The 71516-nt window shown below is 36.5% G+C and overlaps 4 protein-coding genes and 1 long non-coding RNA gene across 14 annotated transcripts; 2 read left to right on the top strand and 3 right to left on the bottom strand.

Annotated features, from left to right (window-relative positions):
* Positions 1–18558: 18558 nt before the first annotated feature.
* LOC113699934 (F-box protein At4g22280-like) lies at positions 18559–20323 on the top strand. The gene is made up of 3 exons (XM_027220283.1): positions 18559–19677; positions 19806–19964; positions 20045–20323. Exons 1-3 carry the CDS (start codon positions 18559–18561, stop codon positions 20321–20323), a joined length of 1557 nt encoding a protein of 518 aa, XP_027076084.1.
* A 4650-nt stretch (positions 20324–24973) lies between these two features.
* Positions 24974–26095, bottom strand: LOC113700225 (uncharacterized). Of its 2 annotated transcripts, XM_072056832.1 has the most exons (4): positions 25959–26095; positions 25733–25856; positions 25427–25655; positions 24974–25341 (listed from the first exon to the last, which is right to left on the bottom strand). In XM_072056832.1, the coding sequence occupies exons 1-4, from the start codon at positions 26048–26050 to the stop codon at positions 25214–25216; spliced, it is 573 nt and encodes a 190-aa protein (XP_071912933.1). In that variant the 5' UTR covers positions 26051–26095; the 3' UTR covers positions 24974–25213. The 2 variants fall into 2 exon arrangements, with proteins under 2 accessions (XP_071912933.1, XP_071912932.1); XM_072056831.1 differs by having other exon boundaries at positions 25733–26085.
* On the bottom strand, positions 26087–27593 carry LOC113699937 (replication protein A 70 kDa DNA-binding subunit B-like). The gene is made up of 7 exons (XM_072058047.1): positions 27450–27593; positions 27030–27303; positions 26837–26933; positions 26598–26722; positions 26425–26503; positions 26200–26329; positions 26087–26107 (listed from the first exon to the last, which is right to left on the bottom strand). Exons 1-7 carry the CDS (start codon positions 27591–27593, stop codon positions 26087–26089), a joined length of 870 nt encoding a protein of 289 aa, XP_071914148.1.
* On the bottom strand, positions 27472–34958 carry LOC113699935 (uncharacterized). 6 transcript variants are annotated; one of them, XM_072056828.1, is made up of 9 exons: positions 34930–34958; positions 33954–34012; positions 33475–33776; positions 32531–33107; positions 32314–32430; positions 31277–32176; positions 28554–31179; positions 27728–28459; positions 27472–27594 (listed from the first exon to the last, which is right to left on the bottom strand). In XM_072056828.1, exons 4-8 carry the CDS (start codon positions 33075–33077, stop codon positions 27742–27744), a joined length of 4908 nt encoding a protein of 1635 aa, XP_071912929.1. In that variant the 5' UTR covers positions 33078–33107; positions 33475–33776; positions 33954–34012; positions 34930–34958; the 3' UTR covers positions 27472–27594; positions 27728–27741. The 6 variants fall into 6 exon arrangements, with proteins under 6 accessions (XP_071912929.1, XP_071912931.1, XP_071912930.1 ...); XM_072056830.1 differs by lacking the exon at positions 34930–34958 and having other exon boundaries at positions 33475–33541; positions 33674–33776; positions 33954–34062; XM_072056829.1 differs by lacking the exon at positions 34930–34958 and having other exon boundaries at positions 33475–33541; positions 33674–33776; positions 33879–34017.
* Positions 34959–56916: 21958 nt separating this feature from the next.
* On the top strand, positions 56917–62724 carry LOC113698647 (uncharacterized). Of its 4 annotated transcripts, none has more exons than XR_011817548.1 (6): positions 56917–59697; positions 59778–59856; positions 59980–60949; positions 61026–61875; positions 61981–62219; positions 62302–62724. It is a non-coding gene; the product is annotated as an uncharacterized lncRNA (long non-coding RNA). The 4 variants fall into 4 exon arrangements; XR_011817549.1 differs by having other exon boundaries at positions 59980–61092; positions 61182–61875; XR_011817547.1 differs by having other exon boundaries at positions 56917–59685; positions 59980–61875.
* Positions 62725–71516: the final 8792 nt, after the last annotated feature.

Here is a 71516-nt window from a genome sequence, read left to right as displayed (position 1 = left end):
AAGTTTAGGTGAACCAAAGAAAATCCGAACAACTACTAGTACAAAGTATAAGTAAAGTTTTGGAAGTGAAAAGAATACATTTAAACCAAAGGACACGAGTAAAATTTTTGTAAAACTTATGCTCGCTCGTAAAACTTTGAAATCTCCATTGGAGTCGAAGAAACGAAGAAAACGTATTTCTATTAGTCGTAACTTTCATTTTTCCAAGGGTACAAGTTTCGGCCAAATTTCAGCTTATATACCTCTAATAAAGAAGATTTGAATACCTTAGATGATTCAAGTTAGTTTCATCCTCAACTCTTACTCAAGTCGCGAGTACATTTACCTAACCCTCGAGTGCAACTTTAGGCAGCACGCCCTTTGCATTTACCTATTTTCCGGCCCTTTACGGCTTCATTATTTTCCTCAATCAGCCCCCAAAATCACACACAAATAATCTCATTACAATAGCCGTTCAATAGGCTAAAAGTCATTCAATTACAAAACCAAGCTAGCAAAGTGATCGGAAATAAGGTTTAAGACAGAGAACAAAATGACAGGTTTGACGTCTTTTAGCGTATTGGTCACAACCGAAGCTACACCTATCGGATTGGGGTAAAATTTATACTTTTTTGAAGTTAAGACAAAGGGCTACAACTTCAATGACAATGAAGACAACTCAACCTAGTTCATAATGTATCTAGGTTAAATTTACAAATTAATGAACCAGAATTTCAACATCAGGCTAGTTAACAGCACTGTGTTCAAATGACAATAACTCTGGCTACAAAAGTCCGATTGAGACATTTTCAGGTGTGTTGGAAACTAAAAAATAGCATTACAACTTTTGTGTTTTGGCCAAATGCTAATTCACTACAGATCAAGGTGAAAAAATGCAGCAAGAAATGTCAAAACTATCCTCAAAGCTCTACCTATGGCAGTCAAGGGTAATTTTGTCTTTTCACATGCTACTGTGCTCGGATTGAGCTGAAATTTTACAGAAAGATATAAAACATCATTTTATACAACTTTCATGTTTTAGCCTAAGCCTAATTCGGCCTCCATCATACACGAATAGAACTAGTCAGAACAGAGCATTTCATCATCAAAGCTGAAAATTTCATCAAACCTAACAATACCATGATAGGTATCATAAAAGTCATGCCTTTTTCCTTATAAAATATCATCCATCAAGTAGATACAAAGACAAGTGAAAAAGATAAGGTGGGTATCAATTTTACCTCCTAAATTCCACAAAACAATGCTGGGAAAAGCACAACACAACCTGAAAATCATGAAAGCTACCATACAAATCCTTCCTTTAGCTTCTATAACATCATCTATCAAAGAAACTCAAAGATAAGGGAGGATTTCTAGCAAAGTTCTCCTCTTTACCTCCAAAACTTAGACGGACAGCCAAGCAAGAAGTACTCAAGGGTGTCTTTCTCCAAAACTTCTCCAAGAGCTTCCCCTCTAGACTATCTCAAGGTTGATTGGAGTGGATTAGGGTTGATCTTGGTTTTTTTTCTTCCATGATTCAAGCAAGAGATCAAGGCTGAAAATGGAGTATTTTTCTCTTCTTCTCCTCCCAAATTTCGTCCATCATAGAAGGCAAAGGAAGAAAATGGTGATTGACTTGAGTTGGATAAGTTTTAAACTTAATCTTGGTCATGGTCTTGGTCAAGATTGGCTTGGTGCTTGACAAGTGGCACAAATCCAAGGGAAGTCTGTCTAATTGTCTCTCTTAAGCACTCAAATATCTATTACTTCTCCAATCATCTCTTAACAACTTTTGTCACATAATTTCTTTTGCACAAAACTCCTTCTAGTCGTTAAAATTTTACCGCACTAACCGCATTAGCAGTTCCCACGCCCAATATGCACTACTAACGTCACATGAACTAACTTATACTAGAAAAATGTCTTAGAACTTAATTCTCTTATAACAATAGCTAAAAAATTAATATAATAAAGGAAAGTATAGAAAATGTATGCACAGAATTAAAATAAGGGCTAGAAAACAAGAAAATATCGGGTTCTCACCGTTTTCCTTAACTCGCACGTACTAGAATTTTTCACTTATAATTCACTAACTTATTTTTATCACTTCTAATCACACACTTAATATCATTTAAAACTCACTCTTTAATCACTAAATTTATACACAGTCTATACCGATTAATTACATTACCAAAATACGTAAAAACTTGAATTTACGCGAACTATGAACCGAAATGAAAAATCCTTGATTCTAGGGTGAATTGCAATTCTTAAGGGGGTAAATGAGTAGTAAAGCTATTATAAGATAATAGATTTAGACAAATATGATGGATTTTACAATTTCATAGATTAAAATTAGGTTTTCGACTAAAATATGAGAGATTTAAGCAAACCTATTAGTCACAAGTAAAACTAGGGTTTTAAGTACAAGTAGGGTTTCTAATCTTTATAACAAAATAATGTCTTAAAACAAAAAAATATATATAGAAATTGTAATATCCTAAAAGTCGGGGTATCACAATCTCCCCTCCTTAAAAGAATTTTGTCCTCGAAATTCATACATTTATTCGTAAATTCATATATTTAGTCATAAATAAGTATAAGCAAAATAAAATAGCTATAAGGTTCAATAAAAGCATTTTCAAATCGTAAAATGAAAATTAATAAAACAAATTGAAAGTAACATACTTTCTTTATATACATATCATAGCAATTCACACATCCTACAGGACATTAACCCTAGGTATTGTTCAGGCACTATACTTAATCAAAACTTGACGAAGTACAACCAAGTACGTACGCGTGAATAATCAGGGTCCCCAATCTGACTAATATCTTCAAGGGAGAATTGTAGTGTTAGTCCCCAATGTATTACCCACGCACGAAACTAGTCCTCAATCTATTTCAAAAAGTAAATTTAGTCCCTAATCTTTTCAATTTTGCGTAAAATTGGACAATTGACAGATTCCTTTCAGTTGAGTAACGGAATGTGGCGCGTGTACTCACTGTACTAGAACGTGCAAGTGGTTTCAATTCTCCCTTCTAATATAACATACATGCTGGAACTAATATGTTATACACTGAGTTACACTTCAATACAAAGGTTTGGAATCAGATTTCTTGAAGAACCTGCAATGGTTCCTAATTCTTTCTCTCGGCTGCAACATTAATTTCCAGTAGCAGTAGCAGCCTTTTCATTTGATATTTTCTCATTAGTTCCGTTTCTGTTTTATGTCCTAGCTGATCCTGCAAAGGATACCTATTCAACTACAGATTATCCTAAGCTAAACACGGAAGTTTATGACCAGATTCCAAGAGGAAACTTAATCAAATCCCATACCGGTGCAAGGCTGGAAAATCTTATGCAAAGCAACCTGCACCAGATTTCTTTCATGCACATGTTCAGATTCTTGCAAGTTATTACGGTAACCTGCTTTTACTACTTAAAGTGAATATATTCATACATTCCTAGCTATTTGTTTCCATCCTCCTTTGATAGCACCTGCACAATCCATACCTGTTTCTTAGCTAAAGAGCAGAATTTGCTTTTAACAAGCTACCAGTTCTAAGCAGGATTTCTCGCAACCAAACTTACTTTCCTTGACTAGAATCTAGCATACTATATACGTACTCAAGGGCTTCAGTTGATAAAAAAAATTATTGCAGTCATTTTACCTTTTTCTTTCCTTTTAGAGTTTGGAAAATTGCAGACTGCACTTTTAGTTTCCTGCTTCGGCACGGTTTTGAGGTTACAAGCTGGAGCAATGAAGCGAGCAAATGTCTATCTTTCTCTTCCTCACTCTCTCGGCTGCGGGCTGGAAGCAAGGAGAAACCAGAATGTTCTCTTTTCCTCTCACTCGGTTGTGTTTTAAGATGAAAGGGTGTGGCTGAGTCTCTCTTTCAGTTTTGCTCTTAGTGTTTAGTTGGTAAGAAAAGAGTTGATGCGTGCTTCTTCACTCGGCCACTGCTCAATTAATATATCAGTTTCTATTTCTCCATTTACCCACCGCTTGCACTTAGCTAATAATTGGCAGCTATTTTCTCCTCCTAAATTCATTTATCTCGCTGCTTATAGGACTTAAGAATCAAAAGGTAAACAATCCACTCGGTGGTCTCTTTTATTTTTCAATCGGTGCTGCCAGCTAAGCTGCTCACTCAGACCAACTCCAAGTATTTCTTTCTCTCAGTTTCTGCTAAAAATTCTGATGGTTTTATGCCAATGGTGCTCACTCAGGCCACTGCTCAAATTTCTTGCAGATTATTTTCTCATCTTCCCCTCTGCCGCCGTCGCTCTTTTCACTATTCTGCGACCCTCCTGAAATGGGCTTTCGGGGTAGAACCCTCCAACTTGACAATGCCCGAACTCACCAGTCAGGTTTGCAGCCTTTTAGTTCTCTAACGCTATTCAGACCTCAAGAACCTTTCTTTCCAATTCTCCCACGAACTTGTCGACGCTGTCCTCCAAAAATTGAAGCTCAACCCCTCCGCCTGTCTTCAGTTCTTCAGATTAGCTTCAAACCAGTCAAATGACCAACCCCATTTCAAGGCTTACTGGAAAATCGTTCGCATTTTGTCCAAGGATAGAAAAGAACAGAGATGTGAAAAAATGAAAAGAAGAGAAAAAGAGATGATAGATTTTGAATTTTTAAATAGTTTCTTGCTTTACAAACATTGAAACCACTTGCACCTGCTGGTACAGTGAGTGCACGCGCCACATTCCGTTACTCAACTGGCAGGAATCTGTCAATTGTCAACTTTTATGCAAAATTGGATAGATTAGGGACCAAATTTACTTTTTGAAATAGATTGAGGGCCAGTTCCGTGCATGGGTAATACATTGGGGACTAAAATTATAATTTTCCCTATCTTCAATATATTCTAAATCCAGACTATTCGCATTCCCCGTGCCTTGGCTTTCGCCATTCAAACTTACTCTCACATTACTCGAGATATCGACTTATCATAAAGGCATCACTCTTTGGTATTCGGGTACAAGAATCCGAAAATATGATCATTTCCCCACTCGAGTTAGCTATGCTCAAGAGGAAATCAACCACTTTTGAGATTCCTATCCAACATACATATCTAAGATCCCCAACAATAGGCATTTGTTCCATACTTAACAAGCCAATCCCTACAGTCCGAGAACCATCTCCCCGCACGAGCTCGATAGGAGCTCTGATACCATCTGTGACAGCCCCACCTTTCCCTAAGACGAACCAAAGGGTTCAGCAGACCACCTGCTCAACTCTTACCGGGACTCAAACATACACCTCAAGTAAAAATGAAAATAAGACCACAAGAACAAGTGTAACAATAATTCCAAACTTAAAACTTATACTTATATACATTTCTATCTCAAAAGGAATACAACTCAAATATACAAAGGTTTTCAATTTTTCATACATCCAACCCTTGCCAAGCGCTAGGGCGAGAACCATTACAAAAATTCAAAAGAACTAGTCTAGGCTAGTCTATACAGATCTCTCGTCCTTGCTCGCATCCCCTGTGAAGGAAAATAAAACTAACGGAATAAGCTAAAAACTCAGTGAGGTTCCAGACACATAACTAACTTAAAAAAGGACATTAATCATTTAATAACAAGTAATCCAGGAAACATTTACAATATAAAGCAACGCTAACACATTCATTAAAAGGATACATGCTCACATGGAGCCTTTCATTCTTTCATTCACCTTTCATTTCCTTATTCCTCCAATCATTTTAAAATGCATTTTGTAAGTGAAAACCCCTCCATTGACATTGTCACTCGTTCATTCATTTCATTCTTCCCCCTTCTGGACATTGGCCAAACTCCACTCGATAACGTGGTAATACTCGAGTATACCAAACTTTCACCTAGGGTCACCAAATCGCCCGACCGAGTCCGCTTCTGGCTCGAGTCGACCGGCAATGAAGGGTAAGGGTCTAGTTCAACCAAAAGGCTTACATTCATGCACAACTAACATTTAATCACTTAAACATGGAAAATTTCCCATTTCATTTAGGTCGAGTGCGATAAAGTATACACTCGCCTAGCAAAATTCGTTTTTAGTAAACATTTATCATTTAATCAAATATCTACAAAAAATCATATAGTTAATGGAAACATAAAAAACAATGAACACTTACCTATTTACGCAAAAGAACGTCCAAAGTAGTCTTCCGGGTATTACCCTCAATCACCAATAAACTCTAAGATTAATCAAGAGAAAATATTACAGCTAAACCATTCAAAGTTTAGGTGAACCAAAGAAAATTCGAATAACTACTAGTACAAAGTATAAGTATAGTTTTGGAAGTGAAAAGAGTACATTTAAACCAAAGGACACGAGTAAAATTTTTGTAAAACTTATGCTCGCTCGTAAAACTTTGAAATCTCCATTGGAGTCGAAGAAACGAAGAAAACGTATTTCTATTAGTCATAAATTTCATTTTTTCAAGGGTACAAGTTTCAGCCAAATTTCAGCTTATATACCTCTAATAAAGAAGATTTGAATACCTTAGATGATTCAAGTTAGTTTCATCCTCAACTCTTACTCAAGTCGCGAGTACATTTACCTAGTTCTCGAGTGCAACTTTGGGCAGCACACCCTTTGCATTTACCTATTTTCCGGCCCTTTACGGCTTCATTATTTTCCTCAATTAACCCCCAAAATCACACACAAATAATCTCATTACAATAGCCATTCAATAGGCTAAAAGTCATTCAATTACAAAACCAAGCTAGAAAAGTGATCGGAAATAAGGTTTAAGACAAAGAACAAAATGACAGGTTTGACGTCTTTTAGCGTATTGGTCACAACCGAAGCTACACCTATCGGATTGGCGTAAAATTTTTACTTTTTTGAAGCTAAGACAAAGGGCTACAACTTCAATGACAATGACGACAACTCAACCTAGTTCATAGTGTATCTAGGTTAAATTTACAAATTATTGAACCAGAATTTCAACATCAGGCTGGTTAACAGCACTGTGTTCAAATGACAATAACTCTGGCTACAAAAGTCCAATTGAGACATTTTCAGGTGCATTGGAAAGCTAAAAAATAGCATTACAACTTTTGTGTTTTGGCCAAATGCTAATTCACTACGGATCAAGGTGAAAAAATGCAGCCAGAAATGTCAAAACTGTCCACAGAGCTCTACCTATGGCAGTCAAGGGTATTTTTGTCTTTTTACATGCTACTGTGCTCGGATTGAGTTGAAATTTTATAGGAAGATATAAAACATATTTTATACAACTTTCATGTTTTAGCCTAAGCCTAATTCGGTCTCCGTCATACACGAATAGAACTGGTCAGAACAGAGCATTTCATCATCAAAGCTGGAAATTTCATCAAACCTAACAATACCATAATAGCTATCATAAAAGTCATGCCTTTTTCCTTATAAAGTATCATCCATCAAGTAGATACAAAGACAAGTGAAAAAGATAAGGTGGCTATCAATTTTACCTCCTAAATTCCACAAAACAATGCTGGGAAAAGCACAACACAATCTGAAAATCATGAAAGCTACCATACAAATCCTTCCTTTAGCTTCTATAACATCATCTATCAAAGAAACTCAAAGATAAGGCAGAATTTCTAGCAAAGTTCTCCTCTTTACCTTCAAAACTTAGATGGACAGCCAAGCAAGAAGTACTCAAGGGTGTCTTTCTCCAAAACTTCTCCAAGAGCTTCCCCTCTAGATTATCTCAAGGTTGATTGGAGTGGATTAGGGTTGATCTTGGTTTTTTTTTCTTCCATGATTCAAGCAAGAGATCAAGGCTGAAAATGGAGTATTTTTCTCTTCTTCTCCTCCCAAATTTCGTCCATCATGGAAGGCAAAGAAAAAAAATGGTGATTGACTTGAGTTGGATAAGTATTAAGCTTAATCTTGGTCATGGTCTTGGTCAAGATTGGCTTGGTGCTTGACAAGTGGCATAAATCCAAGGGAAGTCTATCTAATTGTCTCTCTTAAGCACTCAAATATCTATTACTCCTCCAATCATCTCTTAACACCTTTTGTCACATAATTTCTTTTGCACAAAACTCCTTCTAGTCGTTAAAATTTTACCGCACTAACCGCACTAGCAGTTCCCACGCCTAATATGCACTACTAATGTCACATGAACTAACTTATACTAGAAAAATGTCTTAGAACTTAATTCCCTTATAAAAATAGCTAGAAAATTAATATAATACAGGAAAGTATAGAAAATGTATGCACAGAATTAAAATAAGGGCTAGAAAACAAGAAAATATCGGGTTCTCACCGTTTTCCTTAACTCGCACGTACTAGGGTTTTTCACTTATAATTCACTAACTTATTTTTATCACTTCTAATCACACACTTAATATCATCTAAAACTCACTCTTTAATCACTAAATTTATACACAGTCTATACCGATTAATTACATTACCAAAATACGTAAAAACTTGAATTTACGCAAACTACGAATCGAAATGAAAAATCCTTGATTCTAGGGTGAATTGCAATTCTTAAGGGGATAAATGAGTAGTAAAGCTATTATAAGATAATGGATTTAGACAAATATGATGGATTTTACAATTCCATAGATTAAAATTAGGTTTTCAACTAAAATATGAGAGATTTAAGAAAACCTATTAGTCACAAGTAAAACTAGGGTTTTGAGTACAAGTAGGGTTTCTAATCTTTAAAGCAAAATAATGTCTTAAAAGAAAAATAAAATATAGAAACCGTAATATCCTAAAAGTCGGGGTATCACAGTCTATCCCACAATGACTTGGTTAAGTAGTATGGCTTTTTAACTTGCTTTATTATATAAAACACCGAATACATAAATAAACAAGAAATATAAAGGATTAGGCAGTATAACCGGCCATAAAACATAATATAAAACCGGTCGTAAGGTGGTAAAATCAACTATGTAGGAAGTAGAGAACAAGAATTAAATCAAAAGCAAAGAACAAGTTAGATTAAGTTAGGTTAAGATTCACATTAAAAGAAATCCTAAGGATTAGAATTCCTTGTAACTCAAAGCAAGTGCTTAAATTGGATTTGTGGCTTGTTAAGGAAGTAATTTCCAAAGTTGTTTGTATATTGCTTTCAGAAATAAACAAATATGCTTATACTAAATCTTCACCTATTGACAAGATGAATTAATTTAGCACAAGTTTATGAAACTCAATGAAATTGCAAGCTTGAATCCACTTAGACGCATCTCCTACTAACGTGAAAACGCAAATTAAGGTTCATATATCTTGAACTACACATGCAAGGCAATTTCATGCACAAATGCATGCTTGAATGATTTATAGTTATTGATCAAATGACCATAAATGTGAGATGCAAATATATGAACTAACATGTTCACAAATCACCTTTGAATCAACTCAAGTGAATACAATCTAAGAAGCTATAAATTCATCTTTCTCCCTAGGAAGAAAGAGTTTAACTACTCATATGTATTAAACACACAAAACTTGTAAAGTAAGAAAAGTACGACATGAAGGAACTTTAAGAAATAAAGAGTAAGGGATTAAGAAGAGTTCTTCAAATGATGAAACAAGCTCTTTAATCTTCTCTTCACAACTTTGTAGTTCACCTGCAAACTCACATCAATATTTTCTCACAAGAGTACCTCTCACTTGATGCTAAACCTAACTTAACTAGTTTCTCTACTCTATCCTATCATCTATTATCTTTAATGTATGTACTATACGGAGAAAAAGTCACAACTGAAAAGATATAAAGTTGTTCCCTGATTCTTCAAGTCTTAATCATACAGCTCCAATCGAGAATCTCTGATAAATTGAGTTGGAAATGAGCTAGGAAAAAGCTAGAAATCGAATTGCAAGTGGGCCCATCTTTATCAAGGATCTGCTAAGTGGATCTGCAAGTCAAAGCTTGCAGATCACCTTGCAGATTAGGCTCCCCTATCTCCATTGAGAGAGAAACGTCAAATGGTCACTTCCTCTGCTGTTGACTAACATTTGTGGTTAGTGGATCATGTCCGAATGCGTAAAAGTTGAATTTTTCATTGCAATTTTGAAGCTTTAAATTCTCCAACTTTAAATCACTTGCTTCCTCTGTAATTGACTTACATTATAATCATCTCAATTTGAATCTTTGCAACTTCCACGTGCTTCAATTCCCTACAAAAATTATCCAAAAAATTCATTAATTTTGCTCAAAAGCATTTTCCAATTCAATTCCTCACTTTGAATGAATGTTAGCTAAATAGAGCTTAATGTCATCATTTTTAATTAAAAACACGCTTAAAAATAAATCAAATGACTACAAAAAATTTAGTAAAATAATTACTTATCAACAAATTTGAAGTTGCCCTTTCAATTTTCTTGGTCGACTATTGGAGAGTAGCCACTATGATCAAACTAATTCAAACTTTTGTGCCATAAATCTTCAGTTCATTTTCCTTGTTACTGAATTTCAAATCAATATAAAATCAGCCTTTTTCTGTATAATTCGTGTTTTCTCACTCCATCTTTCAGGTAGAAAATCCAGAGTCCATTCTTTCCTTGTTACTCTTGTTATGCTTTATATTATTGTCCTCAAATCTGTACTACAGTGTTAAGAGATCATCTGAAGTTGTACTGAAATTTTGTCAAGTATCAAGAAATCTCGTTCATGCTCTAATGGACACAAAGGACTCATTGTGTTCTCAGGTTACACCCAATAGGCAAGAAAGAAGTGATTCTTCCAGTTCAACTGCTGCGGGAATGAAGGATGAAGGGAAAATTGATATGAGCAGTACAATTCCCCGGTGCAGTTACTCGAGTAGGACCAAGAGTAATTTGAGCAAGCCTCCGAGTTCATGTTCTTGTTTGGCTAGAAAACCTTCACAGGTCACTGGCAGTGCTCGGAAGTCCAAGATTGCTACTCTTCCTGAAGGGCTATCGGTTTCTAGCTGTAGTTCATTTTCTGCCATGAATACTGCTGAGGTTCATCATTCTGAAACCAAGAAGGATTCATCCTTTTGGTCAGAGAACAACGTACAGGTAATTAGCTTATTTCTGTGAAATGGATTCTATTATATTCTGTATCGTTCCAGTTTAAATGTAGCAATTTAATCCTATGGGATAGATTATTTTCAATTCTTGATGAGTAGGTCCAAAATTATATTATCATTTTATTTGCATCAGTTCATATTAATTATGGAGGTTAACATTAATTTGCAGTTAGATTCGTAAAGGTTTTCGTACAAGTGCAGCCTTTCAATAGTGTAGAGAAAAGCACTGATGGTTATTCTCCGTGCTTAAAGCAGGATTCAGCAGAAAGTATCACCTGGTCTGGGGAACCTGAAACAAGATTTACATTTGATCATGTTGCATGTGAAACAGTAGACCAGGTTTCTAAAAAACTCAACAAGCTGATTATAGCTTTTATAAAGCTGTATACAGTTTTAAGCTAGTGCAATTGAAATTCTTATATTCCTTTTGCAGGAAACACTTTTCAGGGTAATTGGTGTGCTAATGGTGGAGAATTGCTTATATGGATACAATTGCTGTACGTTTGCTTATGGGCAGGTATGAAAAGAAAGTTCCAGTCTTTGTAAAGTCAGCAGACATATTACTAGCTGCCAGAGTTTTTTAATTGATGACTGTCAGCCTTTCTTTGGGTTTTAGATGTTAAAATAAATTGAACCATGTCTTTTTACCTATGTGAATTAAGTTCAATTGCCTTAACCTGCTCAGTTTTCTTTACTTTTGGTTCAAGTTAATGATTTGAGGTGCCTGTAGACATTAAAAAATTGACCCGATTATGAGGGTTAGTTATAACTGTTTTCCGCTATCAGAGTTAGAGTATAAAAATTGTTGCGAAAAAATTAGTTGATCTAGTTAGACCACATGGCTGGTCATGGAGTGTCTAGTTTGTGAGGATTGGATCATAAGATTAGTTCCAGAATTGTTAGATTGATTGATTGTGGATGTTACGACAAAGATCGAAGAAAAATCCTATTAGTTGAATTGTGATTATAAAAATCAAAAAGTAAATGGTCAATAAATTGACATCAAATAGGGCGACGAAAATAGTTTATCCAAAGGCGTGGATTATTTTGCAAGTGAAAAATAAGTTGAGTGACGAGATAAATTTGTACAGGTGCGTGGAATATTATGGCCCCAAAAATCAAGGGAGATTATTGATTGTGATCGTGGTGAACTTGATCTCTCTGTAATGGTGGTGAACCTGATTCATTAGAGAGTTCGATTTAAGAGAGACAATGTTAGCATATTAAATCAAGATTCAAAATTAGAAATTTTCATATTATTATTTAGTAGTGTTTTAGTCAAATTAGGGTTTTAGTAATTCTATTGGAATCAAATTATGGTAGTTTTATTAGTTTTTTTTTTTTTTAAAGGAATTGTAAAGACATAACAGATCAATCCAAAGAAATCATCCACACGAGGGTGCTCCACATTTGTGTGACTGCGAGTGAGCATTGGAATTTGGTTTGAGATCTTGACGTGTTTGCATTGTTTTACCTTTTTTTGAAAGTTGTTTCCTTGCTTTCTTTGAAAACACTTGGGTAAATTGCTGTTGTACTAGATTCTGGTCTTGATCTTTGTGTTTGTCGTGTTGTGAATCGTCTTCTTCTTCTTCTTTTTTGTCGTTATTGCATGTTATACTTGAACGAATAAAACTAATTTGATGTGGTCGGGGAAGTGTACCATGTAATTTTTCCCATTTAACCTCTTCGAACACATCTTTGAAAGCTGGCACTGGATTTTGAGGCACCGTGGTTTTCGTTTCTGTTCTTGTACTTGTACTTGGAACCACAAGGAGTGGTAAGGCAATGTCGGGGTCAGTGGTGTCGACCTTTTGATGATTATCGTCTCCCAAATTCTGCTTCTCAAAAGCTTGGGACCCATCACTTTTATTCCAATTAGAATTTTCAGCATTTTGATTTCTAATTGAAGTATTGTCGGCCATTTGCTGCTGACCATCTCCCAATATTTGCTCCACTAGAATATGGGACTCCTCACAATCATTTCCAGCAATGTGATCGCATGGTCCCTCCCTTTGGTCATCAACAACTAACTTTGCTTTTCCATGCTTGACAGCTTTTTCGTTGCAGTTTTGCCCTGGCACAGCAGCCCCCTCTATGGGCTCCATCATGCCTGGGCCTGCTACCACGTTCAGCTCCACCAGCGCCAATTCTCCCGTATTAGCAGTCCCTTCCAGCACTTCCTCTGGTTCGCCAATCACGCGGTCAGCCATAGCGTGAAGAATGGCATCAGCAGCAGCCTCTATCCCCTTCTCCACAAGCACAACCGTAGACCCTCCAAGCTGGTTCAGTAAGCACGATGCATCTCCCACAGCAGTAGTAGGGGTGTCAACGTGCATTGACCCCTCGGAATGGCTCTTACCCGAATTCTGTGTCGCACCAGATTTCACCCCATCTCCTTCACTCACCCCCCTTCGCTCCTCATCCTCTGTACGCTGCGTGTTAGCTGGTGAGGAGCGAACCTTTGTGCCCATCACCCCTGTGACCAGATTCTCATGCGTCTTGTGCAAGCGCAAATCAGGGTGCTTCACACGGCAATGATTCTCGCCATGCCCTTGACGATAGCAGTGGCTGCAATAATTAGGGAGGTTCTCAGGGATAAGAACCTGCCAAAAACCATCCCCATCTCCCATATCGACCCACACCCTCGATGGAATCGATTTGAGCAGATCCACCTCGACACATACCCGTGCCACATTCGGTCGCGAAAACGAAGACGTAGCCGCATCCACGAATAGCGGCGTACCCAAGCAGGAGACAAGATGAAATAGACATGGCTTAGCAAATAAGTGAATTGGGAGTTTGGGCAATCTAAACCAGACGGGAACAAGGGAAGACTCTCTGTTCACATGGAACTTAGATGTCCACTTAAAAACCCTCATGGGGGATCCATTCACGTACCACAAACTTCGTCCCCAAACGCGAAGGAAATCCGCTTCACACTGAAATTTCAGCAACACATGCCTAGCATCTAACAATCCCACAGTCGCCGTATCCTTCAAATCAAGAGTCGACAAGAATTTCCTCAGGTCAGGCAGCAGCGGCCGCCCCTTAGAGAACTTCCCAACCAAAGTGTAGCGGAATGGAGCAGCAACCACTGCTATGTCAGCCGCACTGAAGACCACCGCAGGCTCTCCACGGTGTGTTGTCATCCTCGCTTGAACTTGCACTACCTCGGACGTCGGTTGTGGCTCAAACAACGCAGAGAAGGCCTTCTTCCTAAAGGGGGAGGAAAAGGCCGACAGCCCCCCACCCGGAGGAGGGGGGGCAGACTCGGCTGCCATGGTTAATTAGATTTGCCAATGGTTCATGAGATAGAGAGAGAGAGAGAGGATTCAAACTCGCTGTGTTCGGTTTAAACCATAGATCTCAAGTAGTAGTTTTATTAGTTAGGAATTAGTATCTTATTAGGAACTTTCTCGCGGTATAAGACTTGTTTATCAAGTCATCTAATTTATAAATATGAAGTTATATTATTGTATTTAGTTCAGAAGAGTAAGGATTGAGAGTCTTGTTCTTATAATGTAATTAATAGATTATTGCTGGTATTATTTCTCTTCTCTCACACATATTTTTATGTGTGTAAAGTGCCTTCCCTCATATTGAATTTGTCAAATATATCTCCCATATTTTTCTAGTAGAATTTTTGGGTTCTACATGAATAATAAAAAATTAAAAATGAAAAACTTTGGTGGCTCCCCAATGATGCATCTAAAAAACAATATGTGTCATTATAAAGCAACTCGAACATAAGTATAGACAAATCAGCGGCAACTAAAACTTGCCTAAATTTACTCGTAATCTTGAAGTAGAAATTTCAAATTACAATTATAACGCAAAAGGAGAAAAAAAATAAGAGAAGGACTTGACATGATAGATTAGAAACAAGAATTGATACGCTAATCATGTCAGTCGTAACTTTAAGAAGGTATTATTTATCCAACCATTGTGGGTTAATTGTCAAAAGTGAAAGATTAGAACAAGTTGTTCTTTATGCTAATATTGTATATGCTATGATATACTAATGTGAATGTAATTAGTGTTTGAAACCATGTTTAGATAGCAATTCAAATTGGATTTATAAGTTTATAGTGGAAGATAAATGCACAATTAATGTGCATCGAGATTATTGTCAAGTGGGAGAAAGAAGTTGAATCGGTCAAGATAACAACAAATATCATGCGATCTTTAACATTTGAAATTCAAAGATTACGAAAAAATGAAAAAATTTAGGTTGCAAAATAACAGTGAGCAACCATAGGGGTAAGAGTATAAATGATACTTTTTAGTGTGTAAATAAATTCGTTTTAATGTTTATATTTCATTTTAAAACACAAAGAGAATCTTTTAATGCAGTTTATTTTATTTGCAAATACTCAGTTTACAAACAAGAAAAATATATGAAAATCAATGCTGAAATATATCTACAACATAGAAATAATTTTAATATTAATAAAAGATTCTCATAACTTGCTCAATTTACTATCTCTACACCTTATGGCTAAATAGATAATTGAGCAAGAATGGAAAACTTAATACCAAATTAGAATGGAAAAAGTTTCCTTTATACCTTATGCACAAGGAATTATATAATCTTTTAAACACTCCTATTTTGGTTGTAAGTTTTATATGTACCAAATGAAAGTTATAAAATTGATATGTAAACGTCGAAACACTACTATTTCATCTAACTAAGGCAATTAAAAATAAGTAAAAGAATTTATCATAAATTTAAGAAATAATTCTTAGTGTACTTTTCAACTCTTGATATAAAAGATTTTAGACATAGTAGATATTCCATAAAGGGGAAAAAGAAATTCATGAGGTGCGAGGCTGCAAAATCAGTTTTGCTTTGAACAACTAAAGTTGATTGACTTTAATGAAGGATCCGAGCAACACTCATGTAGGAAAGAAATTATATATACAAATAATTTGCTGAGCAAAACGCTGATAACAACACCAACTAACCTATGGTGATAAAAAGTTGTACATTGTTTTTTTTTTTTTTTTTGTGTGTGAAAATTTGCTTGGTAACTTAAAATCATGGTTAAGCGATTAATGACAAAGAATTGTGCAATGAAGTATTGCTGATTTTCACCATGGTATTGATTGAACACAATCCATATTCATTATTATCAAAGATTTCTCCATTGATTATAAAAAAATCAGTATTGATTAAAGTTGGAATTAGACTTCACTATTGGACAAATGTTTGAATTATTTAATGTTTGATTATTTAGAGGATTTTAAAATGTTATATTTCAATATGGCTTATTTATGATATTAGTGATTGTTATGTTTAATAATAAGGATTAATCTTCCATCCATTAGTAGTGTGTATACTATCTCCATTAGATGTATAACAATTAATCTGAATTTAAATTTAAAATCTAAATTTTGCAAAAGTATCATCCAACTATGATACTATATATACTGCTAGTGTATATAATATTAACTTTGATAATTATGTCAAAACCAAAAATAAATAAATTAAGTATAAAAGGTAGATTAGAAAAAATTTGAAAGAAAGTACCAAAAGAGGTACACTTTACCTAATATTCAAAGTTATATAAATAGATAAATTAAATTTCATTCAATTTATTTACTTTTCAAAGCAACATGCTATTAATAGTTACAAAAATGAGATATGCGAGATGCAATAGATGTATTGCCAAACTAGTATTTACATACCTGTCACAGAGGCAAGAATTTTTTTCTGGGGAGAGGGGCATTTTATGTATAAAGAATTATCACTTGCAAGTGTAATTCTTAAATTTTGGCCATTTTTTTTTCCTAAAAACATTTTGGGTGGCCTGTTTTGAATCCGGTCACTACCATTCTTGTATTTAGTTTTTGCAGTTAACTATCCAAACTTGATATTTGATTGCAAATCAAAGTAAAAAAAAATTTAAATCAAATTTATATGTCAAGAAGTCAATTCCCTTCCCCTTCCAAAATTGTAGAAAACACCTCCTATTTCACATTGCCCCCCTTTTATTTGGAAAATTCCACATCTCTTATTAGATTGACATTCCTAAATGCCAATATCTCTCAAACTGTCTCTTTTGATACAAAATTTTTTTACTATTATTAAACCAAAAATTGAGAAGATCATAGAAAAAAAATTAAAACAAGTACATTATATATAATTTAAACTGAATAGTAATGATTCTATATAATCCTGACTCCACTGGCCCCAAGTCTTGGCTCTAGCATTTTCACTAATTAAAATGTGATTTACTGAAGAAGAAGATGATGATTCACAACGTGATAAAGACGAAGACCAAGACCAGAAACTAGTTCACGAGCAATTTACCCAAGTGATTTCAAAAAAAGCGAGGAAGCAGCTTTCAAAAAAAGGTAAAACAATACAAACACGTCAAGATGTTAAATCAAATTCCCATGCTCACTCACAATCCCACAACTGTGGGGCACCATCATGTGGATGATTTTGTTCGATTCATCTGTTATGTGTTTAGATTCGTAGATTTTTCCATATGTGCGTATTATTGTTGATCTTTAGCTGTCCCTTTTACCTTAACAGAGCTCAGGTTTGGCCCCCCTTATAATTCGCTGTACTCTTTTCGGATATAAATAAATTAAGGGATGGATCCCTAGTTAAAAAAAATGTGATTTACTACTCAAATTTTTATCTTCTTGTTGTTACAATCTTAACAACAAAAAAATTACTATTCACTTTTTTTTTCTACAAAGCATAATTTTAGTGTTCTCTAATCCCAAATTTGAAAAGAACTCATTTATGAGAAAATGTAACTGAAAAATATTCATATAATATTGCTAATTAGATGTATATTGGTTTTATATGTTTAAGAAAAGAACTTTAGAAAATATACGAACTTAATTATCAGCTTCAAATTCATATATAGTGGATCATTTGCATTCAGGACAAAGTACTTTAATTTAAAATTTCGTAGATCAAAAAGTTAAATAGTAAATTGAAATGTATATAGATTAGTTTTGAACAAATTTTTTCTTGACAGAATAGAAAAAATTTTAACAAGTCAATGTAAAGCTAATACAACTAATGACAAATTGAACTTCGTAATTTAAATTTGTCATAATCGGAAAGTTAAGTGTAGAGGAGCAATGGAATTCTATCAAAGTCTATGGGTATTTTCGATAAAAATTTTCAAAATTTCCTAGGGAATATAAAATAGAATCTCAAAACTTCCCCTGGCGCTTGGGGGAAAGCATACATAATTGCTGTTTCACATTGCAATTACATATATTAAATGTAAGGCTAAACTACACATTGCATCTAATACATCATGCAGTTATGCTTGTGAAAAATCAATAAAAGTCACTTTTTTCCACATTTTTGTGATGTGAGCTCTCCAGTTCCCCGTAACAGAGAAGACAAAGCGGATTAGAAACATTAATACGAGAGTGAGACTTCTGATTAGCATCATTAAGTGAAGAGGGCCTATAGATGTTGAAGCTAATTTTTGGATTGCACAAAACAACTAAAGAATGCTACCCTGAATTCTTTTGAGTTTTCTCTTTCGAGCTAGCTTTCACATATCTTCGCACTTTCTTTTTGCTCAAATTATATGTAGCTAAAAATGTCTCGTATCCGGAGATCCTTTTTGGCTCCAAGAATTCGGAGCAATCGAAGGCAAAAAACTGTCAAAGTCCAGTCCCAAAATCATGTTAAAGTTGATCATGTTGATCGGATAAGTGCTCTTCCAAACGACCTTCTCTGCCATATCCTTTCCTTTCTTGCAACGAAGAAAGCTGCAGCCACCTCCATCCTATCCACTCGATGGCGTTACCTTTTCACTTCACTTCCCAATATTCATCTGGAATTTGATCAGTCTTTACGACGATTCGATCCGAAAAGTGGTAAAAAATATGTAGACATTATGGGTCCCAATTATCAACGATTTGCTCGATTGGTAGATTGCTGTCATCGATTGATTCTTCAGCAAAAACCGTATTGTTTGACAAAATTCCATCTTTCCCTGGAAGAGTTTCTTGAGATTTTTCGGGTGGCAATTGACTCTCTGATATGTGCAGCAATTTCTTGCGGAGTCCAGCAGCTTGAGGTTTTTGTGGGACGTGATCGTTCCAATGCATTCTCTCCTCCGGGAATTTTGTCCTGTCCAGGAATTTTCAGTTGCAAAACACTTCTAGAAATGAAGCTGGAAAGTCGCTTTACTGATTTCTATGTCCCGGAGACAGTTTCTTTGCCGAATCTTAAGATTCTGCATTTGGCACAATTTATATTAACAGATGAGCTGTCTATTCCCAGGCTTATTCAGGGTTGTCCTGTGCTCATTGAACTGTCTTTTGACTGTTTAACATATTCAGAGGGTGAAGTTCTGACCCTTTTGATAAAAAGCCCTTCCCTGGAAAAAATCTACCTCCATTGTGTGACTGATGAATGGGACATTGTTCTGGACATCCCTAGTGCTGTAAATTTGGAATGCGAGGTTGAGGGAGCGAGTAAAACGAGTATAAATGCCCCAAAGCTTCAACATTTGCACTTTGATGGCGATGCAGTTAAAGTAAACATTCTCCCAAACCACAAGTCTCTTGTTGAAGCCAGAATATCAGTTTCTTGCCCTTATATTGTGAAAACATCAGATCAAGAACAATTATTACGCTGTGAGGTTGCCTTTGAGCTTATGAATTCGTCACAAAGTGTGGTATCACTTTATTTGCTGGATGCCACGGTGGAGGTAGTTTCTTTTCTCTTCTTTGGTTATTACATAACTCAAATTATTTTTGGTATGATTTGGAGAATGACTGGAACTTCTAATTTCCAAGTGGCTATTTGTCTAATCAATTTTCTCGTTTCTTCCTGAAGTTACTCTTTTATTCTCAAAAGTTGCTGCCAACTTTTGAAAAGCTAACCTATCTTGAGCTTGAAGTCCGCAAATATTATGATAAGCATACTCGTAGCTGGAAGATGTTATCTTGGTTACTTGAGAGTGCACCTAATCTTCAAGTGCTGGTCTTTGATGAAGTGAGTCCCAATGATCCTTTTTTCTCACTGCAATGTATTCGATTAGATATTCCAGTCTGTAATTCTTCTCCAAATGGCAGGTGTTTTGGGATGACAGGATTGAATCCTCTGCTGAAGACAAGAAATTTGAGTTTCTTTCTGCAGAGCCAGTTCCATTATGCTTGCCGATACATCTTAGGGAAGTAAAAATCAGAAAATTCAATGGAAAGGAATATGAATTCAAGCTCATTGACTATATTTTGCAGAATGTGAAAGCTTTAAAAAAGATGACTGTTGGTGTGCTTGGACACTTTGGAGCTCGCAGCAAAATTTTGTCATTCAAGAGATGCAACAACGACTGCCAGATTGTGTTCACATAAAAATTGTTTGGAGGTCTGCTGGTGAAGCTTCAGGAAAATGTTTCAATAAATTGTGATCGGCCAATGGGGAGTAGTTGATGCTGTTCCAAGGAAATAACATAATCCAACTCCGGAATGGCTGCTGGTAATAGTGACAAAACGCAGGTTGAAAGTAGTTCTGCATACTGGTAATAGCTAGGGAAATTACATAACTATGGCAATGTGCAATTTTCATATCTTGCTTTTGGATCGGGACATGGAAAACGGGAGCTTGTTAATGACTAGATTTTGTTTGTGATTTTGTTATGTTGAGGTTGATATTTACTCCTTGTGTTTAATCGCTTTGTAATTTGAGCATATGGTGATGCAGAACTGTTTATGACTTGAGATGGCTCAAGAATTTCTTGAAGTTATCTATGTTCTTGTCCTCTCTCCTTTTAGGCCATTTCCATGGTCTAAAAGTCATGAACCATTTGATTGCCAGAGAATCCTCACAGCAAGCACCGAAGCATCATCATTTTTAGTTGAAAGAACGATATTTTTGTAGCTAATGAAGCAGCGAAGCATGACTAACCCTTTGTCCCTTGAGACATTAAGAATCTCAACAAATTATAATCAGTAAAACTGTTAGAACTCACAACCATTTTCCTGTTGGTTTTTTATGAACAATTTCTTGTAAAACAGGCATGGATACAACTTTTAGTACTCGTAACAAGCTTTGTGTTCTACCACTAGCAAAAAGTCCGAACTTCTGCTAGTAATATGCAACCTCAGTTGCACGCCAGGGTGATAACAGAAGAACAACAGAATACTGAAGCGGAAACATTTGTGTAGAATGATCTGTTCAATTTTCCTAAACCACTTTCCAGCAAAGTAGATTGACCCCTGGAGTAGATGCGACTACTAAGGCGTTGACGGGACTTTTTAGGGAAAAAAATTTGTTAACTCCAGAATTGAATATGGGATTATAATAAACTACAGATGACGATTTGCATGCAGTACCGATGATAATTAGCATCCCTAAAGTTCTTTTAAATTCAGTTAAGGAGATAATTGAGGAAGTTTGATCAACAGCCATTGAATTTGATCATAAATATTGGGAAAATCATTCAAAACGTTCCTCACATTTTATAAAACAACTTTTTTCGTTCTTCACTTTTAAAAATGCAATTTTACATTCCTTACAAATTTACATTGGTCAAATTTCGTCCCGACTTACGTTTCTGACTAGATTTTGGTCGGAATTCACCACGTGCCTTGCATGTGATCATGTTTTAAGGGCAAAATTATCAAATCAAATTTTATATAATTTGATTCATAATCTCTCACATTTCATAAAATAAATTTTTTCGTCCCTTACATTTCACAAAATAAACTTTTTCATCCTTCACACTTTTCAAAATGAATTTTTTCATCTTTTATTGATCATGTATGTAAATAATTTTTTTTAAATCCATGTATATATCTATTTGATTTCACCTGAATAGTATGAATAGCATGTGAAATCAAATAAAGATATATTACATATTATTCGTACTACTCAAGTGAAATCAAATAGATATATACATAGGTTTAAAAAAATTGTTAGTTTTTCACTTATATTCATTTTCTTTTACTCAAAATTTGAAAATAAAGAAAACATTTAATCCTAAATATTATCGAGTGTTTATATCGAATTAAATTTGGACAAAAAAAGTAAACAAAAGAAAAGTATGACAAAAAGAAATAAATGATTAGCACTTTCAAATTTTAAAACAATCACAAGGCAAGTAATTCAACTGTTGGTCTTAAATGTGTCGAGTAGAAATTTCAAATTTAAATTGAAATTTGTTAGCACAATTATAAAATTCGAGTTAGGACCCATTAATTAGATGATCTTATTATACAACTCAATAAATAAATTATTACCAAAGGAGAAAGGTCACAAATATTGAATAGGTTTAAATGGTAAAATCATATAAATATATACATGGGTTTCAAACAAAATTATTAGTTTTAAACCCCTCTATAGATCTATTGAATAAAATGTGTATAACTACGATTAGCATGTTTAGATAAAATCCAATAGAGATGAATTATATGTTATTCATACTGTTTAGATAAAATTAAATATACATATACGTGGGTTTATAGAAAAAAGCTATTTCGTACACATGATCAATGAGGGATGAAAAAATTTATTTTGAAAATTGTGAGGGATGAAAAAATTCATTTTGTGAAATGTGAGGGACTATGAATCAGATTATGTAAAAATTGATTTGATAATTTTGTCCTTAAAAAATGATCACATGCAAGTCACGTGATGAATTCCGACAAAAAATTAGTCGGAAACCTAGGTAGGGATCAAATTTGGTCAATATAAATTTGTAAGGGATGTTAAATTACACTTTTAAAAGTGAATGACGAAAAAAGTCATCTTGTAAAATGTGAGGGATTTTTTGAACGATTTTCCCATAAATATTAACAGCAAGAAGGAGCTCAATGGCCCCTAAATAACTAATGGTGGGCAGTAAACACAAAGCTAGAAGTCCAACCTGCTATTTCCTAGCTGATATTTGTTACATTTGAAATGAGTTAAGTAATCAAATCTATGGATATTATTAAAGTTAAAGTTATTATTATTTTTAATTCCTCAGAATTGAATTCATTACATCCGAACCAAAATTGTAGCACACTGCTTTAGTAGATTTTCGTACAATGTTACAACTTATTATACAACTAGGAGAGGTAAACCGCACTTCGCGCGGTGGAATATAAAATGCGAATGCCCATGAAGGGTTAAAATTATGTAAATAGGAGTTGGGATTGCTGATAAGTAAATGTAGATCAGAAATTATATTGGAAGTACATGTTTTGGTTAACAAACGAAAACCATGGGAGAAATGTAAAGAGCTAACTAATTTGGTAATCAAAGATTCAAATATATTAAAGGTAAAATGTATGATGCCATGGATACATGATTTCTATGCCGTTGATTCCGAAAATTAAAACAGTAAGGGATGTACGGGACTGGGGTATGAATACAAGTATTTCTCCTTGGTGAAGACCATGATCATCAACAAATTTGTTCCAGTTTTGGTGAAATCTGTTGTCGGTCATTCCAATGATATAGTTTTTAGTTCCACTTGTGAGGACCATAGTTGGGGTTCTTGATTCATGTAATCTTGGATGAGCATGCTCGGGAACTTCCTGGAAAAGAAACAAATTTGTGTAATAAAGATAAAAAAAGGAGAAGTGGATTAGAAAACCATGGATATGTTTAACGGGAGAAAACGCACACCATTGAATACTTAGCATCGGAAGAAAAAATTTGGTAAAAAGCATCTAATGCCATAAGATCGTGAGAGAAGAATCGATTGATTGACGAGGTGATCAAAGTTGCACTCGGCTGGCTTTTGATATCTTCTGTAATGAAAGGAAAGAATGTGTGAGTGCATATATAACATAGGAACACAGTATAAGAGCAATAGAATTGTAGCTTCCTTGTGAAACGAAGAATTCGTAAGGGATCATTGATAAGGGCAAGGTCCAGCGTGTCCAGATTTGTAGACAATTGCTCGAGAAAGTCAGTGCATCATATATGAAATCTGATCTTTTTCGCAAGAAAAGCATGTCATTTAGGTCAATATAGTTGTGTTTGCAAAAAAGGTTCCATTCGCCTCCAAAACAATGATCTGTGATTTTTAGACTCCATTCAGCAAGGCCATGTTTAACTGTAATGGTCTGTCCTTCTGCAAAGCCATTATATTGAAACATTTCCACAGGAATGTCCTGCGAATAGAAGAGATCTGTAAATATATGATAAACGTAATCCAAGAGCCAGAATTGGTTATTAAAAGCACCTGGTTCTCCATATCTGTGCAAAAGAGTACATAACACCAAGGCTGTCCATTTAATATTCGAGTAATCTTTGGAGGATCTATGGGAAAAAGAAAAACAATAAGATTTTCATGTATTTTATAACAGTGGTGTAATCAGGAAAGGATACTTGCCTTGGGGGACGAATGCCTGTGAAGAAATAAGGATGATATTTTGCAACCATTGTTTAACCGAAGCAAGTGAAAATAATGATGGTTCACCCATGCACGTAAATACCATGGGGAAAGCCTCTGCAAATTTTTTTTCGACAGAGTATACTATTTTTCCCTCCTGGTTTCTAACACCGGTTGCTGCATGAATCTTTGTATGATCAAATGTGCGAAGATAAAACTTCACTTTGTTGGCAACTCGAACTAACTCCCATCTTTTAAACGGATTTTTTTTCCCATTCATTTCTACCGCTAAGTATGTATGGGGAAATGTTAGGAAGGAATGCTAAGTACAAAGGTTTGGTGGAGGAATTGGCTACTGTACAAAGAGCTGGGATTAAAGTTTATGTTTGGATATATTCGCATCGAAGCTGCACATTTGGACGCCTTGTTATGTAGGAAAAGGCTTAAAAAGGGGAGGAGCAGCTGGAAGGAAAGGAGAACACAAACAATGCATGAATAGACTCTGTAGCATTTTTAAACAATAAGCTGAGAAAAAGAGCGAGAGAGAGGCATTTAATATAAATGAGTTTGGTGGAAGGTGGATGAAGCATTGGCTATAATGCAAGTGTGCAACAATGAATATAGTTGTTGTTTGCATTAATTGGAAGCAGGCATTTAGACGTTAAAAGCTGTCAAGCTATTGACAAAAGTCAGACAATTAATATATATAGAATTGCAGCAGATAATGTAATGACTAATAAGGGATAGCAATACGTGTCAGACATCTGTTCAGATGGTTGATAAAGCTAAGACTTCAAAAAGGTAGGTTATAAGTTCGATATATAGTTTCAAAAGCTGCAGCAAAATGAATGCTTTAAGCATTAGCAAAAGACATAGACATCTGAATTCATAGCCAGAAAACTAAGGAACGGAAAGGCAATCAATTTTTCTTTGCCTTTTTGCTGATGGATGCCTTCTCGTCTTTGGATGTATTGTCGTTTGCATCTTCAGATTGATCAAACTTTGTATCAAGACGAATTCGCACCTTTGATGAAGAAACTTGGTTTTCTAAAAGCAATTTATTGAGAAGTATCAGTGAACCTAATAGATTAAGGATGTATAGCTATAAAAGTTTTTTTAAACGCATACAAACCTGGTGCTACACTTGCTGGGACAGTATTGCCAACTTCCTCAAAACAAGTCTGGACATTAGGATTTGCAGACTTGTTAGCAGATTCTTCAGAGCTTGCATCCTCAAAACAATAGACAATTGTATAACGCTGATGACCTCCTCCATCCCTGGTAGCTGCTGGCTTTAGCTGTATTGTGAACATCTTTGATTGTAGTTCCTGATGGACTTTTTCTAGCGGCAATTCTGCATTCTATATATAAAAGAAATAAAAGCGTCATCGATTTGTGCAAAATTTCTTTAAGCCTTTTTTATGGATATGTATCCAACCTCTTCGTGATAATTCATTGCTTCAAGTGCAGTAAATGTGAGCAAAGTTTCAGCTAAGTCACCAAACACAGATGCAGTGAGTGTATCAGTGTGGTCAGTGAGGTCTACATCAAAGCGACACCTGTATGTAATAAAGCTCGAGTTAAGATTAGACAATACATTGGCTTTGAGGAAAACCTGTACTTTCACATAAAGCAATGAATTGCAAGTCGAGATTGCTTTCCTGGGAGAAGCCTGTTGTTTCTCATTACAGTGATTGCAAGTAAACGTAGTTCCAAAGTTTGCAGCAGTCATGCGGTGGCATTTTATGCAACCCATGTAATAGTATTTTTGAACAATGTGTTTGAAAGAAATCTATGCCTTAACCCATGAAACCTAAAAAGTATTACAAAAAGAAAAAGGTAGGTTAGTTTTTTGCTGCATACTGGAAAAAGGGGAAAAAATATAAAATGGGTACAAATGCAAACCTTTTGCGTTGGTACAACATCAATGATAGAAATAATTTTCTGATGTGATTCGTGAAATAGCTGAGGACTTTGTTTAGCATGCATGTTATCCTGAAGAAGCCCCGCAAAGCTTTTTTCATTCCTGGCAGCCCTGTTGAAAAGCATGAATGCAAATGGTAATACGAAATGATAAGTAATGGCATGTGAGAAGATATGGGAAAAATCTCAGGAAGGAAAGAAAAAAACCAATGCTTTAGCTGATTAGCTTCTCTGACTGGTGGATTGACAAGAATAACTGAGTCATTCCTAGTTGACAAAGCAATTCCTAGTAGACAGAGATAGCCAGACAAAGCATTAATACAAAGGCAGGTGAACATAACATATAATTATGCATGAGGAGCAACAATTATTCCACTTACCATTGTACATAACAACATTGAGCCTGCGACATATTAAAACGGGATGCTTGTCTTTCAGATCAGTGATAGATTTTCCTTGATTTTCAGTGAACTCATTCCAAAGAGACAGCAGAATAGGATTCATTCTATGTAATAGCAAGAACAGAGAAATGGCTGTTATTTTTTACAATGACGGGGTAAGTGTGGCAACTGTTTCAGGAGTCATAATACAGCAAAGAAAGAACAAGAAAAGAGTTTACTCTTCATTCACAAGCCAAAATTTTTGCACCAGTAATTCACGTGAATCTTTGTGGATTGGAATAATCGCCGATGCATGAATGACTATTCCAATGACATCTATATTAAGCAGAACAGGCAAGAAAAAATCAGATACAACTTTTCTTTCATATAAGTGCAATAGAAAACAAGTGATAAAGTGTGTTTTATACTGACCAACAGTTTCATATTTCATGTCTACGTAAGGAGGCAGGTCTTTATAAGCCGTGAAATCAAAGTGGAACGGCAACACACTTGAATCAGCTTCATCAATTTCTTCAACAACAGTTTTGGTGCTTATAATCCACTGGAGTTTAAGTCCATCAAGCTGGAACCTTTCAGCAGCAGCCCTGACTTCAGCATTTGAGATGCGATATTTTTTGTAAAGCTTGAGCTTAGGCCCCATTTTCTGTATGGCATAGTCAAAAAGCACTCCCTGGACCTTTGACCCCTGGAAAAACAAGTTCCATAGGGAAAATTGGCTATTTTATGGATACTTAGTACAAAATAATGAAGGCATTAATAACTGTCAAAGATACATAGCATCAGGGGAAAATAGATCTTGATAACAAGCTTTGAAAAGTAATATAAGCATACATTTGAGTCAACAAAAATAAACTTTTGCCATTTTGTTGGAGTGGAGGGTGCAGAGCCAACATTCAATTTTTCTTGGACCGTTACTATAGCTGTCCAAGATTTCATTCCAGGCTTGATGTCATCAATGAACAAAAGGTCACCCATTCTGCACCAAAGGTGTACGAAAATCCATAAGGTCATGGTAAAGCAAAAACAGAAGGCAAATAAAGATGCAAGTTAGATAAAAACTGCTAGCAAATTCAGAAAAGGCGTGTATAAATCCACCGAGCCGGCAATACCTTAGTATAGATAGTCATTTAGCAGCTAATTCAAGGATGTCACGGTAGACAACATTCCTTGTTCTAGATTCAGGTACAGTTTTAGTAGCAAAAAATGTTGGTGGCATTATAAGGACTCTAACTGCACTGGACATTTTAGCCCGAGACAAAGCAACGTATAATTGTCCGTGTGAGAACACGGGTTCACGTAGATAGATACCAACTCGATCTAATGTCTGGCCCTGTGACTTATTGATGGTCATGGCAAAGCACAGCTTCACTGGAAACTGTGTTCGTTTAAAAGGAATGCCATTTTTTTCATTATCAGATGTTTGAAGGGGAATCCTAGGCAGAATCACTCTCTTGCCTCGATGTTGGCCTACTGCAATTTCTGCACAAAGGGCATGTTGTCTAAGGTGTTTGCAAATAAGCCGTGTTCCGTTGCACAATCCCTCTGCGGGATTTAGGTTCCTAAGCAGAATGACCGGACAGTTTTCCTTTAAGACTAATTTATGGGGGGGTAATCCTTTTGGATTCAAAGAGTTCAGGAAGTCTTGATAATCTCCCTGATCTTTTTCATTGAGAGTCCTGTCTGTACTCATGAAAACAAAAGCTTGTCCAGGGAAACGATCAATGAGCACATCATTGATGTCATCAACACAGGAATTCTTCGGCGTAAGGATACACCTGTTGATCATTGCGTATGGATCGATCGAATAAGCATGCAGGTCTGAAAAGACGAAGCCTATCAACCTAAGTAAATAAGAGGCTGGTTAGATATACATGTATATACTAAGCATGAAAAAATGCAAATAATGTAAGCTAAGATTGTGGAACGTGTACTAACCTATTAAGCGAGCCATCTTTAGTATCAAATGGAATTAATATGTCCTTACGCAGAGATATTTTCCCCTCGTCATCTTCTGGCTCATGTCCCTCTCCTACTCTCAAAAGAAACTCTGAGTATTGGGGATCTGAAATAGCGCGCATATTCTCCTCTAAAGTTATTTTCTGAAGAGTTCTCCATAAAGGTGAATGAACAAAGCTAGCCTCAATCTGTTGGTCCCTTGAAGCATTTGGTATAACAGGCAAGGTTTGTCGGAAGTCACCTCCAAAAACCACAACCTTACCTCCAAAAGGTTTATTAGAATCCATGACATCCTTTAGTAACAAGTCAAATGCTTCAACAGTATCTTTTTTAGTCATGGATGCTTCATCCCAGAGAATTAGCTTAGCAAGCGTGATCAGCCTTGCAACAGAGCTTTGTTTGCTAATCTGGCAAATTTTGTTTGCGGACACATCCAAAGGAATTTTAAAGCGCGAGTGCGCAGTCCGGCCTCCCGGAAGAATAGAAGCAGCCACACCAGACGAAGCAACAGCTATTGCTATGAGACCACGAGACCTGAGCGTTGCAAGAATGGAACGATAAAGGAATGTCTTTCCTGTTCCACCAGGCCCGTCAACAAAAAAACTTTTACTCCCTGAAGAGAGAACTTCAGACATAATAACATCATAGGCATGTCTCTGACCTATGTTCAACTTCGAAGACAAAAGTAAGTCCTCCTCAGTAAATGGAATATTTCGTTCATTCTGAATTTCTTTTGCAACCTGTTCATCAGGAGCAAGGTGAAAGTTGTCAGGCACAAGATGGTAATCACCAACATTTTTTCCCATTTGTTCCAACATTTTATTAATATCTTGCAGAACACGCCTCCTAACTTCTTCTGAATCGTAACCAGAAAGATCTTTATTTCTTTCAAAATCAGAAGACAGGGCAGCCTCATATTTTTCCCACAATGACTTTGGATCACTGGGCGAGCAGTAAACCAACAAAATTGCAAATAAAGTCCTCAGTGAATATGGCATTTGAAATGCCACTGCATCATCAAGAGTGTCCTCTACATGAGTATCAGATTGGAGAAGACCCATCTGAAAGGCAGCCTCTCTATACGATAATGCAAGCTTGCCATTAATAGTCAAAAGATCCTTAAAGGATTTGGGAGAACGAACATGAGACAGTAGCAGCCTAAGATAATAACGTTCACCTTCAATTGGACTTACAGTCACCATTCTACCAATCACCTTTTTTCGTTTCCTCTGAGACCATTTTTTTTTCTCTGGCTTCCAAACAAAATATTCAGGGAATTCACGATACAAGCAATTAAGCTTCTGAGCTGCTTTATTGGTCCGGTTCATACGAAAAAACTGTGTAAGCATGGTCTTTTTAAAAGCGGCACGGTCCAAAAGGTCAGCAAGATCAGTATTTTTATGGAAAGAAATCATTTGTTGTCCTGGAAGGTGTAATTGAAGAGTGTAAACAGAGGGAGTCATTTCATTTAGTGAAAATCTGTAGATACGCCAAAATGCCTCTGCAGCAGCAACCCATCTTCCGGACTGGAACTCATTGATTTCGTCAATGTCTTCAGGGCCAGAACCAGAATGAACATGAAAGCTTACACGGTCATGGCCCTTGTAGACATATTTGTATAAATACTTGACCAGCTTGACAGTTGAGCAAACCTCAACATTCATGTGGCAATCAAACAGCGCAAGAAGGTAAGGATTATACGGGACAACCCAGCGGTTATCTAATAACTGTTTGCGCACTCTTACAGTTGGACCATTCCTTCGACGTCTATAATGTGGATAGGAATCTTCTGAATGGATAGTGAAGTCACAGTAATCTTTTGGAAAATGGTTCTTGCAAAACCCATTTTTCATGCAAACATTATCAGGCTTCAACTGTCCACAAGGGCCATGCATCATATGCCTGACAACAAGAGAGTATAAATATTTTTGGCTATCCGGATCTGGGATCTCAGCAGAAACAATTCGGTCATAAGCTTCTGGACTTAACAGCTTATATTCAGGCTTAAGAATCAAGAGTATGTGAGCATGGGGAAGGCCTCTTTTCTGGAATTCAATTACATGAACGCACGCTGCAACTTCACCGAATATTTTTTTCTTAAGTATTTCAGCCTTGAGCATCTCAAACTTTGCTCTAAACACCCTAGAAACCAGATCTGGCCTTTCCTGTGCCGATTCTCCATATTTTAAATTTTCTTGAATCTCTTTCCATTGGGTATTGCATGTCATAGTAATGAACAGATCGGGTTTGCCAAATTTTTGAACTAACGCCATTGCATCCACATAACGGCGCCGCATATCTCTGGGGCCGCCAATAAAGGAAGATGGAAGATATACCCTCCGGCCTACTTGCTTCCCCTCACTCTTTCCTGCAGCTATACTATCCATGACACCCTGGAGAATTTCTGTTCTAATATCATTCTGATTTTTTCTATGGAAGTCAAGCCTAGATGTCTCAATCTTAACATATATATCCACAACAAACTGTTGCAACAACCGGCCGGTGTGCAACAACATGGACCTATCCGCTTCTCTCATCTGAAGCAAGTAACAATAATATTCCCTAGCAGAGACAGTCAGGCGTTCCTTTTTTCCACGCTCAGCAGCTAAGCAAGGAAAAGCAAAACATACAAATAATTTATACACAAACTTAATAAGCTAACGGAAACAAAAAAGCTAGCAGAACATATAAGTTAGACTTGCCTTCTTGTTCTAGGCGAATAAGGTCTGATGCAGTCCCTATTAAAGAAGCATCAGGAAGATCAACATCATCCGAAGAGCTTCTTTTTCGTTTCCTAGAAGCAGAATTTCTTAAGATACCATGATGCCAACCAGACTCACCATGTGGAAACAGGAGAGGATACTGCAATGTATCATAGCATGAAAAATAGTGTTGTATCCTATGGCTGGTGTTTGAGTGGGTATAAACTTGAATGTGAGCATTTCTTTCAAGTGCCTCATCTTCAGATTCAGTCCAAATTGCAGCAACTTGAGACGAAGTGGGCAAGTTATATACCCTTTGATCCAGCTCAGGGTTACAATTAAGAACGATCCTATGATCTTCAAGATTGTTAACATGCCGAAGGTTCTTAAAGAACTTAGTGTAAGGGTTAGACTCTAAGATTCGCATTAAGAGACGGAGGGTACTCTCGCGTAACCTGGGTGAGCTGCTGAGCCTTTTAGACAATTCCTCTTCTTGATCATAAAAGTACAACTGAATCCCTGTTGGTTGATTGTTCTGAGAAACTAAGCCATTCAGTAGATGGTAGACCTGTCCCTGAACTCGAAAGGTGTAAACTCCCTTGGTGTTTTTTGTTAATTCATGGTCATATTTGGCACCAAAAGATGTAAAAGCCACGTTATTGTTGTAGGTACGAGCGTTCTTCCTAAACTCCACTGATTCCTCGTCCACACCAGAAAAAAGACGGTAAAGGCTATAAGGCATGACTGGGATGACGACAGAAACCTCTCCTCCGGAACAACAGAAATTGGGGGGCTCTAAATGAAATCTTTTTGCTCCACAATGTTTACAGTCTGGAGCTTGTGGCAGCACAAGAGGGCTATCTGGAATCTTATCCAAGCGTGAGGTTTTTTTCCGTTTCCCTGGTGCAATGATGAAAAATATATCATTGCCGTGGGAGTTTCGGAAAAGCACGCAACAATGCAACACAGCCCTAAGGATATATATATATATATATATATATATATATATATATACTAATTACCAGGCATTCACCTACCTCTGGAAGGAACAGATGTATTTACGACAATGGTTGGTCTGTTTTGAGACTCGAATGGCTGAGCATTATCTAGACCAATAACACAGGTACCTTCCTCTATAGGCAGAACAGCAGGAACTGGTATAACAGATCATTAGCACTTAACCATTAATAAAGCAGGAGCAAAGCTGTGAGGAAACCTAATGAGGAATGAAGATACCAATCAATAAATATGTACCTTCCAATGATGGTTGTACAGAAGAGGGAGAAATAGAGGAATAAGGGTGGTGAGGAGTTGACTGGGTTTCAAGTTTAGAATTCAAGCGATTTGCAATAGAGTCAAAAAGATCAGCTAATTCATGGGCATGCACGGGCAATTGGGCATCATGGTTATCAGACGGCTCAGGGATAGAAGCAGATGCATTCATTTGTTGCGAAGCAGATGGAATATCACAAGAATGCTTTATGCGGCGGCTCCTATACTTCTTTGGTCGACGCATAAGAGGAGCAGAAGCTTCAATAAGGCTCTGCTGATCAGCATGCGACACCTTAGATGCAAGAGCAGATACGTCTATCTGTTGCAATGTAGATGGTGAACCAGATGCAGAGTTTCCTGCCTTATGTGTATATAGCTTAGTTTGATAGGCAGGTTCAGTGCTATCCTTTGGGACATGGGAAGTGTTTTTCTTTGCAGCATAAGCATCTCTTCTACGCTGAAGCAAAGCATCTTTTTTGTCTTTGTCCATGGCCGCATAACGACCACGGCGAACTAAGTTGTAGTCCATGCAACCAAGAATAAGGCTGTACGGATCTTACTACACTAAGCAAGAAAGAAGCAGGAGCTAAAACGAAAAGTACATATCCATAGAATATGCAAAGGACCATAGCGGCCTGATAGATTTTATAGAAGGTCAAAAAAATCCATAACAACATAGCTAGTGCACGAAAAAAGTGCCATTGATCACAAAGTGAGTAATGATGCAAGGGAAACTGGTCTCACAATAGGAAAAGCATGAAAAGCAAGGAGCACAGCTGAAAAGGTAATGATTAAAATAAAGGAGCTAAAGCGCAGCTATGACGAAAAACTAAACTATTAGTTATATAGAATGGACTGTAAACATCTTTAATGACAAGTAAAGGCACTAAAGCAGATATTTGACTATTTAATGAAAATCATAATACCTTAAAAAAGAAGAAACAACGAGAGAAGCAACCGAGCTTGCTGTGTGACTCTTGGAAGAAAGCTCCACTGGAAAGTACAAAGACAGGGAGAAAATATAAAAAAAATGTGTAAGCACAAAAGGAAAAAAATTAGCAAGCGTATGGTGTACATTGTAAATAAAGGATGCAAGAGGCATGCAGAAAAGCTTTACTCACCAACCTGATGGCAAGAAAGGCTGCCTGACTGTAAAGCAAGGAGAAGAAACAAAGGAAGGGAAGAAGCCCAGATAAAGCAGAAGGCTTAATAGAACATTGTAAGCACACTGGTCGAGGCAGGCAACGGGAAAAAAGATTAAAGAGCAGGCAAGGGGACTTTCATTAGCTACTATCTATGCAAAGAAGTTTAAAAGTAGCAAAGCGTTGACCTTTTTTCCTCTGCACGGCTATTGGGCTGAAACGAAGATCCATGTAAAGAAGGCTAAAAATAGTAAAAAGCTGACCTTTTTTTTGTATGGCTACTATCTCTGCACGGCTATCATACGAAGATCCCTGTGAATGACTATTGACATTGCACAAAAACTGGTAAAGATCGATAGAAGCAACGAAGGCAAAACTGAACATTGCAAAGAACAATGGATCTGACGCTGATGGAAAACGTGCGATCTATTCAAAGCTTGGAGTATCCCAATGAATGTTAGCAGAAAATGGCGTTAAGTGGGTATCCGGGGCAAAAAATGGGTAATAAGCATCAAAATTTAAGAGACCAATCACACATATATGGAGGGAAAAAATAAACAGAAAGGCACGACATATGAACAGTATAGAAAAGAAAAGATAGTACAACGTGTTCGGAAGGGATGAAGGCATATATATGTATGATTAATATATTGGAAGGGGACAAAAACGCGAAACTAAAACTATTTGGAAACATGAAAAATATAAATGAGGGTATTTAAACGTGCCGTTGTCGTACAAGGCAAAAGAGTCAAAAAATCTAGTTAACATTGAGATTGGAAAAAAAAATACAGGCTGGAAAAAAAATAAAAGTAGCTGCATTCAAGGTGAAAGTAAGCAGCGAGCTAAGCAGCTATAGCTGAGAGGAAAAGGTGTTTTTTTTCTAAAGGGGAAAAAGTCTTTCTAAGGAAAAAGGCAGCGGAGCGCAATTTGTATTTATCAAATTCTTCCTTCTACTTCTGTACTTCGCAATTGCTATGTAAAAAATTCCAGTTTCTGTAATGGACAGATCGGAAATTACCAGCAATATAGTTTTTTTTTTTTTTAAACAGTAATAGCTTATTTCTATTTCTTTGGGTTCTCTTGTTTCCGATAGGGCATTCCTTATTCTTATTTCTCTGGGTTGCCTTGTTTCTCAGTAGCGTATTCCAAGAAAGTAGATGCCCAACCCAAGGATACAGAATCTAAAACTTAGAAGTGCTGTTAAAAGAAAATGATAAATGCACAAGAGAGCAACTCTACCAATTGGGCAAACAGGAAGACTCGTTTGTATAATTAGCACACGAAGCCATAAGGAAATGGCCGGAAGAGACGAAATCACAACTGGGAACTTTTCTCCGCTGAAAGCCACCAACATCGACGCAAGAAAAGAAAATGGTGAAACCAAGATGAGAGTATAACGCCTTAAAATAAAATTAGGAAAAGAAATCAGGAGAAAGAAAGGAAATTAGGAAAAGAAACGGGAAGCCATAAGGAAATGGCCGGAAGAGACGAAATCACAACTGGGAACTTTTCTCTGCTGACTATCAGGAAAAGCAAACAGAAACTCCTCCTCCCAGGCCCCTAATTATGACAGCGTTTTCCTTCCCCTGGCAAACCCCACTAACCCCAAGCTTGGGAATTATTACAATGAGCACGCGTTTAAGGTGGCTCTTCTTCACAGTTCCCTGGTCACCGAAAAAAAAAAAAAAAAGACACGCCTCTGGCACGTGATACCGACGACGAAAAAGTGAATGAACAGTAACACCTTTGGCTCTTAGAGTGTTATGTTAATAATAATAATAATGGTAGTCTATTAGTCTTACATGATTTTTTTCTTTTTATCATTAGATTTCTATTACCTATGGCAAAGTAAATCCAGAAATGATATAGACAAAGAATACTATATAGATAGATATAAAGACCAGTACTATGAACGATCAACATTTGAAATTTCTAATATTCTGCATCAGTTGCAAATTTTATTATAGCAAACATCCAATATATTTTTGTTTGTTATTTTTTTTAAACTTCCATCTTTCACCATACCAAAAATTGGACTAAATAGGAAAATTATTTTTCTCTTCATCTTCAGTTGCCTCTGTGGCAAAAACTTTTGGAGTGAGTGTTTGACAATTGGAGATTATTTGGAAAAATTAGTTTTTTCTTCATGTCTAGTAACCTCCATGGCAAAAACTGTTCAAATGAGTCCTTGACAATTGAAGCTTATTTGGAAAAAATTAGTTTTAATTATGGTAAAACTTTTTATGATATGGTATTTGTGAGATAAAAAGGTATTTGTAAAATATAAAAAAAAATCGTAGAAACATGTTTAGAAAACCTTGAGAAAAACTTTTTAAAAAATAGTTTCTATCCATACAATAGTCTGGAAAAATGCACAAATAGTAAGGAAGATTTACAGTATAATATTGCCATGTCGTAACTACAAGAATTTATCTAGGACAAGAAAGAAACTTTAGCATTTCTCGCAACACAAGAAGAAAGGCTCTTGGTAATCGTCTAATTTTAGGGTTAAGCTAAAAAAATAAAGATGACCTAATCTTAGGCAAAGGCTGTAATATAAGCTATTAAAATTGACTTCATAATTGAATTATGGATAAAATAACAAAAAAGTTCCTTGTGATTGGACAAATGTTTAATTTAACTCCCTTTGGTTTAGAAAGCTATACTATAATTTCCTGCGGATTGACAAATATTCAATTTAACTCCCTTTGATTTGGAAATCTAGACTGTGACGCTCCCACTTCTCCCTAAGGCGAACCAAAGGGTATCTGTGGGACGCCTGCCCAGCTCTCGCCAGGACTCACGACAATCCACAATTCAAAAGTTCAGAATACTTCAAATAATTTCAATACATAATTAAAGTACTCCAAAATATTTCACACTTACAATTATTTAGCTTTCAAGCTTAAGTACAACCCAAAGGAATATGTACTATAACCATCTACTATAATACAACTTTAAATTTTCAAAAGAAAGCTATCTTGTACTATTCACGTGCACTCTTGGTCTTGAACCCTGTTAAAGAAAACAAAAACGTGGGATGAGCTACACAGCCCAGTGAGGTTCCAAGACACTCTAGCAGTTTTAATAAATCAAGTAATTGAGCTACCACATGTATGGTTCGGGGTTGCACGTTGGCTCATGAACATGAGACAATTATCATTATACGAGTATTTTGAGCATATCACAAGTATGACACATTAACATGAGATAATTATCATGGTACGAGTAATTTGAACATATCACAGGTATGACACAAGATTTGCATGTTGGTACATTTGCATGAAATAGTTATCTCTATGCAAAATAAACACACATTGAAGGATACGGTGTTCCAGTGGAACCATGTCGGTCATCTGCACCTTATAACTTCCGAATCCCCTCGGTTTGTCTGACCACCATCACGTTATCCCTCCAGTGGTAATACTCGAATATACTGAAATGGTGGCCCAGGGTTCCAACCTACCTGACCGAGTCCAGTCCTGGCTCGAGTAGGTCAGTAACCAAGGGCAAGACCCAAGTTCAGCTTAGAGCTTACAACATGCACAAGTAATCAAATAACTTGGCGAACGGTAAAAATCTATTCTTTTCGTAGGTCGAGTGAGATAAAGCACACACTTGCCTTAAAATGGTGGACAATTTTATATAAACATGTAATTTATGGTAATCAAATAATCAAGTAGTCAAATAATCAAATAAGCAGGTAATCAAGTCGATTGGTAGTCGAGTAAGCAGGTAATCAAGTGGGTTGGCAAACGGTAAGTAATTTCAGTTAACGGTTAACGATTAACGATTAACGGTTTACGGTAAGTAATTACGGTTAATAAGCAGATATTTGCCATTTTAATAGGCCGCCATTGGCCATTTCCCACTTTTACCACTTAAGAGTCGAGCAGATTCACTCCAATCAACTTATGCAGCCATAGTATAATTAATCATTGCAACACTTCACGTAAATATGCATTTCAAGTATTTTATGTCTAGTAATTCAAGTATACTTTACTTAAATATGCATGAGTGTGGTAAATACTTGACATGTAGTATTTAACACTTAATGATCATGGAATAAGCATGCCATAGACTTATTGAAATTACGTACTCCTATATGAAACACTCACCTAGTCAAAACAAGTGAGTAAGCGCCCAAACAAGTGTTTAGGCGTCCGCTCCGAGTCGCTCTTGAAAGTCCCCTTGAGCGCCTGAGTAAATAACCATCAATTATTATACACTATCACTTCGAACCCTTACTTATCAAAGAAAGTTGTACTAGTATACAATCTAAGGAGAATTCATGAATTGAGCCTTAATTATTTATAATCGAGGCTCGGAAGTGGGTTTCAAAAACACAAGAGAAATCTGATTTTTGCCTTTGAAATCAAGTGTAAAACGGTCTGGCAATATATCGGAGGAAAATGGAGAGTTTGAAACCCTCAATTTCCTTTAAGTTCGGAAATTTCAGATTCAGCAAGCAAAATTTGAAAAATCAGATCTCACTCTCTATGAGTCCAAAATTGGAAAACTTGATACCGTTGGAAACTACTTCCAAAGTAATAAAAGTTTTTAGAAGACACTTTTCCATGATTCCAAACGGAAGGTATTCAAAATTTGTCTCAAAGTTGCTGTTTTGGCTTGCGAGACAGTTTCGGGGTTGGTTTTCAGCAAAGTTTGGAAATTCAGTAAAATTCACACAATGTGAACCAGCCTCTGAAATTTGGAACTCAATTAGAGTCACAAACAAAGTTTAAAACATAACAAGCAAACAAGAATTGGAGTTTTGAGCACCAAGATATAGTAGCTCAAAGTTGCTGAAAAATCAAAACTTTTAGGCAATTTCCAGGTTCAAATCACAAACTTTGGGACTTTGGTTAAGCATTGAAACGGACTCGGAATGGCACCAAATTTGGCAGTATTATACTATCATATAAGAACTATTCCTCTGTTGAATTTCATCTGATTAAGCATCTGGTTTATTTGTGAAACAAAGTCTAAGGAACATCTAATATAAAGTTTGGTAGATGTTGGACATCAAAGTTTCCAAACAACAAGTCCCAAATCAAGATAGGCCATTTAACTAGCCAAAAGAGGATTTTCAAGCAAAATCAGGTCTGTAATTTGGCCATATCTCACTCAATTCAACTTGGAATTAAGCATAGTTGGTGGCATTGAAAACTTCATTCATAAGGTTACAATTTCTCAGAAAAAATCAGTTTTAAAATCTGTCCACAACTAGCTCATCCTTGAGCATCAAGTTGCAGCTCAAGACGTGGACTCCAATGAACCAGCGAAACAGTACAGTCATGTTCAAATGAGTGGTACGGTTCACTCAGGTGGAGTCTGGACATGAATTTTATACTATTGAAAATCTGGGAATATCTAGTTTCCAAAGCCACAAACGGCACTCAATTTCGATATCGGAGTAAAAAGTTATGGCCGTTTGAAAAACACTGCCAGGGCAGTGACAGGAAAATTTCCAGATTTGCCGAACATCCGAAATCACAACGTTTGGCCAACCAAATCACGTTATTTTTTTATGAAACTTTTTACACAACCCACACAACATATATAAATCATAAATAAGTCATTAGAACCATGAAAAATCACCCTAAGGGTCACGGACAACATAGGGGCAGAATTGAAAAATTTTCTCCTTCACTCCCCTTTGAGTTTCTACCAACAATACAACATTATTCCACTAGTTTAAGCACTAAACCAACATTAATACCATCAAAACACAACAAATCAGTCCATCCAACCATAATGGGAGTTCATAGAACCCACACAACATTTTCCATCATAAATAAAGTTACCCACATGAATATACAAGCTTATAAGTGCAATACTACTTCTATAAATCAAGATTTTTAAGGTGGATTGTCACTTACTTGCTTGGATGAACCTAAGGCAAAATTTCAGTCCAAAAATGTCCAAGAAAACCGTGGAAAGCAGCCCCCTTTTGTAACTTAAGATGATCACCAAGTGTTTAGTGAAGTGTGGTTAAATTTTGAGGTGAAATGGTGGAGGAATGAGCAAGAAAATGAAGAGCTTTTGGTCTCTTTTTCTTCTTCTTGGTTTCGGCTGTCTTGGAGCAAAAAGGAGGGAGTTTTTGCTGATGATAAGGCTTCTTAAGAAGCTCAAATGTGTGGCCCAAAAGTGTCTTAAAGTCAACTTTTTAATAGTGCGCGTTTGCGCACGTTTCGCACCCGATTCCTCTCGGGTTTGTTTCACTAGTGCCCTAAACCTCTAATGCACTTTCATTCATACTATTATTATTCACTCTTAATAGTCTAAAAATAATGGTTTTAAGTCTTTCAATTAATCGCGCGCGTAAAAATGCGTACTCCTGATTTAAGCGCGATAAAGTGAATCTCCAAGAAATTCTTATAACGATAGTATAACTAACTATCACTTGAGCACTTAAACATAAAAATACCTATTTCAAAACTAATGTACAAGTCTCCAATTTTTCAAACTCATTGTACTCTCAAATTGGTTATTGTCTCCAAACACGTATTCACTATTCTCACTTAACGAGCTTTCAAAAAATTAACTTTTGGAATCAAGTCATTTTTAAAATACATATGAGCCACAATTTCATGTATTTGAGCAATAAAAGTTTGAAATAAAATATTCGAAAAAAACGTGTGGGTAAATAATTAATTAAGCCAGTAAAATAAAATAAAACAAGAAAATTTTAGGTCCTCACAACCTCCCCTCCTTAAAAGAATTTCGTCCTCGAAATTCATACTTACGATAATATTGTACCCTTTATTTGCCAGGTCCACTAGATCTACCAAAATTCACAGCTTCTATAATTTGCACTAACAATTAAGCACTGATTTCTTCATAGGACTCCTACCCTCCAAACTATAGGGCAGCAATCACACTTTACTTGTACCACTCACGAAAATAGGGTTTTCGTGAGAACCCGTAAATTTTCTGATTTTCTAGACTTTATTTTATTTAATTATACGCCTTTTATGCATTTTCTTTATTAGGAAAAATTTTCTAGATAATTTTTATGAGTAAATATAGTTTTTAGATAATTTTTCTAGTATCGGTTGGTTTTTGAGAAATTAAGAGCATATACCGGACGTGGGACCCGCTAGTGCGAAAAGTTCGGAAAAATTTGGCCAGTTAGGTTAAGTTTTGGATACCGGATTTATTTTACCAGGTGCTAAGAGATAATTAGAGGTTGTTATATGGATGAGAGTGGAGAGACAAAAGGATAACCATGTATTAATTGAGGTGACAAGTGTCACTTGTTGATTAATTCTTACATTTTGACCATATGACCATCTTATCACCTTTACCAAATAAATACCAAAAATTGGCCAAAAATCCTCTTATTTTTCCCTCTCTTGGCTGAATCTCTTGGAGAGCAAAAGAAAGAAAAGCTATCAAATTTCTTCTACTCAATCTTGCTCAATCTTTCATTCCAACCGGTTAATCTTCAAATTACTCCATAAAACCTCTTAGTTTAGTGGTATTAAGGTTGGTTGTGAAGTGGTTTGGAAGGTTAAGGTACCAAGTTGCTTCTTTTCTTGGGTTTGCAAGGTAAGTGACCAAGGAACCTTTCCTTTAATCTTGTTAATGTTCAATTGATGGCTTATGAGAGTTAAATAGATGGTTTTAGGTGTTGTTTCATGCCTTGTGGTGGAAATTGGTGAATTTTCATATTTATTCATGATTTTTCTGTTTTCATATGATTAATATTGTGTGGCCATGGATGATGGTCTAGTATGGGTTAGAATGAAGCTTTGGTATGATAATTGTAATGATTAGTGGAAAATTTCTGGTTTGAAGCAAAAATTTCCAGATTAGGGTTTCCATTTTTTTCCCTTCTGCCCGGTACTGTTACCCATAGTTAGAGGCCGAATTAGACTTAGGTTAAAACATAAAAGTTGTAGAGGATGATGTTTTATAGTTTCCTGCAAAATTTCGTCTCAATCAGAGCAACGTAGCCTTTGAACAGATCGAAATACCCTTCAAATTTACCACCCTGCTGCCCTGTTTCTATCCGAACATGCTAATTAGCTTCTGCAATTGGTTATTGTGACCAGGAATACCACTGATTTGGTTGTCAATGTCTTCATAAGATTTAAATGTTGTATCTTAGCTTTCAAATGGCTTTGGAATCACTTGAATTGGAGTTGTATATGCTGAGATATGACTGAATGAATCAGGACTGCCACAGTAAACTTCGAATTGGAAAATCTGGAATTGTTTTGGTAAATTTGACCTAGTTAGGGTGAGAACTGGACTGAGTGGTCTTCATGAAAGTTATAGCTCTCTTCTTAGCTTCGAAACGGTGTAAATTTCATCCCAATCCGATAAGTGTAGCTCCAGTTGTGTCCGTTCCGCTAAATGACATCAAAACTGTCTTTTGGTTTTAGGGTTTATAATTGGGGCTTTTCTAGGGTTTCTTTGTTGAGCTACCATTTGGTTGTTTTGAAGGGTATTTTGGCTCTAATTAAAGGTGTTTGATAGTTTGTGATTGGGTGTTGAGGTTTGGTTGGAAAAGTAAAGAAAGACAAGGGAAATGCTGTCAAAATTTTCGCGGAGCTTCTGCACAGTCTCCGGAAATTTTTTATATCTTGATGTAGGAATGTCGGAATTGAGTTCCGTTTATTGAGTTTTAAACTAGATTCATAGGGCTATAAACCATACAAATTTTAGACCCTGTTTATGTCTGTACCATTTATGGTGATTTTTCAAAGTTGACTGAAATATTGTATCTGTTCTGTCTTTCACTGGATAAAGCAGCAACTTGAGACTTGAATTTGACTGACTTGCATTCTGAATCTTATGAGGGTGTTCTCTGGAAAGTTATACCCCTTTGAATGTATTTTCCAACGGTATCTTTTACTAATTTTAGATTTACAAAACTTGAGATATGATTTTTCATATAGGGTTGCGCGAAACTGGAAAATCCTGTTTTCCTAGTATCGACTTCACTTTCATTTTCTACTTCAAATTTGGAGTTGGTCAGTCATTGTAGGTAGGGTTTTGAGGTTGTTCATGCCTTTAAAACTAATTGTTACCTTTTCACTCTGAGGTCACCTCTTTGCTTTGCATTAATGGCTCTTTTGGCTAGGCATATAGCTCATAACCGAGTCTCACTTGCGAATTCCGTACTAGGTCTTGGAGTCGACTTTTAAGTGTTTGCCTTGATTGTTCTAGGAGGTGCCGACGATGAAAGCCACACCTGGGAAGGAAACTTTTGAAGTTATCCTTATTTGAACTGGTGAGTGTACCACTCCCTTGCATTGTTGCTATTTGAGTTATCTGTACTTGAAATCTATGACATGAATGACTATGAATCCTGTTTAGTTTGATTGAGACGAGGGTGTACTTTATCACACTCGTTCTCTTGCCTGTGTTGTACCAACTGAAATCTATTACTTGTACTTGTTATGAACTTGAGTTTGTTACTTGCACTTGTTATGAGATCGTTTGGAAGTATGTCCAATGATCGTCCTGTTAAACTTGAGCTCAACCTCATGGGAAGTTAATTAAATCGAGCTAGCAAGGGCTTGGTCGAGATAATTGACAAGCTATTGGTACCTGTTCCTGGGGAATTTTTGGGTATTGAAACTCTTGATTCCGGAATACTCGAGTATTACCATTCCTGTTCCTGTTTGGCGTTCGGGTCCGGTAAAGGGTATGTTTGGTGAACGGGATTTTGGCATTAAAGTGGTGTTCTATTGGACTGGTTTCTTTATTCGAACGTTGACGGAGGGTCAACGAGACTGGATCAAATATAGCAACGGGGATTTGGCTCCTGAGAGCCACCTGTATCCGTTACATTGTGATGTTCATTCATTTCTCGTATTTGACGTGGATATGTGCCTCCAAAGTGCTTTCTCATGAATTGTACTGATTCTACTGTTTATACTGTTGGTACCTCATTAAGCTTTTAACTCACCCCGTTTCGTTATCCTTGTTTTCCTTACAGGAAACCGCCTTTTGGAGACTCTGATATTTTGAAGCATGAGTTGAGCTAGTTTTAGTATTCTTTTGTATAGCTCATCGATGGTTGGAACACCTTAACTGTATTTTTAACTAAACAATTCCCTTTTGAATTGTAAATTTGCAACCATGTGTATATAAAAGTGTTTAACCATGTCCTAAGTTGATTGGGTTTGGAAATGTTCTTTTCTAGGGTTATCTAAAGTTGTTGTACTTGTTTGGGTTTCGGATAGTGAATGTTATCTTCTCGAAGTTCTTTTGAGCGGTTGGTAGAGTTTACACTCGTTCCGGATCCGTAGTCCTGGCGAGAGTTGGACAGGTGATCCACCAAACCCTTTGATTCGCCTTAGGGGGAGGTAGGGCTGTCACAGTTTTCACAAGAATAGTCAACTCCAGGGTCAATTAAAGATCTAGTTAAATGATTCCATCCGGTGGTTCGAAACTCAAATAGGAAGATATATTTTCAATAGAAAATTAACTTGACTAAAATCTTCGACTCAATTTGTCCAAAAATCATTTACTAGCATTCGATTTCCAAAATTAACAATTTTAGAAATAACCGGATTTCTTTGGTCCCAAATGACCACTAAAATTTTTGCTCAAATCAAGTCAATCATAATATGCGAGACAAAAATGAGGGTTTTTTTTTATGTATTTCGGATATGTATGTGGCAAAATACGATTCACAATTTCAAAATTAGAGCTAAAAGATACAAACCTTTCTTCATGGTCCGATACTAAGTTTTCTTAGTAAGAAACTTCAAGTAATGTTTTTGCCACCATCATTAATACATATTTCAAATTCCTCAAATACATTTAAGAAAATTAATCATGCGACTCAATGCATGGGTATTAAAGAGCGTATACAATGAAATAACATATAACTGAAGGATGTTTCAAAAATTTCATCAAAGTTTCGAGTTAAGAATTGCGTTTGAATAAACATATATTCTAGAAAACGCTTTTAAGAGAGAAGGTGTTTTTTTTTACAGCAGATAAGTAATGAGTTCAAGTCACTTCACAAAGAACCAACGAAATATTTTGAAAGTTCAAACATTCATAAAAGGTTGAAACATGTCCACAGGACCAACCACAAGATATGGTAGAATAATTATTAAAATTGCACAGGGGAGAACCTCTCTAGGTACCCAATTAGATCAATCTTTTATATCACTGGTAGGTCTAATCTTCTCGTTCATTTCCGATTCATATCTATCACTAAGATCCCATTGGATTACATAAGACCGGCCATCATTCTTTCTCAAGAGTGCGGGTTGCCTAAACCCACACCACAACCCATTCATTGTCCTTGCCGAGCCATACTTAATATAAGTCTATAGGCGTAAAAAAAGGAATACTTAGGCATAGAAGAACTTAAAGCATATATAAGTTACAAATATATTTAGAATTAGGAGTATGATTCTTTACATATATCAAAAGTCATAATATGAATCAAGAGGTCACAAACAAGCCAAGTAAAGTACATACCAAGTCAAAGTCAACAAACAAAAATGAACAAGTGATTATCAAAAGTGCATCCATCTCTAAGGCACAAACTCTTAAGTTCTACTCCCATCGTCCCACTACGAAAGATCACAAGTAGTGCTTCACTAGATTAATTGAAACTAAATGTTCCCCATTCCCTAACATGTTCAACTTTAACCCCTACACAAGGATCTTCTAGACCATGATCTTTTTCATCTCTCGCTCTTAATTATTGTGCCATCTTAGCCAAACGATTATCGGTTTCTTGTAACTATTAACGTGAAATATCAATTCATTCTTATTACCTGCAAATGGAGATCTCAAGTCCTTAGTATTGTCCTCAACGCTTGAATACTCGGGTACAAGAATCCGAAATAAGAATGGATCTGTGACTGGATCAAACCAAATGGATCGGCGAGGACGTGGACGGGGGTGTGGGTGTAGACCTGGTCGTGGACATGGATGGCGTGGACGTGGACGTGGACGTGGGCGAGGACGTGGACGGGGGCGAGGGCGTGGGCTTCAGCAACCCCGCACTCCCGAGAGAGGTGAGGGATCTGCGACTGGATCAAACTAAAATCCTAAAAATGAAGAGGGTGACCAAGTGGCTACGCCCATTAACCGTATGACCGATATTCTCGAGCGCTTAGCTGAGCGCCAGGGACCTGAACCAGTCGACCAACCTAAGAACCAAGAGAGGGGTGAGGATAGAGCTCTCGACCGATTCCTGAAGTTTGCTCCCCCTAAGTTCCATGGAGGGTCTGATCCCGAAGTAGCGGAAAATTGGTTTGAAAGGATGGTTGATATTTTTGCTGCTTTAGATTATACCGAGGAAAGGCAAGTGAATTTTACCGTTTTCTAATTTGAAGGGGCGGCACGCTCGTGGTGGAATATTGTTAGTGCAAAATGGGAAGGAGAACAAATCCCTTGGATTTGGGTAAACTTTGAGAGGGAATTTAATGTCAAGTTCATTCCGCCAATTGTACAAGAAAAGAGGGAGGACAACTTTATTAAGTTGAAAAAAGGGTTATTAAGTATGGCCGAGAATGAGGAGCGGTTCACCAAACTTTTCAAATTTGCCCTTGATCTTGTACTCACCGAACGGAAAAGGATAAGGAGGTTTATTCAGGGGTTAAATGTAAAAATTCAAAAATTCCTAACAGCTGCCCAAATTACCACTTTTACAGATGCCTTGGATAAGGCACAGAGGGTAGAAAATGCTAAGTCTCAATCTAAGACTTTTTATGCTAGAAAGAGGGGTAACCCAAGTGATATTCCTAAACCGTCTGAGAAATCTACCCAACCCCTTAAAATGGGAAAATGGGCTGGAGGAGTGAAGATACCTGAAAAACCTGGAGAAACCCATCAAACGAAGCCCCGCCAAAAGGAAATCAGAGTAGGCGAGGTTAACAAAAGGGAAAATTCCAAACTAGTCATGTAACTTGTGGATACTGTGGCAAGATTAACCACACTGAGACCGAGTGCTGGAGAAAACAAGGAAAATGTCTGAGGTGCGGTAGTACCGAGTATAAATTTTCGAATTGTCCTAGAGCTTCTAAAGGAGAAGGAAACTCTCAACAACCTGCTAAATTCACCGCATATCAGTCGAGTGCCAGAAGGAGTGATTAATATTGATGATTGTAAGAGAAATCCAAATAATGGAAACTCTATGAGTAGGGGTGAATCTGACTCTATTCGACAAATAGGAATCGTAGTTTTACCCTAACATAGACTGGCACTTTTAGAGGTTGTAATTTTTTATATAGGGGATGACATTCTTTTGATGCATATTGCGACTTAACACATTTTGATCTTGTTGATCCCCCTTTTTCTTTTGAAATGATTCGATAAACTTATTATAATTTAGTGTAACTATTATGATCTTTTATGATATATGAAAATTTACCTTGCTTTTAATTGATTTTACGGCTTATATGTATCTGTAATCTGTTGCTCAAGACCTGTAATAAGATCATGAATGACACCTGAGAATAGTTAAGTTCCATAAGTGTGAGTTTAAATGGGAGAAGTGAATGTGATGAAAATTGGTCACGTGAGGAAAAGACCAGCAAAGATTTTGATCGAAAAGTGAAGGGATTAAAAACGCAAGCAAGTCCCTCTAATGAAGGTTTTATAGAGAGATTATGGACTAGAGGAAGCAACTTGAGAAGTAACCATTCGAGAAAAGTATCCAGACCTGTTCACCGATCAAGGTATAATTTCGAGCACGAAATTTTCTTAAGGGGGAGAGGATGTGAGGATTCGCAAATTCTCTTTATTTTAAATTCCTATTACTAGCTTATTTAGAACTTTATTTGTCCGTTTGCTCTGAATATTTTATTTTGACCCTTTTAGATTCAATTGCATGGATCTATGACTTGCTTATATTTTTAAAATGACTCGTTTCAAAATTTAATTTTTGAAAACTCGTTAAGTGAGAATAGTGAATACGCGTTTGGAGTCAATAATCGATTCAAGAATACAGTAAGTTTGGAAAATTGGAGACTTGTACATTAGTCTTAAAATAGGTATTCTTATGTTTAAGTGTTCAATTATTAGTTAGTGATACTATCGTTATAAGAATTTCGTGAAAATTCCACTCTATCGTGCACAAATTGGAAGTACGCGTTTTTACACGCGCGATTTAATTGAGGGACTTTAGACTATTATTTTTAAACCATTAAGAGTGAATAATAATAGTAGGAATACAAGTGCATTAGAGGTTTAGTGCACAAGTGAAACAAACTCGAGAGGAATTGAGCACGAAACGCGCGCGTACGCGCGGGAGAGAGAGTTGACTTTTGAACCAATTTAGAACCACACATTTTAGCTTCTCTTGGAAGCTTCATTTGCAGCCAAAACCTCTCTCTCTCTCTCTCTTGCTCTAAGACAGCTGGTTATCCAAGAAGAAAAACAACCAAAGTTCTTCATTTTCCTTCATCAATCCTTGCTTCAAATTTTCACCAAATCACCTCAAAATTCACATACACTTTGCCTACCACATGGAGATCACCTCAAGCTAGGAAAAGGGGCTTGCTCTCATGGTTTTTCTTGAGCTAAAAGGACCGAAATTTCTGCCTTGATCATCTAAGAAAGTAAGTGATGATCAACCTCTCAAATCTTGACTTATGAAAATTATATTGCACTTATAAGCTCATATATTCATGTGGGTAGCTTTATTTATGTTGAAAATTTGGTGTGTGGGTTCTATGAAATCCCACAATGGTTTTGTGGACTGATTTGATGATATATGATGCTATTTATGTTGGATTAGTGCTTAATCTAGTGGAAATACGTTGGGTTGTGAAGGAAAACTCAAAAGGAGAGAGTTAAGCAAAAGTGACAAATCTGCCCTTGTTATTGCCGTAACCCTTAGTGCATTTTTTTGTGATTCAATTGACTTTTTTATGATGTATACATGTTGTGTGGGTTGTGTGGAAGGTTTACACAAAAAATTACGTTATTTGGATGATTAAATGTTGAGTTTTCGAAAATTTGTCAAAGTTGGAAATGAGTCCGGTATTACTCTGGCAGTATTTTTGTTTCGGTCATAACTTTTTACTCCGATGTCGAAATCAAGTGCTGTCAGTGGCATTAGAAATTAGATACTTTCAATTTTCCAATGGTATAAAATGCATGCTCTGATTCTATTTGAGTAAACCATACCAATCATTTGAACATGACTGTCCTGTTTCACTGATTCACTGGAGTGCAGGTCATGAGCTGCAACTTGATGCTCGCATATGGGCTAGTTGTGGACAGATTTTTAAAATGATTCCTTCTATGAACTTTTAAACTTATGAATTTAGTTTTCAACGCCACTAACCACGCTCAATTCCAAGTCGAATGAAGTGAGTTGTGGCCGAAATTTGGAACCGATTTAGTGGTTGAAAACCCTCTTTTTGACTAGTAAATGCCTAAATCTTGATTGGGACTCGTTGTTTTGAAATTCTTGGTGTTGATCACCTACCAAATGTATCTTGGATGTTTCTTAGACCTTTTCTACACAAATGGACGCTGTTTGAGACATTTTTTTGGCCAAACGTTTTGAAAAAGGAAAACGAAACCACAAGGCAGTTTTGTCTTGGAAGTTCTTGGAGCTTTAATGATTTTGTTAACTGACTTCCCGTACGTATTTTTCTATGAAATTTTACAGAGGAATATCCCTTATATGGTAGTATAATCATACCAAATTTGGTACCATTCCGAGTTCATTTCGAAGCTCAAACAAAGTCCCGAAGTACGTGATTTAAACTTGGAATTTGCTTAACAGTTTCACTTTTGCAGCAAGTTTGAGCTACCATATCTTGGTGCTCAAAACTCCAATTCTTGTTCTGATCATTGTGCTGAAAACTTTGATTGTAGCTCTAATTGAGTTCCAAATTTCAGAGGCTAGTTCGCATTGTGTGAATTTTGCTAAATTTCCAAACTTTGCCGAAAATCAGCCCAAATCTATCTTGACATTCCAAAATAGCAACTTTGAGCCACATTTTAAATGTCTTCCATTTGGAATCATGAAAAAGTGTCTTCTAGGAACTTTTAGCACTTTGGAATTAGTTTCCAACGGTACCAATTTTCCAATTTTGGACTTACAGAGAGTGAGATACGATTTTTCAAAGACCGCTTGATAAATCTAAAAATTTCTAACTTAAAGGAAATTGGGGGTTTCGAACTCTCCATCTTCCTTCCATATCACTCGAACGTTTTGCACTTGATTTTTAAAGAGGAAAATCAGATCTCCCTTGCACTTTTAAAATCCCACTTTTGAGCCTCGATTTACGAGTAAGTAAGGCTCATACTCGTGAAATTTTTTTAGATTGTACAAGTGTGCAATCGTTCTTGATAATTATGAATTTTAAGCAATGTTGAGTGATAGTTCATTATTAATTGTTCAGGCACTCAAGAGGACCTTCAAGAGGATCTCATGGGAGACGCCTAAAACAAACGCTTGTGCATTGTTACTTGAATTATTTGGTGAGTGTCAAGTGCATGTTAAATGCTTATGTGATTGAAATGTGAATTGCACAAGTGTTATACATGATACATAAACTTGTCGAGACGAGTGTGTATCGCGCTCGTTCTCCTTTAAGTGATGCTACAGTTAAAATGTGCTACGTGAATTGATATTCGAATTGTGTGAAGTGAATTATTATGGGAATTAAGTGAAGTGTTGCTATTGCTAACCATATTTATGTTGTGATATCGAGTGAGTGAACCTCCTCGACTTATGTGTATATATGTGAGGACACCCTCGTCCTCTCTTTCTTTTAATTATTCAATACTTGTTACATGAATACACATGATCGGTAATTGTTCATAAACATGTTTAACTCGTAAGCTCTGAGGGGAAAGCATGTACCACACTGATTTGGTGGGAGGTACCTCTCATACCGTCTCAGTACTATAATCGGTTCCCTGAGCGATAGCATGTACCACACCGATTCGAGTGGGAGGTACCTCTCATGTCGACTCAGAACCATAAACAATAATTGGTAATTGTACATGAATATATTTAACTCATGAGTTCTGAGCGGATAGTATGTATCATAACAATTTGGGTGGGAGGTACCTCTCATACCGTCTCAGTGCTAGAATTGGTTCTCGGAGTGATAGCATGTACCACACCGATTCCGGTGGGAGGTACCTCTCTTGTCAACTCAAAACTATAAATAAAGTATAAGTCGATTGGAGCACTGTCTCATCGACCACTGAGCGATAGCATGTACCACACCGATTCGGGTGGGAGGTACCTCTCATGTCGACTTAGAACCATAAACGTGTAATCGATTCCCTGAGCGATAACATATACCACACCGATTCGGGTAGGAGGTACCTCTTATGGCTAATCAGAACCATAATTGGAAAAGTGAAATTCTACGGACTTGATTACCTAATCGGGTGACGGAATGTCATCACAAGGAAGTATTGGATTGGACTTTGGCAAAACAAATAGGAATTAGCTCATGAGAGCTCTTGTATCCTACTCGATCAAGGGTATTTTATTATAAATTATGAATCATCTGAATGTTATAGCTTTTATTCTTGCTTAAGTGCTATTGTTATTTGAACTACGTGTGATGCATGTTTTCTTGGCCTCACGAGTATTCGCTCACCCCATTAGATTTGTTTTCCTTAACAGGAGTTGAAATGAAAAGAATTATGGAGAGGTGGATTTGATGGCCCTTTTGATTAGAATTTTCAATATATTCGTTTAGACAACTTTTGGAAACTGTATATTTTGGAAATGTAAGATATATTGATAACTTATGATGTAAGACTTGAACGATTATACCTTCCTTTATATCTTCGACTTTTAGTATCGATTGGTTATTCTTAAGTTTGAATTGAATTTGTATCGAGTCCTAGCGAGAGCTGGACAGGCGTCCCGCGGATACCTTTGGATTCGCCTTTGGGAGAAGTGGGGGCGTCACACCAAATGTACTTGGAAAATGAAAAGTTGAAGACAACAAAGAAGACACCTTAGGGACAAAAAATATTTGCGCTGTAATCCGACACCCACAGTTTTTCTTCACCTAATTTTTTTTTCATTGTTAAACATGTTAATTCAACAAATTTGTTTTTGTAGTATAAATGGAGATTTATTGAGACTTGGCAAGTGATCCGATTTTACTTTCTTAAGTAACTCCTTGACCTCAAAAACTATATCAGTTTCAAACTATAACTTCATTTGGTTTTTCTAACCTATATGCAAGATAGATACAGAATCTTGGATTAACTCATTGGCTAGATCCATGAATACGTCTAACGGTTTATGCACAATTGAGATGTATTTTTATAGTATCATTTTGGTTGTCAGTTAATAGGATGATGATGTTTAACATATCAACACTATCATTTGTTTAATAGCTCAACAGGAGAAGGAGAAAAATGTTCAAATTGGAAAAATTTTGGAATATTGCCTTACTTCACTTAAAATGTTCACGATTGCAAATTGCAACATTCATTGAGGACATCGATAAGATAAAAGACCTGTTTGAACAATGCACATTTTCTTTCATTCATAAATGGCAAAATGTAGATAGTTATCATAGACTATTAGACTTTGCAGTGAAACTAGTAAAAGATAAATTAGTAATGGTTATGTTATTTGCACTCTTGTTATGTTATTTGTAATCTCATTACCCATATTCATTTTGATGAGATCATATTATCTTTACCATAATTTCTTCTCCTTGCCTATAAGCTAACTTTAGTAGTTTCGTCGTCCAATTAGGATAGGAAAAGAAATTAAGGCAGGATAATATAGTTTCATCAAAATAAAAATGAGATATTAAGCGTGTAAATAATATAATAGAAGTGTAAATAATATCGTCCATTCTATTACGTATTTGAGAGTCTAAATAGTAACTCCCCTCCTAGTTGAATGACGCATATATGAGGGCTATTATATGAATTCTTGTATGACCAAGTTTTAACTTTAATATGTTGCCGTTTGAAATTTTAAAAAAAAAAACACTTTCATTAGTGTTGGTCCACTAATTTTGTGGTTATTTTTTTCAAAGTACAATCACATGGTTGACCTGTAATTTACATTTAGGCTATTGGACGGAAGAAGAAAAAAGCAAAGAAGAGAGAGTGAGCGCAACAAATACAAAGTAGAAGATGGACCGAGTTTCTTGGGTTCTCAGGAAAGTGGAGAATAGAAAAGATTCATGAAGAAGACAAAAGGAAATTGAAGGCAACCATTGTTAATAGCAACAGTAATTCAGCATTAATTTTCCATCACTTTCTTGCTTTTATTTTCAATACTTTCAATTCAAGAAATTTGTATTTTACCTAAGTATGATTGCGTCTTACTGAGGGTTGGAACTTTTTCTCATGCATAAGCCAGATCAATCGAAAAGTCTTAGTTTCTTATTGCTCGTAATGATTTATAAATTGTACAGATTTTAAGGACATGGTAATGGTCTTAACCATAGTATTGTGTTCATTTCCATATATTTTAAAGAAGGGAATTGTTATTGACATTTCTACTTTTTTGACACTTTTATTAATTTTTTCTTAATTATGTGAAAAAAATGGAATCGACTTCCAATGGTATATTAAGAGAAGTAGTGAATTAGGAAAAAAATATATACTTCTTTTTGTCTTAATTGAGAGGGGGGGGCAGTTGCTCTTATTTTTATTTTAAGAGGGAAGAGAAGATGGATCCATTGTGTTCTAAATTTTCAACAAATTCAAGAGACAAAGGAGACAGTTTAGAGGACAAAAGTATTGTTGCAGTAACAATAGTCCCTAATCCCCGCATTATACTTTCTAGCACTTTTTTGCTTTGAATCATGATAGTTTTGATTCATGATAGTGTGTTAAACCAGGCTAGGAATTGCTGCAAGTGATAATTCTGTCTTATAGACATATTCAATTTGACCTTAATTTAATCCGCAAGGGAGGCCTCTTACTTGATTCATTAACAAATAATATTTAGACAGCAACAAAGTTTTGGTCCTCATTATTCAACAACTGAGCAATTTCAGTCCCTAAAATTTTAGGAAAAACAAGTATGATCCCTAATATTTAGTAATTGTGCCATTTTAATCCCTAAAGTTTTGGTAAAACTAAATCTAGTTCCCAATATTTTCAATTTGAACCAAATTTAGGGAAATTTATGGATATTCTCAATTATTGATGTGATCTACTCACATTCACTCACTTGTTCTTTGAAATAATTTTATAAAGGAAGAAGAAGCAAAACAATGGCTAATTTTAAACAATAAGAACAATTGGCATGATAGCACATATGTAAATAATTAACTAAGTAAACCAGGAAAAAAAACAAAAAAAAAACTAAGTAAACCAGGAAAAAAAGTTGTTGAATTATACGAAAAGCCAGTAACTATTAAGGATTTTTGCTTGGGAAAGGTGGGAATAGAGAGAGAACATGAATTCTAGACTATTGAATTTGGTTTTTTGACTAGTTTTAATTTTGTAGTTTAACAATTTGTTTTGTTGGTTAATTAGCTACTCATGTGCTATCAAGTGGGTTATTAGTCTTTCATTTCATTGTCTAAAGTTAGTCTATTTTGCTTCTTTATATTTTTTTAATTCAATTTAATGGATACATAACTGTAGGTGACTAAATTTTATTAGTAATTGAGAAAAGTTTTTTAATTGTCCTAAATCTACTTTAAGTTGGATATGATGGGGACAAAATTTGTCCTTGTCAAAACTTTAAGGACTAAAACTGTATAGGTACTAAACATAAGGGACCATATTTGTTTATGGCAAAACTTTAGGGACTAAATTATACACGTGCTAAAATTTGGGGGACTAAAACTGCATTTTCTCTTTATTTTTTTAATTTAATTTAATGGATACATGATTGTACGTGATGAATTTTATTAGGAATTGGGAAAAAGGTTTTTAATTGTCCAAAATCTACTTTAAATTGGATATGCTCGCATTAGGTTTTAAAATTCAGCTCAAAATTCAAGTTATTAGTATAAAATAAATGTGAGTAGTCAGAATCAAACTACTAAACAATAATAACTAATTGGAATCATCTTATCTTTATCCAATTCCATAGAAGTAAAAATTAAAAATCTCATGGTTATTTTTTATGTATCAACATTAACAAAATTGTCAATCAAATCATATATAGTCACAATGTTTTCTCCTCTTTTAGTTATGCAAGTTTTTTTCTCCCTCCTTTGTATGGCAAGAACTTACTTGCATTTATGCATTAGCACCTCTTGAAAGGTACAAACTATTTGATCCGATGGATTTTTTTTTCTTGAAGAAAAAGTGAAAATGGAAATCATGAAGTTAATCAAGGAGGTGGGACTTGCAAGGAAAATTAGCAATATTATGCAGATGAATATTCAATTATATAATATTAAGGTTCTTTAATTTTCTTTTTCTTTTTCTCCTTTTCTTTTTAGTTTGTTTATTTTTTTAAGAAAAAGTGAAGATAGAAATTCATGAAGACAATCGTGGGGGTGGGACTCACAAGAAAAATTAGCAACCTTATGAAGATGAATATTCAAATCTATATTAAGGTTCTTTACTTTTCTTTTTCTTTTTCTCATTTTCTTTTTAGTTTGTTCCTAAACCCTACTCACAAAGTCAAATTTTTTTATTATTATCTTTTATTTATACGATTCTAAGTTTATATCGGGTATCAAATTTTAGGTACTATTTTTGCACCTGGAAAAGAAAGTGGATTTCAAAGTACAAATTCCTAGATTTATGACGTGTAAACAAATTAAATTTTTAGTGCTGATATAACACCAATGATGGATAATAAACATCACAATTAACCTTCGAGGAAAGTGGCTTTTCTAGAAGAAGTGTGCCATTCTCAGATACTAGAGTTGAATTTTGCTGTATCTACTTCTAATGTATAATTTATCTGGATATTTTTATATAAAATTTTTAGAAAATAAGTTACCACGAATGCCTCAAACAATTAGTTTAGCTTGGCTTTTTTTATTTTTAATTTTTTACCGCCTACTCCGCCTTACTCCATTCCTATCTTCCAATTGTTTAAAATTTGAACCCTAAACCTGACAGTAGGGAGATACTTTAGCTTGCTTTTGACTTTAGGAAATAAGTTGAAAGGTTTTTTGATTATTTATGTTTAGTTTTGTTTCCTTTTTTTCCTTCTTTTTTCTCTATATTTTAATGTAACTTTTTATGTAAATCATTTCTAATTAAGTATTTGTCCTGTTGGGAAAAAGATAATATAAGCAAAGTTAAGGAGTATGGTAGAGAATTTTGAATACATAATCCAATACCATAACACTATTTTGGGTTTCTACATGGCAGAGGATAAAATTTTTTGTTATTGCATTTTGTTTTCCACCTTTTTTGGATTACTTTATATGTCATACATCAAATAATGCTTCTGATTCGATTTTCTATGAAATTCATATATTTAGCCTTTAAATGGAAAATTTTCTTTATTTGTTTATATTTTTAATATTAAGCTATGATTTTTTTCTTTTTGATTGAAAAAAATCACAGCCTATTGTTAAATAATAAATTCTAATAATTTTTTCCTTTGCTTTTGTTTAGGATAACACCCTTACATATAAATTGATAGAAAAGTGAAACTTTTTTGAACTTTTATGATAACACCCTTTTAGATTTTATATAAATATTTTATTATTTCCTTCAATAGACAAACACATACATAGCATTGGTCAAAATACTAGTAGATATAAAGGGAGCCAAAGGGGTATAGTGTTAACCTCTTTTTTTTTTGTCACTTCTAATTTGTCATTATTCACCATTCTACTAAAAAGCTAAGGGTTTGTTTGGTGTTATGATAGTGTATTGAAAAGTATTTCACCTAATTAAGTTTTTAATAAATGTACTTATTAAGTGTTCAAGTACTTTTAAGTATATTGTTGAGATACAGAGTTCAATAAGTATTTATCGTATTAAATAAAGTGTAATTTTTAATTTTTTAAAATGTATTTATCTCTTTATTTAGTTCATAATATAGGATAAAATGATTAAATTTAATGTTTTCTTTTGTAAAACACAAAAGCCATACTAAAAGCAACAAATTTTAAGTTTTACTAAAAGTGATTTTAACACTAAAGGTTTCACTTCTAATTTTATGAGATGATATTTAGCAAAAATCTCAAAAATACTTTTAACATCTAAAAATATTTTTTTACCAAAATATCACAACTCCAAATGGGGTCTAAATAGTGAAAACTCCAACAACAGCCAATAACTTTTTTTTTTTTTTGTCAAACAATGCAAAAAAAATCACATTACACATCCCAATAAAACCTTTTAGTGACTACGTATTAACTAGAGACCATTCTCGAACTGTCACCGCAAAACCAACAACAAAAGGCCATTCATCTACCTCTCCCCATTCTCAAAGCTCAAACCATGGCATCCCATAACCCAGTATCTGATCAGCCTCCCCCTTCCTCACAATCACGTGATGAAGAAGAACCGATAACAGATAAGCCTTCTTCAGTTTCAACCGCTACTACAGGCATGGTTTGGAGTGATGAACAGGCGACTAAACTTCTCCAATGCATGATAGTGTTTAAGGCCAAGAAAGGGGTTGATGCTGATGCTGATCCGGCGGCTTTTCATCAGTTTTTCGAACAGGAGTTTCAATTTGGATATTCCAAAAGTCGGGTATATGAGAAGGTGAGGCGTTTGAAGATGAAATATTTCAATAATTTGAAGAAATTTGAGAAAGTTGGGAAGGACACTGGTATTTCTAAGGCTGAGCTTCAAACATTAAACCTTTCAAGACAGATTTCAAGTGGTAGATCTGGTGTTGGTGATTTTGAGTCGAATTATCCTCTTCTAAGCCAATCATTTGAAGTAGATTCCAGAGGCGTGATGAAATTTGCAGGTAAAACTGGTGATGAACTTAGTTTCTTGAAAGAGAACATGCATTTGATTGGTGATGACAAAGCAAAGGAATTGGAGCAAAAGTGGAAGACATTGCATGCAGTATATTTCTTTAAGAGCTTGGAATTGATGAAAGAGCAAACTAGCCTGATGTTGGAAGCCACGATGAGAAAGAAGTAAATACCAATTAGCGGTCGGTTGGTTACTTTTTTGGTATTAATAGTCTTTTGAGTTTCAGGTTGTATTAATCCTGAAATTTATAATCCATGATTTTTAGTCTAGCTGTGGAAACAATTTTGTTCCAATTCTGTCACTTCAGGTTTTATAAGTTCTTTTGAATGCTTAGATCTTTTGTGGTTGCAAGTCGAGTTATAAAGTATTACTAGTTTCTTGATCAAGTTGATCACTCCTTTCCATGTATTTTCTTTCCTGCAATGCATGTACTAGTGTTAATACTATCATTCTGTAATTTCTTATACTGTACTTACTGGCTTTTATGAATTGGTGCTTTATAAATTGTCCAATTAGGTTTGTTTATTCCTTTATTGCCTGGTGACTATCTCCAACTGTCACTGGTGAAAACTTCTTGGTGAGCCAGTTGCTTGCTCAAATCAATGTAAGCATATCATGGCTGAGGATTGTGAGTCAATAGGGGAAGCTTTATGCCAAATGTCTCTCACTTCTTATGTCGTCGATATACTGCAGTTGGTTTATTGGATCTAATTACTGCTATTGCTGTTGTTCTGCATAATCCAATGTATGCTTTTAGAGATTGGACAGAGAATTTTTTCCTCATCTCTGTTTTCTTATAGAAAAAGAGTCCTCAAATACTGATTGGTAGAGTTTAAATAACACTAAAAATATCTTTATGCCATTCTTTTCAATTGTAGGGTTCATCATTTGAATTGTTTAGAGCCAGAATGCCTATGATTATATGATGACCATCTGATTCATTACTTCTCAAATCAATAGAAACTGTTTGTTTAATCCCATTAGCTATGTCATCTCTCCTATAATTTATAGGAATCAGAAATTACAAATTTGAGAAAAGAGAAATGTATAAATGATGATGATCTCACTTCGATAAAAGGCCAGAATAAACAATTTCAAGAAGCTTCTGCTACTCAGCAACTTCAGCCATTTGCCATGTCAACAGGGTAAGCAGCCTCTGAATCTGGGTAGCCTAATTTGCTATCCTTTTTACCAGCCTTTGTGGTGAAAGTCCTCCTGCAGGTAACGACATACTTCTTTAATATGTCATCTTCTGTGGACAAATTGAACTTCTTCCTTATTGATTTTGATGCCCGCTTTTGACCCTTGCCTTCTGAATATCATTAAGTCTAGGCTGATCAATTTCACTTTTCTTGCCAATGACCAAGTTCATGACAAACTTCTGATAACTGTCTCTGGAATCTCTTCTTGACGAAAACAAGCACTACTAATTGCTAGAGCTGGAAATGATGGAAAACAAGTGGCAGTGGAGGTGGCAGTGATGGCTGTGGCAATGAGTAATGCACAGGGGGAGTCAGGTAGAAGCTAGGATTCTTGGGAAGGGTTATACTTGGGATCAATATCTCTGGTTCCAAATAAGTTATATATTTATTCTTTTCATCTGGGTTGTAAATGTGTCGATGATGCCAATCCTTATAGTCTCAGAAGGGTTATACTTAAGATTATTGTCTCTGCCTAAACTACGCTCCAATGGTTACTAAGCCGATGTCTGAGATTTTCTTGGGTGTTGGTTAGTTTGGCTCGTTGTCCTAAATCATTCCCAATGGCAATTAGAATTAATCATGCATAAAATGTTAATCTTTTTTTGATTGGTTAGAAAGATTTTATGGGTTGAAGTTGGCGGCTCACCTCTCTACAGGGTTGAAAGGAAAATAGGTGAAGGTAGCTTAGAACAGGTATGCAAGGGACGTCTTTTTTCTTGTGAAAAAGGTTCGGAACCTGTGGAGGTATTTTCTGTTTTTGGTTGACCAAGAGGATTCATATTGTTTCTGTTCTCAACTATTTATATTGTAATTTGGAAAAGAAACAACAATTGTATGAATATTAACATTGGTTCCATCTGAAGAAAAAAAAAAGAATTTCATGTCTATTAATCTTGCTAGATGAATTTCAGGTTGCCCAGAAATTTGAGCACAAAATTAAACTGGTGGGTCTTATCAAAGATGATTATCCAACAGAGTGGTAGATTTATAAGTACGACTCTTGATTCATTTTCCTTACCTGATATTTTTTCTACTGAAGAACTGAAGTGAATCTTGTTTCTCGCTGAACAGCTCCCTTGGAGGTGGAGGAGGTACACATGGAGCGCCTACTGTACATTATAAAGGAATACAAAGAAACTACTTCATAATGGTAAGATTGGAAGTGCTGAATGGATGTATCTACTTTACTTCTACTCCACAATGTGGGACGTATCAAATGCTGTTGTCTTCTCATGCATCTATGAATCTTTGATAATTGGTCATGTTTTTATAGGTCATGGAACATTCCGGACCTATTTTGCTTGATGTATGGAGGTCTGCAAGAATAAATTAAAAGAAGATGGCAAGTATCTTGACATGCCTTGTTTTACTTAGACAAATATCTTCTGAACCTTGTTTTGATGCATTTCATACATATTTTTTCATTTGAAAGGAGTTTGTAAAAAGAATTTCGAAAATCATACTAAAAACTAAAAAAGCTTACCTTTAGTAGATTATAACCATAAGATGGAAGCTGCTAAAAACCATCTCCATCTGGCTTTCATTGTAGGTGAAGAAACTTGATAATCCTCATAATCTTCCTTTGTCATTAGATTCCTGGTAGTATCAGAAATTGTCTCTCAAGTTTGAATAATTGTACGGCGCTCCATCACAGGCCAAGAACAGTTTTTGATGTGGGCTATGAACTGATATTGATATCGCACTCCTGTTAGTTTGAATCTTCTACTGGCTCTGACCCTTGTTGACATCACATCCTAACATGCCTGGCCTTGTTGGAGCCATAAATGTGGCCTGTGCTCAAATAGAACATCATTTTATGCCTACAACACTATCAAAGTTCACCCTGTTTCTGATAGCTATAGGATTGCACTCTTGTCTTTTCTATTGGCATATTAGTAATATGTCAATTTTTTTGCTTTGGCTATGCCTGTGGTTTTGTGGCCTGTTCTCAATGCTAGTTCCAGAGCTTTCTTGCATACAAACTATCTTTTTCAAAGAGATACACTCAAGAGGGTATCCTACTGTCTTTTCTTGTTTCCTTTTTCACTCTTCTTAAGGGTTGAAGGTTGTCGGTGGTATGCATTGAATTTGGTTGGCTTCTCTTTGAATTCGTAATTTATAACTTAGAATATGTAACTTTTTGAGTCTTAGGTATGTGAATGGTGATATAAAGCCTCATAACCTATTGCTTGGCCAAGCATGAACACCACAAGAAAAGAAGTCTTTTGTCGACTTCGGAATAGGTCAGATAATGTGAATATTGTCCTCTCCTAGTCACAAGCATTTATCCTTTTTCACTAATATCCTCACAAATTACAGCAACTGAGTGGAGAAATAGCTGTGAGGGTAAACACATTGAATACACTGAACATCCCTGGCACACAAAGTGAGTGTTAGCTTTCATATGTTCACAATTTTTCAATTAACTCGTCTGCTTCTATAGAAGATCTATCCTCTTTCTGTGCAACTGTCCAGAGGGACTCTTGAATTTGCAAGTGTGCATGCCTAACTTGGGAAGGACTGCTAGTCAGAGGGATGATTTACAGACATTTCCTTAAACACTTATTTTCCTTCTGAAAGGTAGGTTGCCATGGAGGAAGTCAAGGTTCTCAAGAATAATTCCTTTTTCCCTCACTTTTGGATCCTTCCTCTTCTTCCACTAGTACGCTTATTTTCCACTCTGTGTATTATCTAAAGGATGAGGAAACCTTTTTTCATGTCAGCTTGGAGGAAAAGTTTTCAACCTCACCTGACTTGTTGTGTTTCTCGTGCTATGCCCCTTTGAAAGAGTATCTGGGGACTGTTCTTGATTTTAACTTTTCTGAGGAGCCCAACTATTGTCTTCTACTATATGTTATATCCATCTTTGATGGTCTTATTGGAGCCAATTTTGCCACCAAACTATTGAACACAGATGGTGCTCAAAGGTGACATGTGTGGATGGTTAGGTAATTGTGTAGTTTATTTATCTCATATTGACACTTATTGTGATCTTAAGCTATAACTGAGGGAATTAAGCTTTCTAAATTCTCATGAACAAGTAAGGAAGTTAACTTCAATGATAAAGCTAATTAGGTATGACCAGGGTTCAGAGGTTTGATGAGTGAAATGCCTTCTTACTAGTGCAGGATAAGGCATTTTTGGTGTTACAGAGCCCGCAATTGCATGTGTACGTACTATTTATTTCCCGTTGTGCTTGAAATTGCAAGTATTTATTTGAGTATTGGGCTTAATGAACTTAAGTCTGTTTTTTATGGTTGCGTTGGTTTATCAGGTCTTAATTCCATGTTCGCTTTAGTGGATGTTGCATGGTGCCTTATTGTTGACAAGATCCTCAAGCCAAATTATATGCAGATCAAAGGTGTGGGGATCTTGTTAATATCAAATCTCTGATGCGAAACAACTTCATGAAATTCTACAGGCAAAGTAACTTCATGAAAGCCTGTGTGTGAACTGGGCTAAATGGCTCAGGAACTTTTGCTGTCATCTAAGTTGCCATGCAAAGTTACTGAGGTAAATATTATCTGGGAGATTGAAATAGGTAATTTGAAGTGAGGACTCCTATGTGAAGTTTGTTTTCTGTTTTGTTGAGCAGGAGAACCGGGCAAAAAATCTCTTCGTTTCTTGTTTGTGCTATGGACAAACATTGGAATCACTCCGATGATCCATTAAGATTTATCAGAGGCAGAAGATTTCTTCAGTGTGACAGATTTACTATAACAACTTATTATCTTTCTCATGTTTCCTATTCCCATAGGATATTTCGTTTTTATTGTTGCAAGTTGGTTGCTGTCATTGATCATTGTTTCTTTCCTTTCAACAGAGGAAGTCAGTTACTTTTCTTTCCTTTGCAATTAGTTTGTTTGTTCGTTCAGAGAAGGAAAGGATGGGCTGTCATGAGAAGGAAAAAATCATCGAGGTGCTTATCTTCCAAATTAGAAGGCTAGCATAGGAGGAGTATTCAGGAATCATTGTGGTCTTATTTCAAATGCGGTAGCAGAAGAAATATGTGCTTTAAGGATTGGGCTAAGAATTGCAATGTCTCGAAATTTTGTTAACGAACACAAGTTTAAAAGGGTCCCAAAAAAAAAAAGGAAAAAAAAAATTGTGGTTTTAGCATACATTAGCTCTACGAATTTGGACTCAATCATTCACCTAAAACTCGAGTTCAAATTCAAACTTTAGCCCGAATTTAGTTGAACTCAGATTAAAAAACAAAATTAATAGTGATGGTTTTCAAAATGAATAAGACATACATTTCACTATTATAAGTATTAAACCTAACAATGACACCATCCTCGTTATTATTAGCTTTAGTATCATTCCCATTTGCTTACAAAAGGAACCGAAGAAGCAGAATTACTACTCAATTAAGGTCCGTCTAAAGCCCTCCCAACCTGTTTCCCAAGTAAATGTGAATCCGCTGATTCCAATCCCAAATTCACTGTTTTGGAATTGCTCTCAACTTTTCATGCAACTGTTAAATGCTCTGTTTTCTTTTTTTTTTTTTCCTATTTCTTTGCCTGTTATTATTGTTATTGGAAATGAAAGGAAAGAAGCAAAAAACTAGTGCTTCTGGAGCTTGATGATCATTGAAGTTCTTGTTATTTTCTAGACGAATTAGGTAGTTGTTAGCATACTTTATTGCTGGAATTTAAGATTTGTGGAGTTTATATCGGAAAACTAATCGCCAGAATTAGGAAATTAAGTGGACTTCAGATTAATTTATCGTGAATGCAAATTACACTGATTTCACAAATACAGTGTTCTTTCTCTCTCTCTTTTTTTCCTCTGTAATTGAATTCCTCTCTTTCTCTTTGTTATTTAAACCTTTGCAATATGCTATGCATTGGTATAAAGTGGTTTCTTCTCTCCTGAAAAAACCGTAAGAATGTCCAAAAAAATAGAATCCCAAAACCTTGGAACTTTAGCCTTCAAGAAACCACACCACTCTGGTGATGATGCCACAGTCATCACAACTCAACGTAATCTGAAAGGCACGAAACAGAAGCATTCTACTTCTCAAAATGACCCTGATTACGAGCCAGAAGACGGGTTGAAAATGTCCAAGAAAAAAAAGACTACCACAAAAAACCAAATTTCTGAACATGAGGCTAAGATTTTTGAGCTTTCCAAACAAGTTTGGGGTGATGGTGGAGTGCATGCTTGATGCGAAGGGCAGTGGAGATTCCAGGGGAATTCTCTCAAACAGGAGTTGCAAATTGGAGAAGACAACTCGAGGAAGAGAGATAGTATTATTGCAGAGATGAGAATAGGGAATGGGAATGAATACAATTGAATCTGACTGGTCAAAAACTAACTGACCTCCCATCCCCCTAGCCCCTTTTATATAGTCTCCTGCCACCGCCTTCTATTTCAGTACTAATTCTATTTTAGTAATCAGCTTCCTACACAAGCTTTCCATTTCTGCACGAGCTTCCCCTTTCCAGCTACTTAACTGACTAACAGAATGGCTGATGTGGCATAACTAACTCAACTAACCATCTGATGTAGCATAACAACTTTCTAGCCGTAATAACTCCAGCTAACAACATCCGGCCGAATTATTCCAGACATAACAATACTCCCTTCCTCAAACAGTTCTTGTCCTCAAGAACTGAAGTGAGGATACTGTTGATGGAGATCAAACCAGTATTCCCAAGTCGCATCTTCTGGGAAACTGTTGCTCCATTGGACCAACACTTGTGTAGCAGCAGTTTGTCCCCTGCGTACTAATCTCCTATCTAGAATAGCGACTGGTTCCATGAGCAAATGACCCTGATCAGTGATACGGGTGGGGATGTGTTGCTGCACTGGATGATCCCCTACATGTTTCTTCAAAAGGGACACATGGAAGGTGGAATGTATCTTGACCTCTGAGGGAAGATGCAACTTATATGCAACAGAACCAATTTTTGCAATGATCTGAAAAGGTCCAAAGTACCGTGGAGATAGTTTTTGACAAGAATGAGTCCGGAGTGAGTGCTGTCTATACGGCTGGAGCTTAACATAAACCCAGTCCCCTGGCTCAAAAGATCTTTCAGACCTGTTCTGGTCAGCCTGCTGTTTCATGCGATGCTGAGCCTTCTGCAAGTTATGCTTCAGCAGATGTAGAGTGGTCTCTCGTGCAGCTAGGCTCCTATCCACACTATCAACAGTAGAACTGCCCGGCATGTAAGGAATGTGCAAGGGAGGTGACTGGCCATAGACAACTTCGTAGGGGGTGCTCCTTATAGCTGAGTGAAAATTTGTATTGTACCAGAATTCTGCCAATGGCAACCAAAAACACCATTGTTTGGGATGGTCACTGCACATGCATCTCAGGTAGTTCTCTAAGCATCTATTAACAACCTCAGTCTGGCCATCTGACTGAGGATGATAAGCAGTAGATAAACACAACTGCAGCTTCAACAGATGGAACAATTCCTTCCAAAAGTAACTAATGAAAGTTGCATCCCTATCACTGACTATCGTCTGAGGGAGGCCATGAAGCCTATAGATATTATCTAAAAATATCTGTGCAACTGAGAGAGCGGTGTAGGGGTGTTTGAGAGCAATGAAATGAGCATACTTACTGAGCTTATCCACCACCACAAGAATAGCATCCTTTCCATGAGATTGAGGCAGTCCTTCCACGAAATTCATGGATATGTCAGACCACACACGTTCTGGAATACTTAATGGTTGTAGCAGACCCGGATATGCCACATTCTCCCCCTTATGCCTTTGACAAACATCACACGAAGCCACATACTGTTCGACATCTTTCTGCATATTCTTCCAATACACCAGCTCCTTAAGTTTCTTATAGGTCACCTGTACACCTGAATGCCCCCCAATGGGGGTATCATGCCACAGTCTAATGAGCTTCATCCTTAAGTCTGGATCATTTCCCACCACCAACTTCCCTTTTCGCCTCAGTTGCTGATGCTGATAGGTGTAGTGCACATGCCGAGGGTCATTTGCTGGGGCCTGCAACTGCTGAATAATGCCTTGCAACAAAGGATCTTGAACGCAACTCTGTTGAATCTCAGCAAGTAGTGCAGATCGAATGACTGATATAGGAGCTAATATTGCTGAACTGACAGAAGGCTGCCTGGACAGTGCATCCGCTACCACATTATCAACCCCTTTCCTATAGTGGAGTTCATAGTCATACCCCATAAGCCTGGCCACCCACTTCTGCTGCATAGGTGTGGACACCCTTTGCTCAATCAGATATTTAAGACTCTGGTGATCAGTCTTAATGACAAAGTGCCTACCCAACAGGTACGGTCTCCACTTTTGAACTGCACTTACTATAGCTAGCATTTCCCTTTCATATACAGAAAGACCCTTATGCTTGGTGGCCAAAGCTTGGCTAAAGTAAGCCAAGGGTCTCCCTCTTTGACTCAGAACTGCCCCAATACCATCACCTGAGGCATCTGTCTCTACTTCAAAGGTTTGAGAGAAATCTGGTAGCGCCAGCACAGGAGGTGAACTCATAGCCACTTTCAGTGCTGAAAATGCTGCTGTGGCCTGTCCTGTCCACACAAAGCTGTTCTTTTTGAGCAAATCTGTCAAGGGTTTGGCCAACTTCCCAAAGCCTTGTATGAACCTCCTATAGTACCCTGCTAATCCCAAAAACCCCCTTAACTCCTTCAGATTCGAGGGTATAGGCCATTGTTGAATGGCTTGCACCTTATGAGGGTCTGCCTGCACTCCTTCTCCTGAGATCACATGCCCCAAATATGCCACTTGCGGCTGAGCAAAGGAACACTTGCTCTTTTTTACTTTTAAACTGTGCTGCCGCAGAGTTCCTAAGGTGATCTGCAAGTGTCTAATGTGGTCAGGCCAGGTTGGACTAAACACAAGAATGTCATCAAAGAAAACCAATATGAACTTCCTCAAATAAGGCCTGAATACGGTGTTCATCAAACTTTGGAAGGTGGAAGGTGCGTTGGTCAGCCCGAAGGGCATCACAACAAACTCGTAATGTCCTTCGTGAGTTCTGAAGGCAGTTTTAGCAATATCATCCGCACACATTCTTATCTGGTGATAACCAGATCTAAGATCCAGTTTAGTGAAGAAATGAGATCCAAATAACTCATCAATTAGTTCCTCTACCACTGGTATGGGAAACTTGTCCTTCACAGTAGCTGCATTTAGTTCCCTATAGTCAATACACATCCTCCACGTTCCATCCTTCTTCTTGACCAATACAACTGGAGAAGAAAAGGGACTTGTACTGTGCCTAATGACTCCAGATTGTAGCATCTCCTGAATCAGCTTTTCAATCTCATTTTTCTGGAAGACAGGATATCTGTAAGGCCTTACATTCACAGGCATTGTTCCTTCCTTGAGTATGATTTGGTGATCGTGGCCTCTGTGAGGGGGGAGTTCAGAAGGTTCTTCGAAAATATCCCCAAATTGCACTAACAGTTCATTTAGCTCCCGTGCTTCAGAATCATGGCTCGGGTCTGTTACCTGTAATTCTTCCTCCAATTGACAGAGACTGCCTGTCTGTTCCTTTGCTGGTACCTGCGCAGGTACAATAAAGCATAACTGTGCAGAAACAATCTGCTCAGGCTTCCGCAGGATCTTCTGCATGGTCCTCTTTTGCACCACTTGGATGGCCTGCTGACCCTTCCCTCTCAACACCACCCTCCTTTTTCCCTTCCGAAATTCCATTTTCAGCTCTCCAAAGTTCCACTTTATATCGCCCAATGTTGAGAGCCATTGTACCCCCAGCACTAACTCACAACCTCCCACAGGTAACACCATAGCATCAGCCTTGAACGTCTGTTTGTGCATCTTCCACGTGAAATCAGGACACAGTCTATTGGTGGTGATTTTGTTGCCATCTGCTATTTCTACCACAAGTGATGGTACTTCCTGCACCTTCAGACCCAGTTTGTTGACTAAATCTGGATGAATAAAATTGTGAGAGCTTCCACAGTCAATAAAAATATTTACTGAGGTCTTCCCCACATGTCCAGTCACTCGCATTGTTCTAAACTTAGGGACAGCAGTAAGAGTCATGGCGTTTAAGGAAATGTGAGCCAAATTACCCTGCGGTGCTTCCTGTGATGCTTCCTCCTCCTCCTCAGATTCTATTTCCAGCTCTTCCCCATCCTCCTCTGCACACACCTCCAATCGGAACAGCTGCCTATTCTTGCACCTGTGGCCAACTCCAAACCTTTCATCACACCAGAAACAAAGACCTTTTGCTCTCTTTTCATCCATCTCACTAGAGGTCAGTCTTTTGAATGGCCTCCTGGTGTAACTTTCTGGAACCTTCTCATTCCTCTCCTGGTTAGGGATGGGCAATAGTGCCTTATCATTCCTTCTCCAAGCGCGATCAAGGTTACCCTCCTTCTTCCACAATCCTTCAAAGTTCCTTTCTCTCCTCCACCTGTCGTCCATGTTAGAGTGGAAGCCAGTTTTAATCACTCCTCTCTTCTGTTGAGTCGAAATTTTGGCTTCCTCCAGTTTGGCTAACGATCTGGCATGTTGAAGCGTTTTAGGCATGAACATCCTCACAGCTAGTTGTATCTCTGTCTTCAATCCACTGATGAAGCAGCTCGTGGCATAATCTTCAGGAAGATCTACCCTATTTAGCAGCTCTTCGAACTGCTCTTGGTATTCCAAGACTGATCCTTCTTGTTTCAAGGCCTTTAATTCCCCCATTGGATCATCATACAGACATCCTCCAAATCTTGATGCCATCTCCTTAATATACTCTTCCCAAGCAGGTAAATCTCTTGTGACTCGCGACCTCAAAAGGATCTGATGCCACTGGAGAGCCTTCCCCTCCAAGTTCATCGCAACCAGTTTTACCCTCACATGAACTGGTGTCTCGTCTACCTCAAAAAACTGTTCGATCTTAAACAACCACCCTTGGAAGTCTTCTCCATGGAATCTAGGAAATTCCAGACGAGAAAAACGCGTAGGAGCTTGGTAACTCCTTCCCTGAGATACCTCATTTTCAGAAGGTGAGTTCCTTGCGGATTGTCCTCTTTGAGAGTGCAGCTCCAGCACCAAGTTCCGGAGAGCTGCCATCTCCTGCTCAAACTGCTCTTTCTGTTCCTTCATCATAGCCTTCACACTCTCTTCGAACCTTCGGTTATCCTGAGATCTAGTACCCTCCGCCATTACTGTACGAGCTGGTCTGTCCCCCAGCTCTGATACCACTGATGCGAAGGGCAGTGGAGATTCCAGGGGAATTCTCTCAAACAGGAGTTGCAAATTGGAGAAGACAACTCGAGGAAGAGAGATAGTATTATTGCAGAGATGAGAATAGGGAATGGGAATGAATACAATTGAATCTGACTGGTCAAAAACTAACTGACCTCCCATCCCCCTAGCCCCTTTTATATAGTCTCCTGCCACCGCCTTCTATTTCAGTACTAATTCTATTTTAGTAATCAGCTTCCTACACAAGCTTTCCATTTCTGCACGAGCTTCCCCTTTCCAGCTACTTAACTGACTAACAGAATGGCTGATGTGGCATAACTAACTCAACTAACCATCTGATGTAGCATAACAACTTTCTAGCCGTAATAACTCCAGCTAACAACATCCGGCCGAATTATTCCAGACATAACAATGCTGCCCATGAAGGGGATGGTCATGAAGATACAAACGAAGACGCAGAGGAAGAAGATGTGTATGGTAAGTATCCCTATCTCTGCGGGGCATTAGAATCTTTTGAGTCTCCTTTTCCGGTGGAGGAGGCAATAAGATTCATATACAGTGCAAAGAGAAAGGAAGTGGAAATGAAATGGAAGCTGTTACATCTTAAGGACGAAAAGCTCCTTAGGAAGAAGTCGAGGTTGAACTCCATGTTCACTGAGATAGCTTTGCATGATTCAGAGAATGATTAGCAAACTTTTGTACTTTAATTCTAGAAACTATTGTGTTGGATGCTAGTTTTTAATGGTCGTGTTGTGTGAAAAACTTAATGTACTTATATTAGCTTAATGTTAACCAGTTTTCCTTATATTAGCTTCCGTTACAGTTAATTTTACCGGAAAGTACTTTTGAAAACTCACTTGTGACTTTGAATTTGGGTTTTCACAATTTATAGTTGGGAACCTTTTATTTGGGCTGTTTAAGATGGCTTGTACTCTGGAAAGATGAGAACCTTTTGCTCGTTGTTGAACCTTCAAATTACTTTTCTCTGGGCTGTTTTTTTAATTAGTGAAAATGTGGCAAAGTGGTTATGTGTACTAGGGAGTAATTTCAAATTTTAGTCTTGAGGCTTCACAAGAATTAAGTTGTCCAATGTTAATTATACTGTATGAAATTTCTTTACTTCATATTGTTCTATGATCTTTGAAATGATACTCTTATTATATGCCTATTAGCATGATTGAAAAAGGGGTGCAGAAAGGGAAAGAGGAAAAAATCTAATTATGGAATCCTGCAGCTTAAGAGGATGCTTCGGCCAAGGGGTAATCCTCAATGCACCCATGGTGATCCTCATTTTAGCTCTGGCAGCAAAATTATGACAGTGTTTAGTGAAGTACCTTGACACTTCAATTTGTTCAGTGTTTAGTGTTTTGCATTTCAATAGTTGTGTCTATGTTTGGCGTTTTGCATTTCAATAGTTGACATCTCATGCTTTGTTTCCTTACAGGAATGATATGAAGTAGCTTGACACTTCAATTTGTGATTCATAAAAATATTTGCGCCCCTCTTGGTTGTCACTGACACCTTTTGCTCATTACAATTTTATACCTAAATGCTAACTGTCAAGGTTCTTTAATTCATGTCCTTTATTTGTAATTTCACTGGAGAAATACAAAGCTTAGTTTGCTTAAGTGGCCTTTGCCTGTAGTCCAAAGGCAAAGGTCTGCTTGAATCTATTGTGAGAATTTAGGTACTAAAAAGCAACTAGATTATTTTATTGAAGCAAAAGTTGCAGTAGTTACTGAATCTTTTTGAGAGGGAGATCTGTATTGTTTGGGTAATGAATCTTGTTATGAATTTGGTTCTTCTTCTTTATGTTTTTCTTTGCTTGAGTATTTCAGTCTCTCTCTCTCTCTCATGCGTGCTTACACAATTGTTTGGTTAATGAATTCAGTATTTTAATGTGGTATTAAGTATGAACAGTGCCTTTAATTAGACCTATTAAGGTTATTAAAAAGATTAAAAGGAGTTTTTAAAGAAAAACATGTTTGGAGAAAGATTTCCAAGTAGTAAGAGACTACATGGCTAAAGAGTGCCAGCAGAAAATCTCTCGTGTACGCATCCATAACCTCTAATCATATCTTATCTGGTGTTTAGTCTAAATATTAAATCGTAGCAGAAGTGTCTGATGAAATGGAGATAACAAAATGTAAGCTAATTGTGCCTTAGACTGGAAAATAAACATCTTTAACAGTTGTCCTTTCATGCATAGATAATTTTGACCAAAATCATCAATTCCTTGTAGTTTCATTGCTTCCCTGAAAATGCTACTTTGATTCTCTGTTTTTCTTTTTTTTTTTTGATGCTATAGTTATGCTGGCCAGTTTCTTTAATCTTGTTTCCTACTCAGTCTGGTGCCTGATTTTCACATTGCCTACTTGATCTACTTGATAACTTTTGATCTCCTAGAGGGTGTCAGTAATAAGGTGTTGATGAAAACAATGCTGATGCATGATGAGTTGAGTGAATATTTTGCTAAGTGGGGGTATAAATTAATTGTTGTGGGTATTTCTAGATTTCCGTTTTATGGTACTAGATGAGATATGCAAATTTTTGGTTTTTGCATGCATTGCGTAACTGTTTATAACATCTTCTATTTTTTGCGTAATAATTACAACTATGCAGTGTGATAACCCC

Source organism: Coffea arabica, chromosome 7c (genome assembly GCF_036785885.1).
Source record: "Coffea arabica cultivar ET-39 chromosome 7c, Coffea Arabica ET-39 HiFi, whole genome shotgun sequence".
Classification (NCBI taxonomy): Eukaryota; Viridiplantae; Streptophyta; class Magnoliopsida; order Gentianales; family Rubiaceae; genus Coffea; species Coffea arabica.
The sequence above is the reverse complement of the archived record's forward strand: the minus strand, read 5'-3'. Positions and strand labels throughout refer to the sequence as shown.

Coding starts and splice junctions, on each gene's coding strand:
- LOC113699934 (XM_027220283.1), top strand. CDS start 18,559: ATGTCTCGTATCCGGAGATCCTTTTTGGCTCCAAGAATTCGGAGCAAT. Junction 19,678..19,805: donor TGCTGGATGCCACGGTGGAG/GTAGTTTCTTTT, acceptor TTCTTCCTGAAG/TTACTCTTTTATTCTCAAAA. Junction 19,965..20,044: donor AAGTGCTGGTCTTTGATGAA/GTGAGTCCCAAT, acceptor TCCAAATGGCAG/GTGTTTTGGGATGACAGGAT.
- LOC113700225 (XM_072056831.1), bottom strand. CDS start 26,050: ATGGGTTGCATAAAATGCCACCGCATGACTGCTGCAAACTTTGGAACT. Junction 25,656..25,732: donor CAATGAATTATCACGAAGAG/GTTGGATACATA, acceptor TTTTATATATAG/AATGCAGAATTGCCGCTAGA. Junction 25,342..25,426: donor CCCAGCAAGTGTAGCACCAG/GTTTGTATGCGT, acceptor AATTGCTTTTAG/AAAACCAAGTTTCTTCATCA.
- LOC113699937 (XM_072058047.1), bottom strand. CDS start 27,593: ATGGGTGACCTTTTGTTCATTGATGACATCAAGCCTGGAATGAAATCT. Junction 26,504..26,597: donor CAATGTTGTTATGTACAATG/GTAAGTGGAATA, acceptor TCTGTCTACTAG/GAATTGCTTTGTCAACTAGG. Junction 26,330..26,424: donor GCTAATCAGCTAAAGCATTG/GTTTTTTTCTTT, acceptor GCTTTTCAACAG/GGCTGCCAGGAATGAAAAAA.
- LOC113699935 (XM_072056828.1), bottom strand. CDS start 33,077: ATGGACTACAACTTAGTTCGCCGTGGTCGTTATGCGGCCATGGACAAA. Junction 32,431..32,530: donor TGTACAACCATCATTGGAAG/GTACATATTTAT, acceptor CTGTTATACCAG/TTCCTGCTGTTCTGCCTATA. Junction 28,460..28,553: donor AAAGATGGCTCGCTTAATAG/GTTAGTACACGT, acceptor TTATTTACTTAG/GTTGATAGGCTTCGTCTTTT.